Genomic DNA, 72,089 nt, shown 5'->3' on the forward strand with positions numbered 1-72,089 from the left:
GCTCCCACAAAGGAGGTGGTGCACTGGAGGGGTCAGGAGGAGACGCGGCCAGGCCAAAGGGAGAACATCCATCGGCGGGCCATAGAGTCGAGATAGTGGAGATCCCCTACCCTGGCGAGGCAGGCACCAGGGTGGAGCCACCAGCCATCCCACCGTCGTAGGAGCTAGCGGTGGTCTGGTCGTCGCAAGATGTTGCGGCGGCTGGATCTTCCAGCGGGTTGGGGGTGACCCACGAGCCGGTGTGGCCCTACCCCGGTGACCCAAGGAAGGCTCGGTTCGTCCTTCGTGACGACAAGGAGGTGGGGCTCTAGCACTTCCTGAAGGAGAGAGGACTACTAATGGAGTCCGATCTCGCCCCAACCAAGGCAAAGCTCAGGGAGGCCATAGAGCGGGTTGAACTCATCCATCAGGCAGTCTTAGTCGATCTACCATGCATCACCGAGGTAAGCCTTTTGTATTTTTAGTGTTTGTCCTCAACTCCTTGCTCTTTCGCTGGTTGTGTCAGCGTGCTTGCTTCTCGCTTTATAGGAGTTAGAGGCAAAGTCGATCCGCAAGTCCCATTTCCTTTAGGAGGAACATGGTCGGATGGAGCGGGATGCCACAATGTAGTGGCGGGTCAACGAGCTTGAGCGCTGGCTAGAATCCACCCATTGCGAGTCCTAAGACTGGGCGGCCGAGGCAACGGGAGTGCGAGTGGCAGAACTACTCACGGTGGAATGGGCGACAACCACCGAGTGGGGACTCGACACAGCGAAGGTCCACTTGGCGGAGACCAAGGTGGTGCTCCAGAAGTCCTTGGATGCTCTAGAGGTGGAGCAGAAGGCCTGGTCGAAGGTTGATTGGGAAATGCTCACGCTCCGGGGCAAGTGCTTGGGGCAGAGGAGTCGCCCGCTTGGCTACTCGAGAAGGTGACCTAGCAAGAGGAAGGACTCTCCATCCTCGAGAACACCCGCCTCATTATGTACCTGTTATGCCTTTGGTTGATGCCTTGGTTTTTCCTTTCCTTTTCTTCTGAGCTTGTCGTCCTTTTTCTAGAACTAGGTGGAAGGATTGGATCTCTGGAGACAGAGCTAGATACAACCAAGTCAGCAATTGGTCGGAGCGCGGAGGTGCTAGCCAAGTCCCTTGAAGAGCGACGTGCTCTCGAGGGGGAGCTCGACCAGATCCACAACATCGCTTAGGTCATTGTTTCGGTGGTGTTCAGGTCAGTGCCGAGCACCAGCACGCCGAACGAGGTTCAAACACTCATCTCCAATGGGATGTTCTACGGGACATCGGTGGTGCTAACCTCAGTGGCGACGCACGACCTGGACCTAGACTTCACCGCTATCTGCGAGGGGTACACCAATGGCTGGAGCATGGATGCCATCCATGCACTCGGGGAGAGCTTGGTGCCATACACATAGATGGTTGCTGAGCAAGTCTCCACATAGTGGGTGATGGAGGCTCACCGTGCAAGCATGGCTGAAGGCGTGCGTCAAGAAGACGTCATTCAGCCTGCGGATGGAGTGGAGGCCGGGTCAGAAGCGAGCATCATCCTGCCTCTGACTGAACCGAACATCACCCCATTGGAGAGCGAGCAACCCTTATCTTTGTTGATCACGCCGTCAGCCGATGCCGCTAGGCGGCCATAATAGAATTTAGGGCAAAAATAGTCAGCAAATGTAAAGGATAAGTTGGTGGGGGAGCCCTCGTGTGAACAATTGTTTGTATTCATGAATACATCAATTTTGTTTTGTGATGGAATCACTTATAAGGGGAATCATATCCCATCCATTCTTTGTTTTTATCCTAGCATAACCTTGTTTTTTATCCTTTCTTTTTTGCACCTGCCTGTTCAACCCATAGGCTGCAACCTTAAGAACCCAGGCGTGGCCCGCGAGGCTCAGCTGCTCGTAACCGTAGGTTGTGGCGGGGTGTTATCGTTCAGGAGTTTGAAACAAAGTTACGTAGGGTAATTAAAGGAATGGACTACCCTTTCGTTTGGGTAAAAAGTATTTACTATATGATAGTAAAAAAGAGGTGGTATCGCACCCTCATGGAGCCCTTGAGTGACCCTGGCTGAGAGTGCTCAGGCTAGCGTGCTTGTAGGAGCAAACGTGGAATGAAAGAAAGTGATAAGACCAAATTTTTAGGGGAAGAAATGACACAACTGTTTGATGTTCCAAGTGATGGTGAGAACGTTGTCGTTGTCATCCTTTAGTCGGTAGGCGCCCGGTCAAATCACCTCAGTCACTGTATAGGGACCTTCCCATGGTGGAGAGAGTTTGTGTTTCTCCTTGGTTGATTAGGTTCTTTGGAGTATGAGGTCTCCAACCTCGAGGATCCTCCCTCTAATTTTTCTTTCATGGTACCTACGGAGAGTTTGCTGGTAGCGAGCGAAGCAGATGACGGTCATCTCATGGGCCTCCTCAAGCAAGTCGACCGTGTCCTACTGAGCCTTTGTGGCCCAGTCACAGACAAAGGGCTTCACTCTTGGGCGCCATGGTTAAGGTCGGAGGGCAACATTGCTTCAGCTCCGTAGGCCAGGAAGAAAGGCGTGAACCCTCTAGATCGGTTTGGGGTCATTCTTAGGCTCCAAAGGATCGTTGGGACCTCTACAACCCATCGCTCGGCATACTTATTGAGTCGGTCGAAGATGCATGGCTTGAGTCCTTGGAGGACCACGCCATTGGCCTGCTCGACCTGACCATTAGTACATGGATGTCTTACCGAGACCCAGTCGATTCTGATGCCATATCCATCACAGAAGTCTTGGAACTTCTTCCTGGTGAAGTTAATTCTATGGTCAGTGATGATACAGTTAGGAACACCGAAATGGTAGATGATGTCAAGGAAGAACTTAACTGCCTCTTTCGAGTGAATGTTGGTGATGGGCTCCTGCTGGCAGCTCTTGAGGTCCTAGGAATTCCTAGGACGGACTTATGTCCCCTAGAAATTCCCGATGAAGATCCTATTGAGATCCGCCCTATCACGGATGTTGTCATGCAGGAGGAATTCAAGCCATGCTCAAACATGTTCCCCCACATAGATGGTGAGGTATTGAATGATGAAGTGGTCATCATCAACTCCTCCAGCTCGGCAGGCGAGCCGGAAGTCTTCGAGCCATATACCGGGATTCGTCTCCTCGGTATATTTGGCGACGTTAGTAGGTGGTCGGAAGCGTTGTGGGAAAGGTGCCTTCTGGATGCGATGGCCAAAGGCCCATAGTCCCAGGCCATCTGGCTAGGACTCCGGTCGTCCGGTCGACGACCATGCCTAGGGTGCGTTTCCCCACTCCCCTCGATGGTCTGGCTAGGGCCCATGTCGCCTGCTCTCACTGTCGCATGATGGACATCATCATCACGCTGGGCTTGACACTGATTGTTGATGACGCTATGAGCATCTTGGTTCGGCCCGAGCCATTCACGTATAGGTGGTTGGTGTGGAGTGGGCGCCGGGTCTGGCCATGGTGTAGCTACATCCTCCTGTTCCACGCCCGGTGACTGTAGTGGTGAGTGGATGGAGTGGTTGGACTAGTGCGTCCCCATGCCTCCGGTGGTGAGAGAGGTCGTGAGTCGGTGTCATGATGCGGAGCTCTCTACCTATTGAACGGCGGTGGTTTCCACCAGCACTTGGAGGTTCCGGTGGATCGCCTATTCCGGGGGTCGTCAGGCTCGGGAAGGCCGCACAGAAGCATCGCCGCAGCGGTGATGTTCTAGCCAGCCCAAGCAAACTGTGGGGGATCGTTTCCCCCATCCATGAGGTTGCGCTAGACCTGGCGAGCATGACCTTGGGCACTGCTTGCCGGGTTACACGTGCATGGCGCAGTGTGTTGCACCGAGCGCACCGGTGCAAGTGGAGGCTGGCTCTACTGCCTTTGTCATAGCTACTCGCCTTGCTCCTACGCATGTGCGAGGGCCTTCGCATGAGTGTCCGGATATGTGTGAGTCTATAGAGACTTAGCTACCACCGACGGCTGTCCTGGAGAATCCACCATAGCACACTCCCAGGATAGAGGGTGGCTAGGCGCCATGACATCACCAATGCTGGAGCCATCGCTTTCGACCTCGTCATCCATGAGGTTGTAGAAAGAGGCGGGAGCATAGCCTGCCATCCCCACAAATTCGAATGGGAGAGGGGCAGCATTAGCATCTTTCAGAGCCCCATGTGTACGTATCCATAGGGGAGTGAGGCCATAGGGGAACTGGTTGCATGGTGGTCGCGATGGGGATAATGGGGTGCCTCTGGAGAGTCAGCGGAAGATATTAAATAGCGAGTAAAGAACAATTTGTACGTTCCTCACAGTGGGGTTTGAGCCTAGCGTGGGCTCAGAGTGGAGCGTAGGTGCCTCATCGTTGAGGTCACCGGGTGGCCCAGAGCCGATGGAGGGCGCCCCTCCTTCAATGGGCGCTGGGACAAGTGCCTCCTTGCGAAGGCGAAGCATGCCGAGTTGGTCAGCAACAAAGTCCAGGCTTTTGAAGAGGAAGGTCTAGGATGGCTCGAAGACGAGAGGAACCCACACCCCAACATGTAGGAGCATGGGAAACTCTAGAGAGCCAAAGCGAGTCATATCACTTGAGCCTACCATGCCAAAGATGGTGGAAAGGTGGGCCATCTAATGACCAAAAGCGTGAACGTATGATGTTCTCCCCACAGACGGTGCCAACTGTCGGTGCAAAAAAGTGACAACAAGTAAATATTCATCATGTTGCCATACATTGTGATCGGATGTGGCCTAGCACTCAATGACATAGGGTTTATACTGGTTCAGGCAATGTGCCCTATGTCCAGTTTGAGTCGGTCGAAGACTTTATTCCTGAGCCTAGGTGCTCGAAGTTTGTTGTGGGGTTACAAACGAGTGGGAGTAAGATGAGGGGTGTTAGAGGTCCGGTCAAACTCTAGACTGAAGGGCCGAGAGTGATGGGAGCTCCTATGTGCGCTAAGTATTAGAACGTATGCTCTGTGTAGCTTTAGAGTTCTAGAGCCGTTAAGCTGTTCGAGTGTTGAGAATGTCTAAAGCTAGCAGAGAGAGAGAGTCAGAACGATCTGTTTGTCGTCTGTTTGTTGTTGTTCGCCCTTCTATTGGGAGAGAGCACATCCCCTTGTATAGGTTTAAGGGGATGGCCTTACAAATGTGTGTGTGAGAGAGAGAGTGACCGTGTGTGTTTCCTAGTCTTGTTGCCCACGCCGTCAGGTACAAGATAGTTTGTCGGCACCCACAATACTATTGATACCCAGATGCATGTGCCAGCCTCCATCGTGTTCTTCTGGTATGGCAAATGTCAACGCCTACCATACTGTAGGACAAATATTGGTGCCCGCAACACTGTTCGTGTTCTGACATGTCTGAATGGTTGGAAAGCACCCTTCTGGCATGGCTTGTTAGTACTATCTTGTAGGTGTGTAGGGTACGGTCCTCAGTATTGTGGTTGACTTGAGCGCCTCACCTTATCTGCTCCGTCTGATTTCTTGGGTCCTCACCTAGCGGGCATCCCCGGCCGGTCGTTCCCAGTTGGCTCCGACCTGCTGGTCGGAGAAGAGCCATAAGCAGTGGTTCGGTGTATTCATGGTCGGAGAAGCGGTTCAGAGTTAGAAGCGAGCGTCGCCCCTCTTTGATCAGGCCTTCCGGTCGGAGAAGCGGGTCAAAGTCAAAAGTGAACGTCACCCCTCCTTGGCTAGGCCTTCCAGTCAGAGAAGCGGGTCGGAGTCAGAAGCGAGCGTCGCCCCTCCTTGGCTAGGCCTTCCGGTCGGAGAAGCGGGTCAGAGTCAGAAGCGAGCGTCGCCCCTCCTTGGTTAGGCCTTCCAGTCAAAGACGGAATCGCTCTTCTGGCCTATCATTTAGGTATCTAGGCTGGCCCAGGAGCTGTGCGTCGTGCGACCATGCGCGATAGTGATGCGGCCATGCCGACCACCCTAAGCCACCGCAGGGTGAACTAGCTAGCGCTATAGCATCACTATCATACCCTGGTTGCAGCTGCGGTGATAGTTTGGCTAGAGGTTCGCCGAACATGGCTAGCCACGTGCGGGTGGTGGGATGCTGTAGCGCTCCAAGATGGCGTGGCCACGTTAGTGGCTACGGCGAGGCGGTAGAGGTGCCAATGAGGTGCGCAGGCTGAAGTAGAGGTGGAGGCTAAACTAGAGGCGTAGCTGGATTGGCCCAGAAAGGTGAGCTAGAGGCTGCCCCTGGCCGTGGCCTTACGCGGCCTAAAATGGCGCGGCGGATAGGAAACTTCAAAAATGGGGCTCGTCGTGATGCAAATCAAAGCGGTGAGGTGGCGGTTGAGATGCTGGCGACCGGGCGCACCAACGAACACAAAGAATTGATGACTGGTGCCTGCGCTCGGGCCCCCGGTGGCCACGATGTGACTGTGGCAGGCAGGGGTGCAATAGGGGAAATTACGGCGGCGGCAGTGGCGCGGCTATGCGCCCTGGCGGGACACTATGTCTTGACCGAGTGCTTCCGTCCAAGGGGCAAACGACGAGCGCGCCCTCCACAACCGGCCACGTGCGTGCACGAGACGGCAGGCGTGGCATGGCCCACGCAGCCGTAGTGCCATTAAGGCGAGGCAATGACGCGAGCGCAACGGGAGCACCCCAAGTGCACACCGGCAACGTGCAACAGCGGCGTAGTGAGCAGCGATGAGGCGGCCTGCTGCACAACATGATGAGCAACAGCAAGGCAGAGCGGCCGTAGCAGCAGCAACATAGCAGCAGGGCAGCACGACAGCACGTAGGGCGAGCGGCACCGCGGCACGGCCGCACGGCAGCAGCGGCGGCCTCACATGGCAGCGCCCATGACTAATCCCACGGCACATGACCAGTCCAGCACGGCAACACGCGAGCGCGCGCAAGGCGCACCGACGCGGCGACAACGACCACTGACGTGCGGTGACCATGTCCACGTGAGGGAAACAAACAAAAAACGTGTTGTGCACGGATTTTAATGCTTCTACCGTGACCAGCCCGTTACTCTTAAACATAAACGGTCTTCACTACACTCAAGATGGTATATGAGGCTACTTAATCAAGCTATAACACTACATCGCTCTTTAACCCAATTCCTTAGAATAGTTTGTTAAACATAGCAATGTCTAACTGCCAACAAACTTCAAAATTTTTCTAAATTTTGAGTCGAACTCTATTTCAAATTGCATTTCTAAGCTATTGAAAATCTTAGCTAGTAATATCATTTTTCGACCGTAGGTATTTCATTGTCATCTACAAAGTTTGTACTTCAAACTTTATTCAAGCATCACATACATGTTCTATAGCATGTTTGCTTAATAAAAAATGGTTTTAAACTCTAAATGATATTACATGACTATTGAATTAACTTTTATTTCGCATTTCCATTGATCGTTTCGAGTTACGGAAATTGATATACACACCTTATTATATGCATTAACACATAAATATGATGCTCATGACATGTTTTAGTCAATGATTTACGTACATCATTTTCATTTAATCAATAGTTTATCCCGGTTAAATAGGTGCTTCCGAAAATTCTGTTTTAAGATCAACGGTTTTGAAATTCATTATTTATTTATTTTTTCAAATAATCTTGGATGCAGAAATGATCTAAACCAAAGTTGTAATGCTCGAAGAGATTTAAATTTTTTCAATTCATTATTTTAATTGGAGTTCATTTAGGTTCTCAAAATATGCATTACCATATTCGCTAAAGTGAATATAAAAGTAATGTATCGGCCACTTTGTCATAAGTGATTATGAGGTAAAGTGGCAAAGAAGCAACATAAACATTTACACGATTTATACTCGCAGCAGCCTTAAGCCAACCACTGTAAACATTTACATAGGCAGTAGTTCTCAAGTGATGCCAGTGGAACATCACCATTTTCACTAGCAGTTTACAAAACCACCCGTGGAAATCTAAAAAGTGCCACCAATGAAAATGTTTTGTGTACTAGTGGTCTGATGATTAGCTTTAGTGTTTAGGAAAACACTGATATTATTAGTGTGTATGTCTTGTTTTTACTACTTAAACCGTGCTCAGTCCAAATCTTCTAATTGCAAAAGATAACTAAAGGCTTGCGAGTATATGTACCTTATTAACTTCTAAAAGACCAAAGCTATATATAGGTGTCTCACGGAATTATAAACCACATCATATCTTCACTACACTAGCTACAATTTAATGCTCCAGCTTGCTGTCTACCTTAGAGCTTCCTTTGATGATTGTCTACTCGTAACTTATTGTTCTATTTGTTAGATCTAACCCGTGTGTTGTCAATTTGGCAGCAATAGACTAACCTACGCGGCAGCTCTCATCTTTCAATCTATAACATCATACATTTAGGCCCTGTTTATTTCCTGTGGCAAAACTTTTGCCCAGCCCTTTTAGCCCATTTTAGTAGCAAATGGATCTAAACAGGTGGAGCAAAAAAGAGCAAATCCAGGAATATAAGGAGTAGTCCATTTGCCACCCAAGAGGCCCAAAACTGGGCTAAAAAGCCTGGGGGCGCAAGCTGGACGGCCACTACCCCGCACCCACCTACCCTCGCTCAGAACCCTATCCATTCCACTGACCCCCTGTCGCTCTCGCTCTCTCCCCCCACGCCAACCCTAGCTCCGTCCACCGCTCTAGCCTTCTCTCCCTCCGCACCAACCCTACCACAGCCCACCGCTGCCGCCCAGATCCAGCCCACCCTCCCCAGCGCCTAGATTCAGCTCCTCCTCCCCGCTGCCCAGCTCCAGCTTCTCCTCCCCGCCGCCAGATCCAGATCCATGTGGCGCAGATGGACAGTGAAAGGACCTAGGATGCCGCCTAGAAGAGGGGTGAATAGACGTTTCTAAAAATTAACACCTTTAAATACGGAAGCGATTAGTAATGGGAGTTTTCAAAATGGAAACTCTAAATAAGAGTAATACCACCCCTCACAAGTTAGCCACAGAGTATATAAAAGATACTAAATAAATCTAGGGAGCCAGGCACCTGCAACCAAAGAGTTAAATCAAAATACAATTAAGTTTTGCACAGGCACCAATACCGGGCGTGTCTGGTATACACGTGTTCAGTGGAACAGCCCCAAACTTGCTCCTTTCGATTTCAATCTTCAATCCAAGCTGCAGGTACCTACTAGAAATGATATGATATACAGAGATCCTACAGAAGAGCTAGAGCAACACAAATATCAAAAGAAATGTGAATTAAGACACGATATTTATTTTACCGAAGTTCAGACTCGGTTGAGTCCTACACTCCGTTGAGGGGGCTGCGGGCGACCCAGTGAAGGTCAACCCTAGAGGGTACCATGAAGGTCACTCTAGCCGGAGTCTTTTCCAACTCCTTTTCCTCCTTCCACTAGTTGATTCCTTCCCTTGCGGCGGCGGAATCAACCATTACAAACTTTCCGAGGCACACCACAATCTCTTGGGTGCTCTCCGGCGACGCCTAGCCGTCTATGACCGAAGAGTCCAAGAGTAACAAATGCAAATCACGAGATTGATAATATGCACAAGTGCTCAAGTGGTGGCTTGAGTTGATTTCTTTCGAATTGATGCCATCTCTTTCAATCTTCATCAAGTGAGGGTGCCAACATGTCGATATTGATCTTTTTACTTGAGCATAGCCATCTTGAGCATGTGATTTGATTCCATTCATCAAATGTGAATAACTCCAAATGCATCAAGTCACTTCCATCAACTTGTTTAATATAGATTTGATCCTCCACATCAATATGACCTTCATAGCTTGATTAGTACCTCAACTAAATGCAAGTACTTCATTCTTCACCCTAGCTAGGTTGTTCGGCCGCCAAGCCGTCGCTTGCCCTTCACCCTTGCTTAGTACCTCAAAGTCTTTCCCTGCTATCTTCACCATCTCAAGCCATCAAGTCACACCTTGTGTTGAATCATACAATGAATTCCATAGAACACCATCAATCATTGATATCCCACCATAATTAAGCCTTTGCATGAATTACATTTGCATTGTTGTCTTGTGCTTGAACTAGACTGCTTATACAACAACACATCATTTTGGCTTCATTAAGCATCTGTGAGATAACCAATTTCCTATTTCACACTCAGAGAAAATGTTAGATCTTTAATCGTGTTGTCATTCAATCATCCAAAATCCACTAAAGGGCTAGATGCACTATCAGATGGCTATAGCGGTGACGATGAAAGCACCAGGGACTTCCTATCGTAGCCTGATCCGTATTCCCCCACCGGCGGTTATGACATCTTCTCCGACGTGGCATATCCCTTTCTGGGCTCGAGCGGCATCAATGCTCCCTGGATGGGCATGGATCGGAGGCACTCGACCTCAACTCCTAGGGCGAAGGGTGGTCTGAAATTAGTCTTTCTTTGAACAGTGCTAAACATTTGCCATGGATCTAAACACCTCAAGCTAAAGTTGACATGGCTAAAGTTTAGCATCAAAATTTTAGGGGCCAATCTTTTGCCATGGCAAATGCATCTGTCGAGGACCGAATATCAGGGTACCCAAAGAGGAGGAGCTAATAACCATCAAACGTTGATGGTTCTGAATAGACAAGAACGCAACTGCACTTCTTGCCCAAACGGCCAAAGGTTGGCTCCGCCTCGCCCGATGACTGAGGGTTGGCTCTGCTGCGCCCGATGACTGAGGGCTGGCTCTACCTCGCCCGATGTCTAGGGGCAGGCTCCACCTCGCCTCATGTCCGAGGGCTGGCTCCACCTTGCCCGACGTCTGAGGGTTGGCTCCACCTTGCTTGATGTCCTAGGGTAGGCTCGGCCTCGCCCGACATCCAGAGGCTAGGCTCCGCCTCGCCCGACGTCCTAGGGTAGCCTGAATTGACCGAACAACACAAACATTGCCGGGAAACAGATGGGATGAGATTCCCCTTACAAAGTGATTTCATCACGAAAAGGGACTGATGTATTCATGAATACATAAAACTATTTACACGGGGGCTCCCCAACAACTTAAATGGTTACATCTGCTGACCACTTCTACTCTAAATACTACTGCGGCCGCCGCACCACACTCTCCATCGGCAACGTCCTACCGCTCCGCGAGATCCCTGGAGGGTGTCATCGTCTGCAACGTCAAGCATCACGTCGGTGACCGTGGTGTCTTCACCGGGGTGTCCAGGGACTATGCCATCATGATCAGCCACAACCCTGACAACAGCACCTTGAGACGAGGCACCTCCTAGACGAGGACGCTGCCCACCGAAGTATGGCCGCCATGGCTAGTGGATGTCTCCGACATCTCATCAAACTTGATGAACTAGCCAACCTAAGCGGCTGCAAGGGCGAAACCCCCCATCGGCGCAGTACTGGGCGGCTTCCCGACCGACAAGGCTCACCCGGAGAAGATTCACCAGAAGAAGGCTACGTATGGCTCCATCCTGACGAAGGCCTCATAGACGGTGACAAAGCCGACGACGTGCAACACCTTCCAGTGCGCCTCCTCCTTCGGTGGAGGCGGCCCCTTCTCGGTGAAGGTGGCCAGCACCATCTCTTCTACATTGGATGACCTCCACCTCGTCATCGCGCGCCAAATTCATGAACAGATCTGTGAGTCCTCCTCTCCCTTGCATTACCATCTCTCACTTAGGAACCACCGCGACGTATGAATGCACTCGGTGAGAAGGAAGAAGGAGGGGAGATAGCAGCTCAAGAATAGGCGGAGGAATGGGATGAGAACCCTCTCCTATCCCCTATTTAAGGAGGAGACGCAGCAGTTGGAGGAAGACGAAGGATTGGGGCAAAAAACCCTCTCCCTTCCCCTATTCAATGCAGATGGGAATTCGATGGGACGCGTCCTGGCCAACGGAACGTGCCTTGGTCGATGAGATGGTGCCTGGTCAAATAGGACGTGTCCTGGGCATGGCCCACCACTACCACACGCTGGGCACGAGAAACAATGCGTAGCCACATGTAGGCAACTCTCCACCTTCCTAGGCAGGACCTAGAAGGGCCCAACAACGGAGCCTCCATCAAGGGGAGACCAACGGGCCTCCTTAGTCAATCGGACGGCCCAGTCGAACGCCGAGCGATGAGGTTGGGGAACCAAATGGCCGCCGAAAGATAAACACCCTTATTTACTTACTTTACGTATCAATTTCACTATCGAGCCTCTGACCCCAGAAACGACAGGGGCGTGGACATCGCTCGGGGGCTGCCGAGAGTGTCTACTTGTTTAGACATTCTCTTCGCCCGACCCCACCTTACATTTAAAAACTAGAGGCACGGTGTGCGGGTATAAACTTTGAGTAAAACTGGTCAAATCGCTAAACCCTACGCCCCAGTGGCTATGGCGTTTTTGTTCACCAGCGTGATCGAATTCTTTATCCCCGCACCCAAAGCTTTAGCATCTGCCTTCTCGAGAAGGGTTCGAAGGGGTCTACATGTGGAATCTCCTTCAAGGAGAAGCTATCAGGTCGCCCAAGTTGATCAAACGGCTCGGATCGCTACTGAGAGACAGAAACAAAAAATTGCGATGCTCATGAAGGTTACGCCGGCCTTGTCGCAAACGTCGGACCTGAACCCTGCACGGGCCTATCCAGTAAGAGCTCCCTATCACTCATGCCACCAAGGTAACATCACCAACCCCTGCTTTTGTTTCCATTATATCGTACATTCATCCCATATATCCAAGCATTGCACATGCAATTGCTGCATCTCAATGCTTTGCGTTGCGTCACGAAGCGGTAGTCACCTCATTCGATATGAGTGGCAACTGACCAAGGTTTGAAGGGCTCGAGGCCACCTTGCGTCAAATAGAGCTAGGGAGAAAAACCAAGATGAGCCCCAGTGGCCTTGCCCGACCCCGCTTAGAAGCGGACAGGGACATCTTGACCTTTCTCATTCGATTCTAACCTTAAGCCAAACCCATAGAATCTCTATTGAGGAGAGGCCAATGGGCCACCCGAGCCTATCGAACGGCTTGGGCATCTGCCGGTAGGCGGGTTAAGAAGTAGTGGAATGCCACATGAGGGCTCTACCAACCCCGTCAGCGGATGATGGACCCGGATTCCACTCGAACATGCCCGTTAGCGAGCTCATTGAGTGCAACACTCAAGCTGTCGAGGCAAGTGTCATTAGCTTAGCCCCTCTAGTTGTGGAAACCAAGGATGGGGTGATGTGTGAAACACGGCCGACCCCTATCAGACCCTAAGGAGCTCAGGGGTTTGAGCCGCCCGATCCTAGATCGAGAGACAGAGGTTCGAAGGCTGGCCCATGAAGGGCCTGAGGCCGCCTCGCGTCGAACAAGAACCAGGGGAGAAAACGCAGATGAGCCTCGGCGGCCTTCGCCCAACCTGCATAGAGACGGATAGGCTCATCTCAACCTTCTCGTTCGATCTAGCCTCTAGCCAAGCCCATAGAATCCCCATTGAGGGAGAATCTGTTGGAAGATGGGTTAAGGAGCAACGGAATGCCACCCGAGGGCTTTGCCAACCCTGTCACGAGCGATGGGACCGGATTCCATTTGAACATCCCCATTAGCGAGCTCATCAAGCGTGTCACTCGAGCCACCAAGGCAAGTGACATCGCCTCAACCCCTCTGGTTGTGAAAACTACGGATGGGACAACGGTCACAAAAATGAGCTGATCCTTGACCGAATCCCTACCATGAGCGGGAGCTCAAGGAAAGTTGGACTTACAAAGAAACTAAGCGCACAGTCGTAGAATGATAGCTAAAATCCTAAGGAAGGGGTATTTGCGAGTACGAAAGTAGTTTCACTATCCCCTCTTCGGTCTTCAGTGACATTCGACCCCAGCAGCCGCAAGGGGTTGGATCTCACTTGGGGGCTAATAAAGATATAAATACCTCCTTTTTTTGAAATAGTCGTTGCGTTGGACCCATTTCTCACGTTAAAGTTAGTGGCAAGGTTTGTGGGAACAAATAACCGAGCATGCCTGGTCAGACTACAAAAAACCCACGCCCCAACGGCTACGGTAACTTTGCTCACCAGCATAATCAAAGTTTCCCTCTTATACACCTCGGGCCCTATGGTCTTAACGAGCAGAAGGGTCAGATTGCTTGAGCCCCTTTTTATGATTGCAAAAGGGAAGAAAGCAAGTTCAACGAAACAAAATTATGAATTTTCCTAATGAAATGAAATTACGAATCTATTTTTACGATTCAAAAGGATTGACACTTGTCCACAGATTACAGATAATGTCTATCAGACTCATTTGACTAACTATCCCCTCTGGGGGGAGCACTATGTCTTTGATTCTATTTGCCAGATTCCACGCAATAGGAGTCACAGCCATCTCGATCTCATCCAGCTCGGAGGCTTCGTAGCTAGGCATGAAGCCGAGGCTCATTGTCTCCATGTCAATGCTTTCCGCATAATGGGAGTAGGCAATAGCAAAGGTTTGGGTAATCCCGACGTGAAAAGCGTCCTCCTCAAGCTGGCGCACCTGTGTCGTGATGTCTATGGCAGCAGAGATCGCAAGCGAGCTAGTTCCCTCTGGCCGCGCCACGCCTAGGTCATCGAAGACCACCCCGATGGTAGCATGCAGAAGATCGTGCTCATCACTCTCTGCCTGAAGGATCACCCACGTCTCGGTCAGCTCTGTGACCAGCCTAGCAGAAACGCTCTCGGCCTCCAGCCTTCGAGCTACCACGGTACCAAGATCGGCCCGGAGGGAGCTAACCTCCTGATGCGCCTTGTCGTGCTCTCAGACAGTCTGGTCGCGCTCCTCACGGGCCGCACCACGCTCCAAGTGGAGTCTCTCCGCAGTCTGGCGTAGCTTGTCCTACTCCTTGCACAGCCGGGCTATTGCCTCAGCGTCCAGGCTCGCCCTCTGTTGTACGGCCATAGACCTCTCCTCTACTCCTAGCTTGAGCTCCTGCTCCTTCTCCACCTTGGCCAGGAGGTCGAGGGCCCATTGGCAGGCCTCAGCATCCCGCTGGAGCAGCTCATCCCGCTCCTTCCACAATCCGGTGGCCTCCTCCTCATCCCACCGCCCCTTTTCCAATAGTTCATCAAAGGACTTCTCAGCGTCCTCCATGTCCCAACATGCCTCGGTCTCCCGCTACCGAAGACCGGCTACCTCCTCGGCCAAGGGAATCAGCTCGGCCACCTGTTGTTGGGTGGTAGCAAGCTAGGCTCTCACATCTCCACGCAATCGGCCTCCTCGGTGAGGCGGTCACAATCCTACTTCTGCTTATGGAGGAACTAGGATTTCTCCTAGCTACGAGCGATAAGGGACTGAGAAGAAGATCAATGTCAAAAACACAAAAATACATGAAGAAAGAAGAAAGCGAGAGGGGAGATTAAGCAGATACCCGACCAATAGGAACGATGACATCACGCAGGATGCTCCTGGCCTGGTTTAGGACATCCATCATAGTCAAGATCCCTTCATTGAGACTCTCCCGCTCTATGCTCTCGGTAGCATCATCGAGCGAGAAGAGAATCGACGTTGGGTCTTGGGGATCCATCCACTAGAGCAGCGACTCACCCCACATGGGTGAGCGGCTTCCCCCCATCATCAGGGCCAAGGGTGACCCCCGGCTGGTCCCCTCCACCACCATGACACCCGAGGACCCTTTAGCCATGTCCCCCTCGGTCCAGCCCACCTCGGGCGCCGTCACCTGAGCCACCGGTGGCATGGATCGCACTGCTTCCTCAGACACCACCACGGCTATGTCCGGCTACACCTGGCTTGTCATGGTCACGCCCACCTCTGCTTCCAACACTGGGGCCTCGACTTGCAGAGCCACGCCCACCACGGATGGCGCCACAAACATGAGCGGTAGCTCCGTTCGCTCCGACGTAGGCAGCAGAATCACCTCCACCGTCATTTGCTCGGTGACCTCCGAGGGTGCTCCTTCAGTCCTAGTGCCCGCTTGACCCGCTGAGAGCATGGATGCCACCACGGGCGGCGCCTGACTAGGACAAGGCCGCAACATCGGCTCCGCTCCTGCCCAAAATAGGAGCGACGTCGAGCGATGGCCTCCATCTTGCCTGAATGGCGACGCTCTTCTTGGGCACCACTGCAAAAAACCGTGCCACCTCAAGACGCTACAAGAACACAAAAAGCATGAGTCACGACGAAAATAGAGAAACACAGAAAAAAGCTAAGGAACTGGTGACTTACATCGGTGCTGTTGGGCGGGGCCGTTTGGGGGGACAAACCCCTAGGTCTCTGCTCTGCCTCATCGAGGTGGGACCATTTTGAGCTTTCCCCTGCTCCCAGGTAGAGGGGCTTGCCTCCTGTGCTTCTGGGAGCACAGCGGAGGGCCACCTCCCTCCACCGACACCTTGGGCATGGCGACAGATCCACCCGCGCCTGATAACTCATGAGGTGTGGCAACGGGTCCACCCTTCTACGCTGGCACCATGGGCGCAGTGGCAGACCCGCCTGCTCTTGCTATCTTCAGGGGTAGGCCGATGGTTCGGTCTGTCTCCGCCGGACCCACGGACACGCTTTCCCCTACGTGGAATGGGAAAGGCCCCTATGCGGACGAGTGTATACCTATTAGCGTATCCTCGCTTGCTAGGTCATCCTACTCAGTATTGGTGACTACCTCATCATCCTCATCATCATCATTGTTGTTGTCATCATTGTCTGTCTCCTCTCCTCGCTCCTGTGCCCGCAACTTCCATTGCTTCCTCCTCCTCTCGTCCTCCTTGGCCTTCTTCTGCCACTCAGCCACGTGAGATTCGTCACCGCCACGAGCAGGTGCTTCAACAGTGGGGCCGAGCGATCCATAAAAATGAGCCTCTTTAGCTAGTCTCGCTATCCCAATATCAGCATCAAGGGGTCGGGAGTTCAATTAAATAGGAGGCACGAAGAAAGAGAACTTACGAAGTCAATGTACCCCGGTTCCTACCACATTGGTGGATGCCCCGGCACCGGATACACAAAATCAAGAGCAGCGCTAGCGTCGTCCCACGAAGGCTCCATCGCCTCCTTGATGTGATGTGCCACTTCAGAGGGGGAGAGTGCTCCCTCGGTGAGCGCCGTCCCCTCGAACGACACCCCAAGCGCCATCATGTGCAGGGCAAGCGCGCACTTCATTAGCGGCGCCACCCTCCACGTGTGATAGGCGCTGATGATCCCTGACCCCTTCATGTCCCTCTCCTTCAGGATTCGGACGGCGATGAGATGGTCCTATATTTTCTTTTTGTCTTTCTCTGGAACTCCTCACTTCCTCTATGATTCCGAGACCTCTTCGATGAGGCGCCCGATGAACTCTGGCAAGGGGGCGGCCACATCATTCTTGATGTAGAACCAATGCGAGTGCCACCCCTTATTGGAGGTCGACAGACGCATCGGCGGGTACTCGTTGACCCGGTTGTTGCAGAGCTGAATGCCGGCGCATCCCATTGGCACGCTTAGCTCTTGCCTCTTCTCCCGCTTCTTCAGGAGGGTGACGGTGAAGAAATGCCGCCACAGGTCAAAGTGGGGACTAATCCCCAAGAACCCCTCACATAGGGCGACAAACACCACAATGTGCTGGATCCCATTGGGAGTAAGGTGTTGCAGCTCCACATTGTAGTAATTCAGCAACCCCCAAAGGAACTTGTGGGCGAGGGTGGCGAATCCCCGCTCGTGGAAGTGAGCGAAGGACACAACATAGCCTTCAGACAGTGACGGTGCATCCTCATTGTTGGGCAGCCACCACTCCTCAGTGGCGGTCCGCACGCAAAGATGGCCATGGAGAAACAAGACCCTCTAGGCGCTGGAGGGTGACATCGGATCTACACCATGGCTCCATTAAATGATTGGGGTGGATGGATGCGAACTTGACGGCGGCTAAGATGCGGATGCGGGGGACTTAGTCGATTAACGGCGAAGGTTGTAGATGCAAAGGCAAGGAGGCAATGTACAAAACCCTAGGGGTGAACCCTTTAGTTTTATAGGGGCGATGAATGCGAGGAAGGCAACCGTCCTCCTAGATCTCCGTGCCTGCCATGATTCACCACCATGTCACCACGTGGGGTATGCGCCTCCCATCCCTATCCTTTCCCACCAAAGTCGCACTGGACGTTTCGCATTCCCCAGTAGACCAAGACTCTTTACCAGCAGAAGGATATGAGTCAAAAAAGCATTCCTTTGGCCCGCTTGAGCCTAGGAGTTTGAGGGCTGGCCCATCAACGGTTTCAACGACCGTCCCAAGGCAGCCTTACAACAAAGGATGGGCCCGCGAGCGGCCAAAACCTAGGCGCATGAGTGCCACAAGCATATTGACCCATGATTGAGTCTCAGCCAGGCTAACCCTTGCCAGATCCCCATGAACAGGATACCAGGACTCCAATCAAACTATCTTGTTATCAAAACACCAAATCTCATAGCCATACCCATGAATGGTCCAAATTACCCCCCGGGCGATTCTATCCAAATCACCCAGGGCCTCACGGGCTACACTCGACGGGTGCGCTCGCTCGCACCCTCTGGTGAATTGAAATAACCCTCGGGCGATTCTATCCGAGTCACCCGGGGGCTCCGGGGCTACGCCCGTCGGGTGCGCTCGCGCGCACCCTCTGGCGAATCAAAATACCCCCTGAGCGATTCTATTCGAATCACCTGAGGGCTCAAGGGCTACTATCGGGGACCAAATACCAGGGTACCCAAATAGGAGGAGCTAATAACCATCAAATGTTGATGTATCTGAACAGACAAGAACGCAACTGCACTTCTTCCCAAACGGCCAAAGGTTGGCTCCGCTTCGCCAGACCCCTGAGGGTTGGCTTCGCCTCGCCTGATGACTGAGGACTGGCTCTACCTCACCCGATGTCTGGGGGCAGGCTCCGTCTCGCCCGACGTCCAAGGGCAGGCCCCGCCTTGCCCAACGACCAAGGGCTGGCTCCGCCTCGCCCGACGTCTAGAGGCTAGCTTAGCCTCGCCCAACGTCCGTGCGCTGCTCCTTCATAACTATGCGTACAGATAAGGCAAGGAACTCAAGTCAACCACAATATCGAGGACCATACCCTGCACGTCTACAGAAAAGTACCATCAGGATATGACCAAACGGGCACTTTAGGCCCTTCCAGGCATGTTAGAGCCCAAACAGTGTTGTGAGCGCCAACATTTGTCCTACAGTGTTATGGGCGCCGGCATTTGCCCTTAGACACGAATCCTAACGAAAATATATGATAATCACTACGGTCCAAGAGAAAACTCATGTCATCTACAGTAACGGACGTGGGGTCCCTATGCCATCTGCTCCCCGTAGGGTCGCAGCATGGCACCTTGGTGTGCCGCGTGCGCCCACCGGAGTGGGATGGGGCGTGACCACTTGCTGAACGAAGCCAAAGCATGGCCCTATCAGGATCAGCGAACGTGCTATCCCAAGCACCGTCTGCCATGTCAGCAGGGCAGACTCAAAGGAAAAAGAAGACCTAGCACCTTCGAAGGACCTTCTCCGCCTCTGGTTTTTCCTCTTTCTCCCATCTGTAATCCCTGCTCCCCCTTGATCTATAAAAGGGTGGGCAGGGCACCCCACTAAGGAGAGGGATCGATTCCACACACAATGCATCACATAACACACAGCTAAGCAGCAACTGAGCTCTCAGCACCCGTTCGACCTTTCCATCAGAGACTTGGGACCCGTCCCTCTCTCGACCATTTGTACCCCCTACTACAAACCTTTCAGTGCTAATAACATGAGCAGCAGCAAACTGGACGTAGGGACATTCTACCCAAACCAGTATAAACCTTGTGTCTTTTAGCACACCATCCGGGCCTAACGCATAATAAATACAAATTTACTAGTTAGTGTTTACTCAAAACACCGACAGCATCTAAACAGGGTTTTATATTCGTCTTATTTGAATCGCTAGACTTTGCATGCCACACACTATGGGAAACAGATCCTTTGCCGAGTGCAACTTTCTTTACCGAGGGCTAAAAGTTGGGCACTCAGCAACGATATACACTCGGCAAAGAAGGCTTTGTCGAGTGTTAGGCACTCGGCAAAGCCAGACACTCGGCAAAGGCCCTTTTTGCCGATTGTCAGGCACTCGGCAAACCCTGGCACTCGGCAAAAAGCGGCGTCAGGTAATGGTCGCTGCCTGCCGTCTAGATTTGCCGAGTGCCAGCGGCTAGGCACTCGGCAAACCACTTCTTTGCCGAGTGCCAGACCCTAACACTCGGCAAAGAATAACAGCAAACTATTTTTTCCCACTTTTGAACTCCAAAATTTTTCTCGAGTCCTCCTATAGTACATGAGACTCCATGTTAAAATTTGGTACATTTTTATGGCTTTTTGCTATATTTAGTTAATTTATTTCGTTTAATTGAATTTTTTTAGAAAATGCAAATTTGAACTGCACGTGCATCGAATAATGGAATTTAATGATTAAAAATGATATTCATGGTATTGAGTGTAGTGTGAGGCCGTATCCAGGAACAGACCTGAAATTTTGAACATCTTGTTCACGAAACATGACCACGAACTTGCGGACGAATTGTTTTTAAATTCTATAAAATGCAAACGAAGTCCGAAAATCATGTAACTTGTTGAGATGTCATGATATCGTATGTGGAGGATGTGATAAAAATTTGAGAAGGTTTGGTGCACGTTATCACGTACGATGCTTACAAGCCAGGACATCTCCACATGCTACAAAGACAACCTTCAAAATGCACGTTTGGTACCACTACTCCCTGCATGACTTCCTGGCGTATGGGATATTCTACGCCTGGCGTGTTCATGGGAAGTTCTCATGCCCAATATGCAAGGAAGGTGTGAGGTTCATTTGGTTGCAGAAGGGTGGCAAGTATTCGTCGTTCGACAGACATCGTCAATTCCTACCTCTTGACCATCCATTCAGACAAGACATCAAGAACTTTACGAAAGGTGTCAAAGTGACAAACCCTGCACCACGGATGATGACTGGTGCTGAGGTTCATGCTCAGATAGATGCTCTTGTGCCCAATGAAGAAGGTGGTTTTGTGGGATATGGTGAGCAACATATGTGGACTCATATCTCGAGCATGATGAGGCTCCCCTATTTTGATGACCTTCTTCTGCCACATAACATGGATGTAATGCACACTGAAAAGAATATCGCTGAGGCACTTTGGGCAACACTCATGGACACTAAAAAGTCTAAGGACAACCCTAAGCCTAGAGTGGACCTGGCAACGTTGTGCGATAGACCAAATCAAGAGATGCAGCCTCCTAGTCGTGGCAAGACCTGAAGAAGGCCTAAGGCCGAATTTGTCTTGAAAAAGGACCAAAGGAGGGAAGTACTTGAATGGATCCAGACACTAATGTTCCCTGATGGGTATGCAGCGAATCTAAAGAGGCAAGTGAACTTAGGCACTCTACGAGTCAATGGGATGAAGAGTCATGACTACCACATATGGATTGAGCGGCCTCTTCCGGCGATGGTTTGAGGCTATGTCCTAGAGCATGTCTGGCAAGTGCTAGCAGAGTTGAGCTACTTATTCCGCCATCTTTGTGTCAAGGAGCTCTCTCGGACCATCATTGGTGACTTGGAAAAGCGGCACCCATGTTGCTCTATAAGTTGGAGAAGATCTTTCCACCCGGCTTCTTCTTGCTGATGCAGCATTTGATTGTGCACCTCCTGTATGAGGCACGGATGGGGGGCCCATGCAGGACCGTTGGTGCTATCCAATCGAGAAATGTCTGAAGACTCTTCGCAAAAAATGTAGAAATAAAGCCAAAATTGAGGCTTCCATTGTAGAGGCATACATTCTAGAGGAGGTGTCGAACTTCACAGAGAAATACTACACTGGGAACCTTCCTAGCGTTTATAATCCACCCCCTCGTTACAATGCTAGCGAAAATGAATCGAACCTCAACCTTTTCCAAGGGCAACTCGGAAGCGCAAGTGCATTGACCACTAAGCAATTGAAAAATGAAGAGTGGCGCAGAATCATGATATATGTGTTGACCAACCTTGTCGAGGTGCAGCCGTTCATTGGGTAAGTTCTGAATGAACTTGTTTCATTTCGCCGTATGTCCTTGTTTCTTCGTCCAACCCCCTTGTTTCTCGTTGGTACAAGGAATTTCTTCATCAATCCTAGCATGGATCAAAGCAACCTACCCCGCAAGAAAATGATACCCTTCTTTCACAGGGTGTGGGACCAAAGAGCCTCGATTTCATTTGTTGGTTCAAACAGAAAGCCCAAACTAATGCGCCTATAAGTGACGAGCTGAGTAAGGTTGCAAACGGCTGTGCCATTAGGGTCAAGTCATTTACCGGTTATGACATGAATGGATATCGTTTTCACACAGCAAGCTACGAGCAGAGTCGGCCCAATCAAAAAACCATAAACAGCGGAGTTGTTACGCCTGGCACTGATGGACTCAACTATTATGGAAGAATTGAAGAAATCTACGAACTATCATTCTATGGTTCCAAACCTCTTACTCCTGTCATATTCAAATGCCACTGGTTTCATCCTGGAGTAACAAGACAGACCCCTAAGCTTGGGCTAGTCGAGATTCGACAGGATGCCGTCTATCCAGGAAAAGATGTCTACATTGTGGCTCAACAGGCCGTCTAGGTTTATTATACATCATACGTGTGCAAAGACACCGAGCATCTTAAGGGTTGGTCTATTGTGCACAATGTATCGCCACACGGTAAACTACTTGTCCCAAACAATGAAGATTACAACTTCAACCCAAACACATATGATGGAGAGTTCTATCAAGAAGAGGGGCTACAAGAGAGGTTTGACATAGACTTAATTGAAGAGATAGGAATGGAAGTAGACAATGAAAGGGATGATGACGAGGACGCTGGAGACGAGGTGCAAAATCTGAAGGACATACAAATGCTTGAGCGATTATGTTTAGGCAATGACAATGAAGACAACATTCCTCCTTCGGATAGTGTTGATGAGTTGCACAATGTTGATAGTGATGACAAGACCTATGATCCAGCTAATCTCAATCATGAAGATTATTTCTAATACATGTAATACTATGTTTTTTATAATTATGTTTTGTTCATTTTTTCATATATTTCTAATACATGTATTACTATGTTTTTTTGTAATTATGTTTTGTTCATTTTTGCACCTATTTCTAATTATGTCTTGTTTTTCTTTTTTATTGCAGGTGATTGAACAAAGATGGCAGGCGACCGTCATAGGTTCGTGAACTTGATTTACCAAAGACCACACCGGCTGCAGGAGGAGGCGGAGGGGGCGGCAGAGGGATTGGACAGGAGGAGGAGGACCGCTAGCCGCAGGAGGGGGCCGTCTCCTCCCACGCCGCGTGAGGAAGAGCTAGAGGAAGAGGTGGTGCCCGTGGATGAGTCAGACAAGGAGCTGGTTCGACAGACGGACGAGGAGGAGGGGCCGCACGAGGATGAGTCTCCTCCCACACCATGGGAGGCGGCAGGCACGGGTTCGGCTTCCTCCGACTCCTCTTCAAGTGTCTACTTGCGAGGTCTCGCGAACCTCCCATAGGTTCCGCTTCCTCACCAACGCCCAGTGATTCGCCCCAAAGGGCAAAAGTAAATAACTTTATATGTTATCACCACTACTTCATATGATATGATGAAAAAAAACTAACAATTTTTCTTAATCACTTGTGTAGGAACTGGGTGGTTGTGTCGGGTGGTAACGCACGGCTAGTCAACGGCATCCTGGGTCTTCTATGCAGGCAACACTTCTCCGGCATTGTCACATGCGCATCGAAGACGGAGCCGGCCTACTCGTTTGACCACTACGCCATCGCCCCCGATGCGGAGTACCCCAATAAGGCGGCGTGGGTGAAGGCAGAGTTTTGGGTAAGTCTCCCTCGCACAACATTGCTCAATACGTCGCATTCATTGGACTTTTCTTGAAATAATGAATGGATACATCGCATTTGTATGTAGACTTATTACAGATGCGAGGAGGGATTTGAGGCCATGGCGGAGCAGGTGACTACCAAAGCATGTAAAAAACTCGTTACCGACATGCATCACGAGGTGCGCATCTAGGCCATCGTAACCTACTACGGGTCGAAGCTTGGAGAGAGGAAAACCAAGAAAGACGCAAAAGAGATGCAGCTGACCCAGGAGCAGTACCGTGAGATAAATGAAGAACATCAATATTGATTCATTTTGAGATTAAGTTGGTTTAATTTGATCTTCTTATATGTCCAATACTTGATGACGTGTAGATGATTCCCCGGTGGTGCCAAGCGTATCCCGAGTGATGGGCGATGATGGTGGAGAGGTGGTTCACGGAGGAGTACCTCAAGATGCACAGGGATGCCCGGGACCGTCATTTGCAGATGCAAGGTCCAGCACACCATCAAGGCAGCCGCAGCCTCGCCGGATATAAACAAGCATGGGTACGCAAATTCATTTATCTATTGTGATGCTCAGTTCTACCTGATTTCTAATCATCGTGTTGTCTTTCTCGCAGTTGGCGTCACATAGTGGCTAGGCTTGCTCGGACTTCCAGGCATGGTGTATGGCCCATAAGGGCAAGGCGACGTCTGATGTCTCGTTCAACTTGGAGGACCCGCCCGAGGCATACACGAACCCGAGCGTCCACTCCCGCATCAGTGAGTACACTGAGGTGGCGAGGTCGCTCTATGGGCCAGACCACGATCCGAGCACCCAAGACTTTGATGGAGAGGTCGTCATGAGGGCGGGGCAAGGCAAGAAGCATGGGCGGTTCTGGCTTGGCGACGGCATCATCGACACGGCCTCTACTCCCTCTCTCTCCCAGATCCGAGCACGGAGCACAAGCGAGAGCCTGGCCATTCGCACACGGCCGACCGTTGCACAGCACCGGGTCGACGCACTCGAAGTTATTCCTATTTTACTCGTCATACATGGATCTTTACACACCTTAATTAGCTTTGCATTACTGAAACATTGGAGTGAAATATTGTAGGCCCGGCTGGAACAAGAAATGAGGCAACATCAGGAGCTGGAGGCCGGGCAGCAGAGGATGGCGGCCCAACTGGAGGCCGAGCGGGCCGAGCGACAAGCCCAGGCGCAAAGGCTGACGGACATTACGAAGTTCCTGCAAGGGCTTGGGCAACGTGTGGGCTTCTCTCTGCCAGCTGGGCTGTTGGTTCCACCTCCGCCTCCATGTCCTGCAGCTGCAGCTACTCCTGTGAGTATGAAAGTTTTTTACTTTCGCTTGTGCTTTGCTTGTATGGCCTCTACCTTCCTAGATTAGCTATCCAAATAATCTTGTCTCACATGCAATCTTTTCTTCTTTGTGCAGTCTCCATCTGATGGTGGTTCGAATAATCCACCTCATACACCTCTAAATGATGGAGCTGGGCCTTCACCATAGTCGCAGTGGCCGAGATGAGTACACGTTGTATTTTTTTCATTTGTTGTTCACTTGGTGATGGACTTGTGATATACTTGTGATGCATTTGTGGACTTTGATGGACTTGTGATGGGCTTGTGGATTTATTTGGATGGACTTGAGCACTTATTATTATATATGTGATATATATTGTGATGGATGTGATATGTGCGGATGGATAAGATATATATGTGATGAATGAGATATATATGTGATGAATGAAATATATATATGATATATGTTTGTATGAATTTATTTGTCATGATGGAATGTAAAAAAAATTAAAAATTGCTGTTTTGGGTCACTTTGCCGAGTGTTGCACTCGGCAAAGGACACCGTTGTCGAGTGCCATGGTCACAGCACTCGGCAAAGCTGGAAAAATGGGCGCTCGAAAAACCATTTTTTCAGTTTTGCCGAGTGCCATGACCATGGTACTCGGCAAAAAAAAATTAAAAAAAATTCAAACTTTGCCGAGTGCCGGCCAGAGGGCACTCGGCAAAGAATTTTTTTTTAAAAAAATCAAACTTTGCCGAGCGCCGGCCAGGGGGCACTCAGCAAATAATTTTTAGGAAAAAAAATAAAACATCTTTGCCAAGGGCCGGATAGAGGGCACTCGATAAATAATGTTTTTTTAAAAAAAAAATATTTGCCGAGTGCCTGCACGGTTGGCACTCGGCAAAGCGACCGTCAACGGGGCCGGCGCCGTGACGGTCGCTTTTCTTTGGCGAGTGCCCGATGAAAGACACTCGGCAAAGAGGGCTTTGCCGATTATTTTTTTACCGTGTGTTCTTTGCCGAGTGCCTCAGGCACTCGACAAAGAACCTGAATCCAGCAGTGACATCTATGTTTAGTCATCAGCTTCCTTTAGAGACTAAGGTGCAGTTTGGTTATAGAACTGTAACATAAAGGGAATGGAATTAAAGCTGTGGATGTTACCATAAGGGAATGGAAATGAACTAGTTTTATTTCCATTTGTGTTACTGTTGTAAGAACCAAACAACATCTTATATTCATCATATTTGTGCTGGTGGATTGTTAACCCAGCTACAGGCTACAGACCTACAGTGTATGAATGTAATACGAGACTCGGGCAGGCTCCAAACTTCGGAAGCAAGAAACCAAGTTAAAATCCAAAATTGCAATTCACAAACACAGTGGAAACTAAAACCACACTTGATAGGTAGTCATAGGACATCGTCATTGCTACTAACAAGTACCAAGTGCTGTGTGAAAACGTGTTACGCTCTGTTGCCCACTTCGTGGTGCAACCACCCGGGGGGCATCTATCAGCAGGATAACACTCGTTTCATATCTGTGGTACAATGCCACAATGTGACGCGATGGGTCCATGCAAAGAAAAAGAAGACGAATAAAGAAGGGAAGAACCAGTGCAACACAACACTTCTATCGATCGGCCGGTGCCAAACGCCTTTCACGTACGCTTGTTTTGTTTTCTTTCTCTGTGGTCTGTGGAGAAGAAATCGAAACGCTGTGACCCATGAGCCCCTGGCCTCCTCTCATCTCCCGGTGGAAAACCTCCGTCCGGACACATGGGGTCCAGGTCCAATGGCACAAATGGAGCCATGGTCACAGATGGACAGAAATGGGGGGCTCTCCCGGCACCGCTCCGTTGCTTTCAGCTCCCTCCTGATGACACAACCCGGCCGCCCGCAAGGGGTTTCAGGCTTGGACCCGGGAGCCCCCAAAGCACGCCGCGAGGAGGCGCATGCGGGTTGCTGTCCGCTCTGCGCCTCTCCACAGTCCACGTTACCCTGAGCTGCCTTGCCGCGAAGGTGGATCGATGCGACCGCGACTTGCAGGTCGGGGTTAGGATGTGGAAATGCATGGCAACCCTATGCTATGCAATGCAAGTGGCAAAGCATATGGTTAAGGACGTTATATTCTCGGGATTGTGGCACATGGATTTGCCCTGCATGCAATGCCCCACTGGGATGGATGACCGTAGGACCCATCCTGCTTTTTAGAACCAACGCCCTGCTGTCTCTGGAAAGATCAAGGGAGGAAAACCATACGGTAGCAGCGTTGCGTTGTCTGCCCCCTTCCTTCCCCGGCTCCCTTGGCTGTTTGCGGCAAGTGAGCCGGCGAGGCGAGCCCTCCATGATTGGGATGGGTCGGTCTCCTTGGATTCCAGAAAGCATATATCTTATGCGCGCAGCTGGACTCCGGGCGTCGCAGCTGGCACGGTGTCACCACTCACCACATGCAGGCCCGGGAGATCCTGCTCCGTTGGGGGGACGAGTTATACCAGGCTGATCCGCACCCGCAGGGCCTCGTACGCTTGTCCTCGCATGTCGCATCGCATGAACGACGCCCCGGGACTGTCGCGCGCCGGTGTGGAAAACAGCAGCGTCGATCAGGCGGTGTGGATGCTGGATGGACGGCGGCATGGGCATGTGCCGGTTGACCATCCCCCTAGCTCTCGCCACGGCCCACGGCTCGGCTCTCCCTCCGCCCCGGTGCACGCGCTCCCCCCATGTGCGCCCGACATGTTCCGTGTCTGCCAAGCCCGCGCGTCCGCACCACCACCACCACTCCCCACAGGCCACAGGGGTAAACGAAACGAACCGTCCCGAACAAGCCGTGGCCGGCAGTGCACGGCGCACCGCCTCTTCGTGGTACGCTTGGCCCACGGCGGTTTCGGTCCAATCGTCTTGCGCTGCCATACGAAGCCCTGCTGCGCTCCTGGCTTGCTGGAAGCAGGCCATTGATAGGCTCCCTTGCTGTCTGTCTGTGTGCTGGCCTTCGCGCTGTGTCGCATCGACCCACGTCTGCGGCTGCTTTGCCGTCGCCCGGATTGCTTGCCGTTGCTGACTTGCGCTCCTGAATTTGCCGCGTGCTAGGCTGCTAGCTGTTACTCATCGACCGAATTGCAGTTCTTTTTACCACCAAATTTATACTGTAGGTTCCTCAGGAACTTCTGCAAAGCCCTGAATCCTAATGCATGCACCAGGTAGAAACTAACAATAGTTGCCATGGGGAAATTTATACTGTAGCGTTTTTATGTTGCGTGTTGTTCCGCCACTAACCTCTCCGGTCTCCCCTCGATCGATCGAGCACCCCCGCCATTTTGCAGTGTCACGGCACGGGTCGTCTCTCCGGAAATTACTTAAAGCTTGTACTCCTCAGCGAGTCCGAGACCTTGCGTGACATGACAACGGTAGCCGTATTTCCAGATGCCCCGGTCCCTCCCAATATTATTGATGTGTCACCGCCTCGCCGGACGAAGACGTCCCTAACAAACAAAACTCCGTGCGTACAGTAATCCGGATGAAGACGAAGAAACGGTGTCAAATCGATCACTAGCTATCCAGTAATGCGGGGAAGTCATCAGCTTCGAGCGTGGCTACTGTTGGTACACTGCTCGATCGATCGCCTCAGAGCAGCGAGTCATCAGTGGATATATATATAGATGGAGCTTGACACAGCAACTACTCCCTCTTGCATTTGGTTGGTGGCATCAGCGGCGCCGGCTTAGTGGCTCATGGAAAATCTTGGCGCCGTGTCCACACACACCACACGGTGCCAGCGCCATGGATGGCGTCGCGCGGCGGGAGATAAAACACAGATAAAAACCATATCCGGAGGCAACTATGCAGTGTCATTACAGGTAAAAAAAAGAGCATCAAACATAAAGTATGAGTCTTAACAAAAATATAGCAAAAAAAAAAAAGATTTAGCGCTGGGATTCAAATCCAGGCCTTTGAGCTAAGTCGTGTGCGTCCAACCAGCTAAACCACAATGGCGTTGTCGCATGTTTTTTAGAATAATTATACTTGTTTTATTTCAAACTCCAAGAGCTATAGGGTAACAGCTCGACGTTAAGATCTATGACAATGCTCTATTTCTCTCTGATATCTCTCCTCCAAATTGGTTCATGAACATATATGTTCATGCTGTGTCTATAACTAGCAGACATGAGCACGAGGAGACACTTCATCTTTCAATCCAAATCATCCATGTACGCCATGCAACTAGGGACGCACAAGATTTCTTCAACTGGGAGCTTTGTCCAGCCATGTTCACCTTTTCACTGAAGGATGGACGAACAGGAACCTGCAGAAAATCCCATGATCTCCTTTTAACATTCGAGGAACCGATTATCGCCACCACTTGAGGAAATGAAATGTCCATGCTGCGGAGCAATACCTAAGTGGGGTATCAACATTGCTCTATCACTGTCAGGATCGCAGCTTCATGGCTGCAACTGCAATTCTACGGAAAGAAAACATAGCAGTTCTCTACTACAAGGACATCGGTATGGCACATCGGTCGACTTATCCCATATTGACTTATTCGGGGTTTTTTTTTCAATTGGAATATTGTTTTTCTCTCACAGTAATTCAGCCAGAACAGTATTTTCAATCAAAATTCTACCGGCCAAACAGGGCCGTGCAAATCGTACGGCACCGTTTCCTTTCTCCCACTGTTTTTCGTGTGCGTTCGTTATTTCGCCATTAACTCGTCACAGAAGAACGTAGCACGGCTGGTTGTCGCGTGTTTTACTGCCGGCGGCGTACAGCACCGATCCTGCACACCTTTTATTTCACTGGCCTTTTCTTGAATATGAACGCTGGGACGTGGCACACACACGTACGTACTCTCGTCCAGCAGTGCACGACGTGGGAGGGAAAGGCTGTCCCGTTGCTTTGCAGAATTGCAGTTTTCGCAAGGAACGCACCCCACTCCCGTCAGCCGTCAGGCATCGCGCGCAGTAGCAAAGGGCACGCCAATGTATTATTTCTTCCTTTTTAAAACTTTTTTTTGTGTGTTATTAGTGTAATAGCGTTCGTACTGATGATGTTTAGCCTCATCATACTAATCCAAATTGGAAACCGTACTGGCCTTTTAATCTCGCCGTACTGATCCGAATTAGAAGTAAACCGGTTGGTTTTGAGTAGTACGTACCCGGTTGGTATATAAAAGCCAACACCGCCGGGCTCGAATAGTTTCCAGCACATACTCTGTCGCTTGGAAGCACTGTTGTTGCTTTTCCTTTTTATGTACCGGGATGGTGATTTGCCACTGAAGCACTGTTGTAAGAATAACACAACCACATGCAAATGTTGTTGGAAAATGGTAGGCTACTATTCTCGTTTCTGTAATAAGGAACATCCATATGCATTGATCGATGCAGAAGCTGAGATATTAATATATTCTTTTTTCTAAAAAAAGGGTATTATTCTCATTTTGGGATTAGCCAAATGCCAAGGGATATTTAACTTTTTACCCTTTTGCAGCTGACGCTCTAAAAATCACTATTAGAATGACACCTATACTTTTACCACCGGTAAGAAAATTCTCGCTAATTTTACCAACATGACGAGACACGATAGCCTGCTGGGCCACACGAAAAGACTGAGATGACCCGCCCTTCACCCCCATCCATTCATCCTCCTCTTCTTCGCCTTGCTCTGCCAGCAAGGGGTATGATTAGTATGCGGTATTGATGAAGAGTTTTTTTTGAACCTGGTATTGATCAACAGTTGAGGGAGTAAAATATTTGGTTTGGTGGTAGAGGCTTAGACGGAGAACTGGAGAAGAAATGGACTAAGTCTAAGGGGTTAAATGGACTGTTCTTTTGGGTAATATGGGCTGTCTTATTTGGTGCTTACGGAACTCAAAATTTGGTCTATAAATCATGGGCCTTTCTTATTCTGTGACACGTGCAGCTTCTATGGGCCTTTACAACATGTAAGCACCGTAACATAGAGCATGATTTAAAAAAAGTCTGAAACCAGTTTCATATTTTTCTGAGCTAAAACAAATTTTATATGAATTTTCTAAGATTAAACTAGGTTTAAGATTTCTTCAATTATATATTTTTTGTGTAAAAATATATTTGGTAATTTTATATATATTTATAATTTTAAGATATTTTCTAAAAAATATTTCTAGTCTAATTTACCTCCTTGAACTTTCAATATAGTTCGATTTATCCCCTCTGATGTGGTGCCACATCAGCAAACCATCATCAAAAGCGCCAAGTTGCAAAAGTGCACGGTTTTCTATGACAACATGTGGACCCCTTATTCTCTATGAATTTTCTAATATTAAACTAGGTTTTAGGATTTTTAATTGTTTTTTTCTGTGTAAAAATATATTTGGACAACTTTTTATTTTTTTAATAAATTTTTAGATATTTTTTTATAAAAAATATTTCTAGTTGAATTTACTTCCTCGAACTTTGAACTTAGTTCGATTTACCCCCTCTGACGTGGCGCCATGTGAGCATCAAAACCGTCAGGGTGCAAAAGTGCATGGTTTTCAAAAGTTGTGTGTGTGTGGGGGGGGAGGGGTGGGGGTAAAAACTGGTTTCGTAGATCAGGGTGAAAAATCGGACGAGCACGATAGTTTAGGGAGGTATATTGGACTTCTTTCCAAGTTCTTATCTCATGGGGTCCACATGCTACAAGACCTGTTAGCGGGTGAGCCCATAGAGAGCATGCAGCCCGGGGCATGGTGGCCCGGCCCAATCACAGCACGGCTCGGTCTTGTGCGGGCCTAATGCATAGGGCCATGTCTGGGCCACTTCCCAGGCATGCTGGGCGCCCTGGCCTGGCCCGGTAAATGGCCAGAGGCCCGATGAGGAAAGCTCCAGCAACAGCAGCCCAACAGTCCAGCACCCTCTCCTAAAAAAAAAGCGTCGCCTGCTCCCGCAACGTCTCCTCCCCGCACCCAGGCACCGCGTCCGCGCTCTGCTCCTCGCCTCCTCCCCGCTCTCGCTCGGTCGCTCGCCTCGTGCTTGCGGACTCGCCTCGCCTCCTTTCCCCGCTCTCGCTCGCGGATCTGAGGCCGCCACCGCCGACCGTGCCCCGTGCCCCGTCCGCTCCGCCGCGCAAGGGTAGCCAACGGTCTCAATCCCGGATGCCATCACCGCCTCCGCGTCCTCCTCCACGCGGCCGCGCTTCCCGACGGCCGACGCTATCGCCTCGAGCGCAACCGCGGTCCGCATGATAGCGCGATAGCGCCTGGCGTCCTCTGTCCCTTCCTCTGCTGAAGTGGGCCACGTCCCGGCCCGGCCTGCTAGATTGGACGTACTTTTTGGGCCGTCCCAGCACGAAAAACAGTCCGTAGGCCCAGGCCTAGCCCGGCCGGGCGGTCCGAATGCTCATTCAGGTGAGCCAATCACCTAGCCCATCGCTGCGCTTCTGCGCCCACGGGCACGCTACCCAAGTCCTCAACTCTCCCCAAGCACCCCACTGAACGTGTCAAGTTTGCTCTCCTCTCTGCGTGCGCGCTCCACCGCCGCCGCCCACCCACGCCGCATGTTCGACGAAATGGGGCAGTGGGACGCTATGGTGGATGCCGCGCTCGCGACGCTGGAGGCCAGGAGCCTGCTGCGCGCCACGCGACCCATCGCGCTCGCGCCGCCCCCCGCAACCCCACAGACCTTCGACGGGCCGGGGCCCTGGGACCGTGCCGCCGTCGAAATCCGGCTCGACCGCGACACCATGCAGCAATGGCTGGCCGAAGGTCAGCGCCAATCAAATCTCTCCCCTCTGTGGCGCATGCCAAACTCGTAGTCACTGTGTTCTCCTCTTTGTAAGATTTGGTTAGGTGGTGAGGCGAGTGGACATGAAGAGGAGTTGGATGGAAATCTGATCCTTTTCTCAGGGAATGACTATATGAGGCCTCAGCTCGCATCCTGCAGTCCGTGAGGCTTTAGTGCAGGTGTGCCAATTATGTACACTGCTTGATATATATATCAATTATTTTGAATTAATGACCTAGTTGGTGCTTGCTAGGCAGCTCGAGATTATGGCATGGGGCCAAGAGGCTCGGCGTTGATCTGTGGGTATACTAGTTATCACAAGTTGGTGGAGGAATCATTGGCAGAATTGAAGAAAAAAGAGGTACCAATTGATGTCTTCAAATTGAAATTTTTGCATAAGCATCATCATTTCTTCAGCTTTGGATCCTTACTGTGTAGTGGTTCTGCAGGATTGCCTTCTTTGCCCTACTGGGTTTTCTGCCAACATGGCTGTAATGACGGCCCTGGGAAGTATTAGCTCTCTTTTGTCCCGTGGGAGAAAACCTGCAGAGCATGAGAGAATTGCGATCTTCTCAGATGCGCTGAACCATGCTTCAATCATTGATGGGATTTGGCTTTTGGAGCAGGCAGCAAGAAGCGATAGTGTTTGTATACAAGCACTGTGACATGTTCCATCTTGACTTCCTGCTGTATGTTTCTTCTTCACTATGCAGTAATATTCATTGTATTCACACTACTTGAATTAGCTGTAACTATATTTTTATGACCTCTGCAGGTCCAGTTGCTCAGTGGAAAAGAAAGTTGTTGTCACAGATAGGCAAGTCATCACTGACCAAGTGTTGGTGTTTCTGTTAATGTTGATGACTAGAGATTATATGCATGTTGTTACTTTATTATAGGCTAATAATATGAGAACCTCTTTGCATTTATAATAAAGTGCAGCCTGTTCAGCATGGATGGTGATTTCGCTCCATTACCTGAACTTGTCAAATTACGCAGAAAGTATGGGTTTCTATTGGTCATCGATGATGTTAGTATTTTATCTCCTCTCAAATAAGTTTTTGCAGATCTTTGTATTGATTGAGTTCTGTTCGCATTTTCTTTTGTCAAGGCTCATGGGACACTTGTTTGTGGTGAGAATGGTGGTGGTGCAGCTGAGCTGTTTGAATGTGAAAAGGACATTGACATAGGTGTCGGCACCTTAAGCAAGGCCGCTGGCTGCCAGGGTGGTTTTATAACATGCAGGTAATATACTCTTTGAAACAATCATATTTCCTTTCTAGTGAAATCTGTCTATGAATCATGATGACTATTAAACAAAGTAGATTGAGCATATCTGTCTAAAAAGTATGTGAGACATGTTTTTTTTTGATGGAACAGGAAGGGCCAGTGCCTTTACTGGATTGTGAGACATGTTTGACTGCATATATTTGAATGGGATAACATGCTCATCAGAGATGAGTGTGAGAATTAGGTTTACATGTTTCTGCAAACTCTCTGAGTTAATGTAGTGCTGAGTGCTGACTTCATTGAACATTCAACATGTTTCCATTCTGAGAACTTGCTGATGTCAGCTAACCGGAAGAATTTCTAGTGCTCAACTTCTCAGTTGGTTATCACAAGTTTCAACCATGGACTCTCATGCTTATAAGTTATTTATTTATAAAGAAGCTTTTCAGTTTGTTATCAGTAATCACAAGTTGAGTATAAGAATAAGAATATCAGTAGACAACACTTCCAGATTCTGAGATTCATCACTAAAAGCTTGCAATCTGTTGTGCAGCACTAGATGGAAGAGGCTTATTCAGTCACGAGGTCGCTCGTTCATATTTTCAACTGCTTTGCCGGTGCCAGTTGTTGCTTCTGTGCATGGTAATTCATGACTTAAACCCCTGTGCTAGTTCTTCTAGAAATGAATATTTATTTCAACAATATGTTGAGCTGACAAGTGACATCCAATATCCATTAATTAACATTATCTCCCGTTACATACAAGGAAAAAATGTACATGCTGTTTTTGCTTTCAAATTAGCCTGTGTGAATGAGGACTTAAATGTACTAATATAGCAGTAGCAGGGGACGTTTTCTAAATAGTGTTATTGATTTCAGCGGCACTCTATGTCTCAAGGAAGGAGGGATGGCGGAGATCAGTGATCTGGAGGCATGTGCAGTATTTTGCTTCGTTGACCAATCTCGAGATAACTAGTCCCATAATTTCCATTGTGGTTGGAAGTGAAGAAGCAGCGCTCAGGGCTGGCAGGTGCCCTTTCTCCCTGTTTCCTTAGTTTGCTTTGTCGATAACCTCGTTGCTTCGCGTACTAATATTTCGCTTCTAACACTTCAGGTATTTGCTAAGATCTGGATTTCATGTTACACCAATCCGACCACCCACGGTGCCACCCAACTCATGCAGGTTCCGGCTCATCTTCCCACTTACTGTTGTTCCATCATTCAGTCCTTCATGAACTTGTATACAGAATTCCTGCTAGAACTTGCTGTACATAAAAAGTCTCTTTCTTCAATTCTCCAATACTGTGAGCGAAGATAAACTTATCTTGGACCTATTGGCAGGCTGAGAATCACTCTTAGCGCTTCCCATTCCTCGGAGGACATCAAAAGGCTGGTTGATGCACTCACACCCTGGCTCCCTGTCAAACATTGTGAGGGGAGCTACGCTGCAGCGTCAAAACTCTAAGCGGTAACCCATGTGAGAGTTAGGGAAGTGGCACTAGCTGAGATCCTGCTATACTATATCATATGGGAAGAGGCGGCAAGCTGGTGCTGGTTGGCGCGACTAATGTACGCATTCATTATGTATGTATCACGCAGAATTTTGGTGGTGGCGTGACGCCTACGTCCTTCACCACTTATAAGCAATACTACTGTCTTGGTAGTCAGATATCGTTGTTGAAATAGCCGTTGTTTTAGCTCCACAATGGGAACTAGAAGCTGTTCAAAATACCCAGGCCTATTGATTTGGCCGTGCCGGGCAAGCATAACTCTGAAACTTAGCAAGGCACTGTTACGACATTGCCAACATTTCTTAACACAAAGGGTTCATGGCGAGCACAGCGGGCACATGACGAGCATATAACGGGTACGAGGCGAACTCTGGAACGCACAGACAGACGTATGTACATAGCACAGACACAAACCTATAACACTCCGATAGTTTATTCGACGAGACAGTTTAGCAAAGCTCTAGTCATGGCATGTAAGTACGTAACATCAGTGTATAGGCTCCAGCTCTGCTGTTACCCCGGCCGGCTTCTGATCTGTAGCCTGTAGGTGGCTGGGATCAGGCGTAGGAGAGCTTGGAGCTGGGGACGTAGATCCTGGCCCAGAGGTGCCTGCCTTTGATCAGGAACTTGGCCGTCTGCCGCCCGTTCAGCACCACTGGGATCATCGCCGCGCTGCGCAGCACCATGCGACCGTACACCGGCAGCTGCCCTGGCGCCACCTTCTCTATCATCACCGTCTCCACGCACGGCCCGTACACCCTGCAATTCACCATCCATGCACAAAATTATCTAGCGCTGTACGTGTATTTATATGATCCTGCACGACCGTGCACTTAGTGATGATGCTTGAACAAAAAAAATCAACTTGGGCTAATTCGAATCATAGTTTCTTCTGCAGAGAGCAAATTTTGTCCAGTGATTGAAAGCTTAAACCACAGCTGAAAGTTTTGGAATCATTTAAAAGTTTTCTCAAAACTTCCAGAGTACATATAACATTAGAGCCTTCAAAGTAGGTTTTGTAACTTCCTTTAGATCAGTATATTTTTGGAAAGTTTTATAAAAATCTAAAAGCTAAATAACTATTGTTGGCCTCTCCAAGATCTTTGAAAGTTGCGATGGATGAACAGTGAAGTTATGGAAACATCTAATAAAAATGTAAAATCTGGATATTTTTCTGGTCTGATTGGAACCGATTCGACCCGGTGTTTGATCAAATCTGCCCAACCCCCCTTCCATGACTACTGGTGACCGGAGCCCCCTTACTAAGGATAGCAATAGGTTGGGTGTGGTGCGGGTGGAGCAAATACCCCCTTGCAATAACACCCGCAAAATATTGTCACATCCATCGTGGGCACAACCTGCGAGTGCAATTTTGCACATGCGCCCGCGCCCGTGGGTTTTGGGCACCCATCGGGTGCGTTAACCTCACAAGTAATATATCACCACGATCACATTAATAACTATAGAAAGTTGAAAACAAGCAAAGTAATAACTATAGAAAGTTGAAAACAAGCAAAGTTTATCATCTATACATAGCAAAATCTAGTCATCTACCACATATGTATCATATAGTTATACAAGTTTTTAAAATAGACTAAAAATTTAATACTCAGGTGCCAAACATGTTCTTAACAACGAGACATAGATAATTACTTACTTTCCTGTTCCAAATTATAAGATGTTTTGGCTTTTTTTAATTTATAACTTTTGCTATGCACTTACATATACATTATGTCTAGATACATTGTAAAAGTAATGTATCTAAAAAAGCAAAAATGTAAAGTAATATGCTGCTCTCCTATGTCTGAACGCGCGGCAGGGGCAGGCGCCGAAAGGGCTCCCTGCTGCTGCACTGTAGTCGCGGCAGGGGCAGGCGTCGAAAGGCTCCTCTGCCACACTATAGCCACAGCAGGGGCAGACGCCAAAGTCAGCCCTGCTGTCACATCCAGTCACTGTAGCAGCATGACAGCTTGTCATGTATGTGTACTAGGATTAGATGGGATAGAGTTGTATTTAGGATTAAGTCCATTTTTGGCCCCTCAACTATTGTGTTGGTCTAATATTAACTCTCAACTACAAAACCGTCTAGTACCGGTACCCCAACTGTCAAAATCGTTCACTTTTAGTATTTGGGCGCGGGTAAGGCTGTTTTGTCCAACGTGGAGCGGTTTTGACATGTAACCTCTATCTCAGTGACATGTGGGGCCCACGCGTCATCGACTCAACCCCTCCCTCTCCATCCTCATGGCCACTCCCCCGACGCGTCCTCTCTCCGCGCGCGGCGAGGCGGGCGCTGCTCCCTCGCGTGGCTCCCTCGCGGGCGTTGCTCCCTCCGACGCGGCGGCGCTGGCCTCCACTCCTCTCGCGGGCACGGGCGCTGACCCTCGTGCGGCAAGCGGTCCCGGCGCGAGCGATGTGGCGGCGCTAGCCTCCACTCCTCTCGGCGATCCTGGGGCCATCATGGTGTTGTGTGGTCACTGTGCTGGTGTTGCGCCCGTGCTGCGCCGAGCAGTGCCGCTACCACGCGATGCTGCTATCGAAGACGCCGTTTGTACCATGACCGGTTGCCGACGAGCCATGGCTGTGAGAATGCACTTGATGCTTAGCCCTGCTGAGGACGACGACGAGGAAGGCGTCCGCGGCGCTGACCGCGACAGCACACGTGCGGTCCACGAGCAAGCCGTGCCACCCGGCGCTTGCTCACCTCCACGGCACCGTCCACGCTCAGGACATGGTGCGGCACCGGCGGAGCCTCCGCCTCCTCGGGCCACGACCTCGCGCTCTTGGACGTCGTCCTGACCGCGCTCGGCGACCTACTGGCCACGCCACGGGCCACGGCGGCCCTCCACGGCGCTGATGCCGACGACGACCAAGTCCTCGACGGCCTCCTCATACGCATGCATAGGCGGACCGAGAAGGAGCTGCACCGCCTCACCACCGTGATGCGGCACGCCTCGACCTCGAGGCGCGTGGCGCCGGTGCCCAGCTCAGTGGACGCCGCAGACACTGAAGTGGTCGGCGCAGTGGTGGAGGCGGGCATGGCCACGACGGAGGCCTCGACGATCATCTTCTCCGGGTGCACGGCCTTGTCGCCGAACATGTCGGCCATGGTACAAACGGTGTCTTCAGCTTCGCATAGGCATGGCCGGTTGCCGACGAGCCATGGCCATGAGGATGGAGAGGGAGGGATTGAGTAGATGACGCGTGGGCGCCACATGTCACTAAGATAGAGGTTGCGTGTCAAAACCGCTCAACGTCGGTCAAAATAGCCTTGCCCCCGCCTAGGTGCTAAAAGAGAACGATTTTGATAGTAGGCCTACCGGTACTAGACGGTTTTGTAGTTGAGGGTTAAAATTAGACCGACACAATAGTTGAGGGGCCAAAAGTGGACTTAATCCTTGTATTTATAGCTTCCCACTACAACTTAGTAAAGAGAGCGAGTTTAGTTTTGCTATCTCCTCTGCAGAGCTCTGCCCCACACTGGTGCTTATGCTGTGTGTGTGCGCGCTCTATTCTCCCTCCCTTCTTCTACCTCTAGCCATAGTGTGTGGTCGGCAAAGCTGGTGAGTGGTCGGCTCACCCGTGCGGGAGATCCTAGGGCCAACAAGTGGTATCAGAGTCGTACAAGTGTCGTCGTTGGACTAACCGCTGGCGATGACGGACGGTTTGGAGATGAGCGACAGCAGCGGCACTGTTGTGGCTGCCTAGCCACGATAGGAGGTCGTCGTGTGCTTGGTGCAGGAGGTCAGTGGCACTAGTTGGCCGACGCTGACTCGCACCAACTATGGTAAGTGGGCGGTGATCATGAAGGTCAAGCTCAGAGCCCGATGGCTCTGGAATGCCATTGACAAGGGTACCAACAATGAAGAAGACGACATGTTAGCGTTGGAGGCTATCCTCACTGTTGTGCTGGCAGAGTATAGGGAGCCATTAGGGGCGAAGAACTCTGCTAAGGAGGCGTGGGAGGCCATTGCAGCGATGCACGTCGGCTCCGACAGCGCAAAGAAGGCGACGACCTAGCTGTTGAAGCAAGAGTACACCACCCTCAAGTTCAAGGATGGTGAGTTGGTGGAGGACTTCTCCCTCCGCCTACAGTCGTTCATCAGCAAGCTGAGGAGCCATGGTGTCACCATCAACGAAGAAGAGTTGGTCTCTAAGTACCTCCACTCTGTGCCGGTAAAGTACATCCAGATCGCTCTCTCCATAGAGATGATGTTGGACTTGACCACCCTCACCATTGAGGATGTGATAGGCCATCTACGGGCGGTGGACGATCTCATGGAGCAGGCCACAACAACGATGGATAGCGGCAAGCTGCTACTGATAGAGGAGGAGTGGGCTACCCGGATGAAGAAGTCTGAGGAAGCCTCCTCTAGCTGTGGTGACGATGGCAAGCGTCGCGGCAAGGCTTCTTCGAAGAAGAAGAAGAAGAAGAAGGTCGACCCCAACGCCTACCGACGCTACGGGAAGACGGGCCATTGGGCAAAGGAGTGCCCAAATCGTAAGCAGGAGAAGAAGGCTGAGGCTCATTTAGCGTAGGCTGATGAGGCCACTCTCCTGATGGTGACATTTTGTGTACTGTTCGATGTTGAGGCGAAGGAGAAGGGAGAGGTGATGGTGGTGGAAGGGCATGACAAGGCTCTAAAGGCTGTCAACCTCGACAAACTACGTGCCTAGGTCCACCTCAGACATGTGGGCGGCGGACAGGAGCAGTGGTGGTACCTGGACTCCGGTGCCAGCGACCACATGACGAGCTCTAAGGAAGCCTTCTCTGAGCTCGACGGCAACGTGACCGGCACGATGAAGTTCGGTGACTGCTCAAGGGTGACGATCTGAGGGCGTGACACCATCATCTTCAGGTGCCAAAATGGTGAGCATTGCATGCTGATGGATGTGTACTACATCCTGCAGCTACGTTCAAGCATCGTCAGCATCAGACAGCTGGACGAGCACGGATGCGAGGTACTGATCGAGAGTGGGATCCTGAAGAGTCAGGATCGGGAGCGGCGTCTTCTCATGAAGGTAAAACACTCACGTAATCGATTGTACCTACTCGACTTGAAGGTGGAGCAGCCGGTGTGCCTAGCAGCATGGCACACCGAGGAGCCGTGGCTATGGCATGTCCGGTTCGGCCATCTTAGCTTTGACACGCTCGGTCGGCATGAGAAGATGGTCTGAGGGCTGCCCCACATCAAGCACGTAGGCGAGCTGTGTGACAGCTGCCTGGCCGGGAAGTAGAGGAGTTTGTCGTTCCCAAAGGCGACCAAGTATCATACGGCAGAAGCTCTCGAGCTCGTCCATGGTGATCTCTGCGGGCCAATCACGCCAGCCACAAACGGTGGTCGGCAGTATTTCCTCCTGCTCGTGGATAATTGCAGTCGCTATATGTGGCTGCAACTCCTGATAGGCAAGGACGAGGCAGTGGAGGTGATCAAGAAGTACAAGGCGCGGTGGAGGCGGAGAGTGGCAAGAACCTACGCGTGCTACGGACTGATCGTGGTGGTGGATTCACTTTGGTGGAGTTTGGTGCGTACTGTGTGGATTAGGGTGTGGTGCGACACCACACCATGCTGTACTCGCCACAACAGAATGGCATGGTGGAGCGGCGGAACTAGATGGTGGTCAGCATGGCTCGATCCATAATGAAGGCCAAGAGCATGCCAGTAAGGTTCTAGGGTGAGGCGGTGACCACGGCGGTGTTCATTCTCAACCGCGCGCCCACCAAGGCCCTAAAGGATAAGACGTTGTTCGAAGCTTGGTATGGGTGCAAGCCGAGTGTTTCCTTCCTCCGGACATTCGGCTGCATCAGCCACGTCAGGAAGACGAAGCCGGTCCTCACCAAGCCGAAGGACAGGAGCACACCGATGGTGCTCCTAGGCTACGAGGAAGGTACCAAGGCGTACCTGCTCTACGACCCACGTGGAGGCAAGGTGGTTGTCTCGCACAACGTCGTGTTAGATGAGATGGTGGCCTAGGACTAGGACAGTCCGAGCATGGGGGAAGCTGGCGACTTCACTAGCACTTTCATCATTGAGCACTTGGTCATCCATGGTGGTGGAGATGCTGGACAGGGGGTGCCGACCACTCCAGCAACAGAGCCGAGCACTCATGGGGCGATGCCGAGCACTCCGAGAGGGGTGCCGAGCACTCTGGGAAGGATGCCGAGCACTTCGGAAGGGGTGCCAAGCGGTCCTACAGTGGTGCCGACCACTCCAGGATGGGTGCCGAACACTCCCGTAGCGGAGCCGAGAGGTCTTGCAGTGATGCAGAGCACTCCAAGACTGGTGCCGAGCACTCCTATAGTGGTGCCAACCACTCTAGGAGTGGTGACGAGCGGTCCAGGAGTAGTGCCAAGCATTGCAGCTGGGGTGCTGAGCACTCTAGGTGTTGTGTCGACCACTTCGGCAGGATAGGGGACTCTATCAACGTCGATCGAGTTTGCCTCACCTCCAAACAACATCATAGAGTTCGTGGATGCTTTCCATGAAGGTGAGGTGGTGCGGTTCCACAGGATGGATGACATCGTCGGTGGCACAGGGTCCTTAGGTTGGGCAGGTCAGCTTCTCATTAGTGCAGAGGAACCACCCATGTTCACACTGGCCGAGCGTGATGCAAATTGGCGACGAGCGATGCTGGAGGAGATGAAGGCGATCGAGGAAATCAAGACTTGGGAGCTCGTCGATCCACCTTTAGGATGCCGTCCAATCGCCCTGAAGTGGGTGTACAAGGTCAAGTAGGACGAGCGCAACGCCATTGTCAAGCACAAGGCGTGCCTCGTCGCCCGAGGCTTTGTCCAGCGTGAGGGCATCGACTTCAAGGAAGTCTTTGCGCCGGTAGAGCGCATGGAGTCTATCCAACTGTTGCTGGCTTTGGTAGCAGTGAAGGACTGGCGCGTCCATCACCTAGACATAAAATCGGCCTTCCTCAACGGCGAGCTGGTGGAGACGTTCTTTGTTAGGCAACCTCCGGGTTTTGCCATCAAGAGAGCAGAGCACAGGGTGCTCTGACTGCGCAATCCACTCTATGGGCTACGGCAGGCCCCGCGAGCATGGAACACCAAGCTTGACACCACGCTGGGCGAGCTTGGGTTTACGCGGTGTGCGACCGAGCATGCGCTCTATGCGGTGACGGGGAAGGAGGAGCTCGTCATCAGCGTGTATGTGGACGACTTGATCATCACCGGCGTGAATGCGGAGGACATCGACAGCTTCAAGCGTGAGATGGTGGCTCATTTTTGAATGAGCGATTTCAGCGCGCTCTCCTACTACATTGGCATCGAGGTAAGATAGGGGAAGGAGGCGCTTATGCTCGGTCAGAGCACGTACGCCTCAAAGCTGTTGGAGCAGAGCGGCATAGCTGAGTGCAAGCCATGCTTGACTCCGATGGAGGAGCGGCTGAAGTTGACGAAGCCCAGTACCACGGTAAGGTAGATGCAAAACTCTACCGGAGCATCATCGGCGGTCTGCGCTACCTAGACCACACGAGGCCAGACATTGCGTTCGCCGTGGGCTACGTCAGTAGCTTTATGGAGGATCCCCGAGAAGATCATTGGGCCACGGTGAAGCGGCTGCTGCACTACATCAAGATGCCGGTGGATTAGGGGATCGTCTTCCCCAAGACCGATGGAAGTGGGCTGTAGCTCACTGTGTTCAACGATGCAGACATGGCGGGGGACATCGACGGATGGCGGAGCACCTTTGGCGTACTCGTCTTCCTCGGGTCGGCTCCAATCTCATGGCTGTCACTGAATCAGAAGGTGGTGGCGCTGTCCACGTGCGAGGCAGAGTACGTGGCGGCGGTCACAGTGGCGTGCCAAGCTATGTGGCTGCGCTGGCTGTTGGGCGAGCTGACCGGTGTGAAAGCTCACCCACCAGCACTGATGGTGGACAACCAGCCCACCATCGCCCTTGCGAAGAATCCAGTTTTCTATGACCGGAGCAAGCACATTGACATCAAGTATCACTTCCTCAGGGACTGTGTTGGAGGGACTGTGTCAATGGAGGGCTGATCGTCATCGAGTTTATCAAAACTGGTCGGCAACTCGTAAACGTCCTCACCAAGCCGCTCGGCTGTCTTCGGTTCACGGAGCTGAAGAAGATGATCGGCATGGTGGAGGTTCTAGGGTTAGCAGTAGGATTAGGAAAAATTGTAAAATAATTGCTACTCCCATGTCTGAACGCGCGGCAGGGGCAGGCGCCGAAAGGGCTCCCTACTGCTGCACTATAGCCGTGGATGAGGCAGGCGTTGAAAGGCTCCCCTACCGCACTGTAGCCACAGCAGGGGTAGACACCAAAGTCAGCCCTGCTGTCACATCTAGTCACAGTAGCAATATCGTAGCCTGAAATGTCTGTATACTAAGATTAGATGGATAGAGTTGTATTTATAGCTTCTCACTGTAACTCAGTAAAGCGAGCGAGTTTAATTTTGCCATCTCCTCTGTAGAGTTCTGGCTCACGCTGGTGCTTATGTTGTGTGTGCGTGCTCTGTTCTCCCTCCCTTCTTTTACCTCTAGCCATAGTGTGTGGTCGGCAACGCCGGTGAACGGTCGGCTCATCCGCGCGGGAGATCCCGGATCCAACATAAAAATCTTATAATTTAAAACAGAGTGGGAGTACATGGAATGCTCCTTGTATTTTGAACCTCGATAGTCACCCTATAGGTACGATTTGACACTCATATCCGACCTTAGCTTCATTCATTTCTGTACCGATCCGACGAGACCCGTGGGTACGATTTGGCATCCAAGCCCGCAGTACCCTAGCGGGTGCGGCATCCGCAGGCACTCGTACCCGCGGATTCAACTACCATCCCTACCCCTGACTACACACAAGGGAGTACTAGGGGAGCGAAGGTAAACACACACACGATCTACAAATAGAGAGAAGAGAAGCGGACTTACGAGTTGAAGAACTCCATGATGTCCTCCCTGTTAATGGGGTAGCCTCTGGAGAAGGTGATAAATAGGGAGCGGTAATCGTCTGGCGGGGGGCTCTGCAAAGGGATCCACGGCGATGCCATCGGGTTTAGAGGAAAGGATGCCACCGTCGGGGCGGTCAGCACGGGGGAGCCAACCATCGGCGGTGCAGCAAGCACACCGCTTGTGTTAGTGGGGACACTTTTGCTGCTGACATCACAAACGGCGAGGCATACGCTCCTGTACTGGTAGGTGACGCCATCCAAGACCTCGCGGTGCCCTTCGAAGTAGCCCACGTCGTCTATGCGCTTGGTCAAGAGCACGTTCGTGCAGGGTAGGCACCTCTCGCGGCCGTCGCTGCCGTCGCCGGTGCCGGCCGCAGGCCCGTGGCCCTCGCGGGCGAGGCAGCGGAGGCACGCGATAGCCTCGTCGACGAACCGCAGCACAACAGGTCCTGGCAGCGCGGAGACGCGGCGGATGAAGTCGTGGTGGCCGTTGGACTCGAGCCAGAGCCAGAACGCGATCACCCATCGCATGGGCATCGGGTCCTGGGCGAGGTCGTGCACTAGACGATGGAACAGGTCTCTCTCCAGCTTGTGGAAGAGGATCAACTTCTCCATGGTGGTCAGGCTGGCCATGGCGACTGTCGACAGAGCTCCCCGGCCGCTCTGGAAACAACAACGCCACGGCACGGGACCACGCCTCGATAGACAAGTCACTAGACAAAGGGGAAGGGCATGCAACCCAGGTGATGAAGAAACAGAGGAGCCACTTCGGCCACTGAGAGAAAAGCAAGCATTAATCCAAGGGGGTTGTTGCTTGATGGTGGCTACAAGACAACACAGTGCACACGAGGGAGCATGCATGGCGCTGTGGACACACGTCACTGTATCTAGCCGCACCATGCCTCACATGGAAAGCCTTAACACTACTAACCATCTCGCATTTTATGGAGGCATTTGTGCATCAGTTTCTCTTTTCTTTTGGCAATACTTGGGTTAGGTGCATAAATATATTATAAGTTTTTATTTACCTTCAAGTTTGTTTTATCTTTTTATATTTGGAATATTTGAGTTAGGTACATATAAATCACTTTGGCTCCTTGCAAAAGAACTTTTATCGGATGTTCACGTTGTTGGCGAAGAGATTAATATCCTTGTGAGGATCACCCATCCAATAACCATAATGAGTCACGTGAAATGATCGATAATCTAATGAGTTATAGAAGAGGAATAATGATGGTAGACTTAACTGAACTAGCATAATATTATTAATTCCACCGCACCTCTAATCCTCTATCACGCTTGTTTTCAGTTCTTGCATGGTGTTAAACGTTCCTCCATGTGGCTCCATCACGTACGTATAGTGGTGCCTTTTAGTGATGATCTTGTCTTGTTTGTCGACGCATTTATGTTTGACATAGGCAATTTTCGCAAAAATGCGGTCCCTCTCTCACGCTGTTCAGTCTAGATGATCTCCAACGGGTCATAGTGTCTAACAAGCAGGTTGTTCAAGCATGGGAAGTCCTTTACGCCAGCGGGACTGCCCTCAAGCGGCAAAAGGCACATCCTCGATCGCAAGCGCAATGGAGAGCTGGATCGGAGGTTGCCAAGAACGTGATCTATCTCATCCTCTGGCTGCAGACGATGATCATGGGTGTAAAGGCCCTCGACGACATGGTGATCATATAGCTCCTGGTACTTTACAGCGCACCTATCAACCCACTTATATATTAAGTGACTCATTTGTGACTTATTTATTTCTCATAATGTTTCTAGGTTCTTATGCATAAGTTGGCTATAAACTTACTACCTGCCTTCTTTTTCTCTCCTATTATAAGCTAGACTTAGTATCACCAGACATGACTGGTTTTAACTTATATGAGTACGGGTCGTAAATCTAGATCACATATAGGATACAGTGGGCACGAGGGCAGTTTAGGAAGTAAAAAAAGCAGGACGAAAAAAGTGGGTTGGAACAAACGCTTCACTCTTTAATATTAGATGAAGATGGAGATAGAGATAGAGATAGAGATAGAGATAGAAATAGAGATATAAGAGATAGAAATATAGATAGAGATAGAGATGAGATTAGTAGATATAGATAGAGATATCTGGGACACATCGCAACATGTATTCAACGACAACCTGAATGTGATGCTGTGCTAGTTTGAAGACAATGTCGACTTGTTCTTGATCCCCCAATCCTAAGCGGTTAGCCTGCGAACCCACATACAGACTTGATTTTGTGGGTTTCTTGCAATAACCCATAATTTATTTTAAGCCTATATATATATATATATATATATAGGTTTACGGACAGACCGCTTGCATCCCTAGATGGCGCTATCGGTCACCGTCATGAGGATGATGTGCCCGCAGACTCTGACGGCATCCGTCTCGTTCCTCACAAAACATTGCGAACTAGTACTTGAACAAAATGTGTGAGAACTTACCTAGGCAGGAATGCATCTGTGATCTGTCTTATGACCTATCTACAACATTTACATCTCTGGTCGATGGGACCAATTTCATGTGCACGATTTGTGCATGGTTCTATGGTTCGGGCGTTGCATCGAGCGCATCGAAACGGAGCGCCCGCTCGCGGGCCAAGTGTCGAGGCACTGCAGCGTCATTGTGTTGTATTCGTGAGTGCGGGTCGGAGTTGAGGGATGAGAAAATGTTCAAGGAGACCACCACCGCACCGCGGCAATCTTTGGGGTCAACGTACGACCACGACATGTGGGTGCAGCTCTAGATGGCTCCGTTCTAAGCTCATTGTGCCATTGCTAATAAGTCCGGATGATCTATGCATCCCTGTACATCCATATGATTGATAGTGGCTAATCTGTTTCCTAATAAACCGATCATCATAGCTGTTGTTGTATCTGACAGATACTAATTAGTTGGGTAGCATCGTCGTTGTGTCTGGAATGATAGTTTATAGTTCATCTGGAGCTGTGCAAGCTAGACATTCAAAGGTTTGCTTCTATTCGTTTCTTGATTGAAAGCATCTGTTGGCCATCCTGTGTTGCTGTGAAGATCTAAGTAGGGGTCGTGTGTAATAAGATCCAGAAACAATCATTTAATGGTGGTCTGCACACTGTCCATGGCAATACCCCTCATACAATAACTGCAGAGTAATTGTGCACGACGTGACTAACTCGATGGGCAACAAATTAAATCACTAGACAAGGATCAAAGAAGAGCAAGCAACCTAGATGAAAAATAATACAAAAAACACTCCCCCCATTGAGAGCAAAGCAAGCATGAATCCAAGGAGGTTGTTGTTTGCTGGTGGCCACATGACAACAGAGTGCACACGAGGGAGCATGTATGACACTATAGGCATACGTCAGTGTACCAAGCCACATCGTGCCTCAGATGAAAAGTCTCAATGCTACTAACCACCTCAGTGGCTTTTGGTGCTTTGTGCTACAGTTTCTTTATTTTCTAACTACTTGGGTTAGGTGCACATATATTCACATGTTTTTACCTTCAACGTTCCTTATCTTTTTGTTTGGACATATATGAGTTAGGTACATATAATTCTAACTCTGGCTCCTCCAGAAAGAACTTTTATAAGAGGTTCAAGTTGTTGAATGAAGAGACCATCCTTGTAACTCATAACGATCATCCAATGCAATTACCATGGTGAGGGATGTGGATTGATCTATAGGCTGATGAGATGTAAGAGAGGAACAACATAGACCTAATAAAACTAGCACCATGTAGGTCATAGCAAATTATACTACTTCCATCTTCACATTTTAATTTGAATATCCTTTATGCATGCCTAGATCTTGTGAACCACTAGTATGTTGTTATAGTTTTAGAATAACTACATGCATGAATATAATACTATTTTTTCTTATATAATTAAAAGAAGGTGATTGTGGGGTATGTCCTCCGGTACCCACAAAACAAGACATGGGCCGCGCCCCAAAGGTGGCCCAGCCCAGAAGATCAAGGCGTGCACCGTAAGACTACATGAAGATGTGATTTATTGTATAATACCAAATATGATATTTTTTCTTGTAACCCTACCCCTCCAGAGTATAGAAGGAGAGGCAGGGGTCCCCTAGACGATATATCGAATCTAATACACAATCAATACAAAATAACAGAGCCCAGGACGTAGGGTTTTACGTCACATTGACGGCCTGAACCTGTATAAATCTTGTGTCTTGTGTCTCTGTTACCATCCGGTTCCTGATCACGCGCATCCCCACCAATCATTTACTACCGTGGGTATACCCCTGAGTAGACTGCCGACCATATTTCGTCAATAGTGGCGCGCCAGGTAGTGGCTGTGCGTGCTGATTCTGTGGCGAATCAGATGGGAATCTTTTCTTCAACCAACGTCGCCGACAATTCAACATTCGATGGCAACTCGACATTGGCACGCAGCGGATCACTTTCCTCGACGAATGGCCACACGTGCTGGAGTCCGACGCCTTGCCATGCGCCTCCAACAGACGCAACACACGACAACAAGATCAGAGTCAAGCAATCCAAGAGAGCTAAGTCAAGTCACTTCCTAATTAAATATTGTTATTATACTTCCAGATATATCCGTATGTCTGCATGATTTCGGTAGGGAGAAACCTAATCACATCTTGTTGTTGTTCGTGATTTCTGATCGGATACGCAAGATTGTTTCCGTGGATCACGACAACCAGCAATCAGGAAAGGCGGTTGACGATAATGTGATGTGGAGCAGTGTTTCCACCAAAAATGTTGGTCAGCCATACAAGCTAATTGGAGTAGTTGAAGAGATATACAAGCACATATGCATCTGTATCTACACCACCATGCATGCAACCTCATGTATCTCAGGCATGCAAGGAAGATCTTGGACTGCACCCTCGCCTTAGTCGGACATGCTCAAGGTCTTCGTCTCCCCACGCGGATTGACTCCGTCAAGCTCCGATTACGTCCGTTCGCCTACAACTCCGCGTACCCGTCCAAACTGTCAAACGAACCATCCGAGCCGTCAAGCGAGCCGCTAAGCGATACTACTCGTTCCGATCGCCTGCCGCGTCGCAATGATCGCCACGAAGAACGGCGTTATAACAACCGTGACCGCCACCATGACGACAGGTCAGAAAGCTTGAGGGCCGGGCAATTTCATCGACGCCGACCAAATAACGTCATACACCACCGATCATACATTATGTCTAAAGATAAGTACCTTTTTATATATGAATATTTATTAAAGTTTTCGCCACGATGTTTCTTCATACTATTCTCTACATGATTATTCTCCAAACGACTTTTCTCCACGTATACCATCTTAAAGATGACATACGCTTTCGCCTCAATGGCTCCCCGAACAGCCACGTTTACGCTTGTGCTCTCTAGAGACGGCCCTATCTCTGGCTTCTCCCAACACATGCATGAGCGCCTGCCCTCTGTGTTATGGGTGGTTGGCAGCGGTTCCTCGGCGATGCCTATATTCCTAAGCTTGCATAGGAGCTAAGCTCTTTACGCCATGAGGTGTGGGATAGCCGGAGCTGGGGGGCTCAACCAATAAACTAACGGCTCGGGACAGTTTATATTAAATATAAACACATCTCTAAAAGAAAACTTAATGTTTACAATATATTTAAGATATTCTTCATCAACTCGCCAACCAACCACGCTCTCACTTGTGTTACAAGAAATAGGCATGTTCTCGATCTCACTCCTACACGTGCATGAGTGCCAGCCCTCTGCATTATGGGTGGTCGGCAGTGGCTCCTCGACGACGCCTGTGCTCTTACGCATAAACGGGTGCTAAGCACTCTACGCTATGGAGTATGGGCTAGTCGGGGCTGGTGATGCGATACAGAACCAACTGGCAAGAAGTTACTCATATTTAAAATATGAACACTTCATACAAACATAATGTCTATCTATTCCGCTCTGCTGCCTTCATCGCCTAGTCCATATATTTATTTTTATATCATATACTACTCATTCTACATATTTATTATAGGATCATCGTCCGGGTGGTCGCACCACCTGGCCTTCGGACTTCTCCGCCGATCGACTGGTCGGACCGCTAGGTTCATGAACTTCGTCGCCGACCAGTTGGTCGGATTGTTCGGCATTCACTTCTACTCGGCGCTTACTTCACTGCCGACCAGTTGGTTGGGTTGCTCGGTGCTCGATTCTTCGGCAACCAACTGGTCGGATTGTCCGTCGCTTCATCGTCAGCTACGCTGGGGGCTCACCAGCTAAGCTGGGGACTCTACGACGTTTGGATTGTTCATCGCTTCATCGTCAGCCACGCTGGGGCTCGCTAGCTAAGCTGGAGACTCCTCGGCATTCGTATTCTTCATGCAAGAGTCACCAACTAAGCTGGGGACTCCCTTGGTGGTCGGATCTTGCTATGTCTCATCGATGTGCTATCAGCTTGATCCATGTTGTTCGGATCAGGGTGCTGATCTGGGGCAGCACGTCTGAGTCTTGATACGCACATATTAGATGATGTCGACAAGCTTTCAGATTTATTTTCTTTGAGCATGGTACATGATTTATTCTTCATCTTCGAGCAGGCTCGAGGACTAGCGGTGAATGTAGTGCTCTTTTCTTGATTTACCCTCCTTTATTGACTAAATCATGGATGATTTCTCACAAACGGAGTCTAAGTGGCTACACTTCGCCTAAGGTGGAGAATTTTTAAATTTTTATCTTGAGCCCCTTACATCCTTGTGGCAAGCCTTACTTGGCTAAGTCCAAGATCTGCGTACCCGTTAAACCGGTCGGCTTTGACTTTCACCGCTCAGTTCACCAGTTAAACTGGTCGGCTTTGACTTCCACCGCTCGGATCACTGGTTAAACTGATTGGCTTCAAGTCAAACTGCTCGGACTTATTCAAGACAGCGTTGCTCAAAGGATACAAGGCGCTCGGGGACTAGCTATGGAGGTATGGCCCCCGGTACCCACAAAACAAGACATGGGCCGCACCCCAAAGGTGGCCCAGTCCACAAGATCAAGGCGTACACTATAAGACTACATGAAGTTATGATTTATTGTATAATACCAAATAGAATATTTTTCTTGTAACCCTACATCTCCAGAGTATATAAGGAGAGGCAAGGGTCCCCAAGATGATATATCGAATCTGATACACAATCAATACAAAATAACAGAGCACAAGACGTAGGGTTTTACATCACGTTGATGGCCTGAACCTGTATAAATCTTATGTCTTGTGTCTCTGTTACCATTTGTGTAACACCCTAAAATTTGCAACATTTTGAAAATAGGTGAATTGGATTTATTTATGTAATAGTGTGTGCATGCAACATAGAAAAACAATAAATTTTATAAAATTAAAATCAAATTTAAGGTTTACCTACATGTTTATGCATTCATGCTGTTACATATTATTTTTTTATTGTGTGGTTTGAGATCAGATTTCAAATTGAATTGAATTTGCATTCAAAATTGGTTTGGAAAATGGTTTAGAAAATGGAAAAGGAATTTCTTTCTCCTCCTTTGCTTTCGGCCTGCTGGCCCACTTCTCCGTGCCAGCCTAGTCTCGCCCCCGCGCCACTCTTCTCTCTACGCGGCCTGCCTCTTCTCTCGCCGTTGGCCCAGCACACAGCCTAGTTCCCCGCCGCGGGCGCCGTTCCCCTTCTCCCTCCGTTTCACTGACAGCCGGGCCTGTTTCTTTCTCTCTGGCTGATGAGCCTACCCCACTTGTCATCGCCTTCCTCGCGAGCTTGTCCGCACTAGACACTGCTGTTGTTGGGAGTCCGTGCCGCCCCCACCGCTTCCCTGCCTTGCGCCCCACAATGCTTCTCGGCCTTAAATAGTAGCCCCACCATCCCGCCTCCCCTCAAATTTCTGAAGCCATTTTGCCTCGAGCTCGCAGCGCCGTCGTCGAGCCAAACCCTAGCACTGCCATTGCCGCCGCCCATGGAGCCGCATGCCACCACGGACCCGCTGTCGTCCGCGTGAAGCAGCTAGGTGAGCTCGCCGTTTTCTTCTCTACCACCCCAAGGCTTTCGTTGGAGCAATCGATTTCGGAGTCACCATTCCGGCGAGGAGTCGAGACCCTAGCCATGGCGCTATCGCCTGGGCAGCATGCCGGTGACCCCATCCCTCCCAATGGCTATGCACCATTCATGTTTGATCCAACGGCCCAGATTAGAAGATACCCCTTCGCTGTGACATTTGCAAAAAGGCCCTTATAACTATTTAGATCTCAACCCGTCATCCTTGGTTTCTTTCAAACTGACCCCTGCCTTTTGTTTTTATAGTGCCCACAGTCCTTGGTCAGGTTTAAAAATCAGGTTTTATTTATTTTAATTTGAAAATCAAGTTCCATCTATTTACAAAACTGCCACTATCTTCTATAGGCCATAAAATCTCCATTTTAACTCCAATTTGGTCCGTTCAACTTGCGTTAGGTTCGTAATTTCATAATCTATATGTTTATACTACTGTTAAGTATGTTTTTAACTTTTAAAATTCAAGGTTTGATTTAATCTATTATTTTACTAAAGGAAATCTTGTTTAATTCATAACTTCTTCATTTTAGCTCTGATTTTTGTGATCTTCGCGTCTGTGTGTTCGTAATGAGACGTAGATTTATTTTACAAACTTTTCATCTTGATTTATGCTGATTGATGTACTATTCTAATCTATAGCTTTTGTTTGCTATGCATGATTGCTTCTAGATGCTTGTATGTTGCTGTGATTCTCGAGTATAGATGGTGAGCAATTCGTGGGAGACCAAGAGTATTACTTTGACGAGCAGGATAAGCAGGAGCATTTTGTTCAAGGCAAGTATAGCATGGGATTATCCTTGTTTCCTATCAACTTTAATACATTTAATTCATGTTGCATGTGTCACCTTGATAGGGATTCCCTAGAATTGAACTTATACCTTGTCTCCTATGGGATATGCATTGGGTAGCTTTGCTAGTGTTCAGTTATACCATGATCTTGTAACTTGACTAATGGTATATGCAATAAACATCAAAACATGACTTTTTAGCAACTTGGAAACAGGGGGCTAGAGTGTTTAGCTACTCTCTAAATGCTTCAGATTCCTCTCCCTAAGGACTTATCTATAAGTGATCATCTGGGACTTACAGTACAGCTGTGAGGGCTACATGGCTTTGGCTTTAGCTCAGTATGAGGACCTTTTCTAGCTTGTTAGAGGTTATCTTTATGGCACAAGAGGGGTGTGTTTCGGGTTGGATATAGTGTGGCCTCTATCCGTCAGTGTATAGGCTACGCATCATTGTGCCTGTCGGAAGGGGAGCCCTACATTCGTAGGGCACAGAAACCTAGCGGCCCTAACTTGTTAGTTGAACCTTTGAAAGGCTTCATAGTGACCCCTGCCTGCTCACCTTATAAGTGTTTTGGGAGTTATAAACCCAGGCATATGGGTATCATGACTCACAGTGAAAGTGTACAACCTCTGTAGAGTGTAAAACTGGTATATCAGCCGTGCTCACGGTCACGAGCGACCTTGGAACATTTATGGAATAGATGATCACTAAGAATGATCAGTTTATTCTATTCATTATTCATGTTTACATTGATCATGTGTTTTACTATGGGATTGAAATAACTTGTTGCTACTCTTATGCTAAAATTGTGACAACTAAAAGTTGAATGTTGTTAAACCTGTGTCAAGCCTTTTGAGTCTCATGAACCCTATGTTACACTTGTTGAGTATGGCATGTACTTACGCTTGTTTATTTTCATTATTTGGATAAAAATCCTGGATGGGTAACAGATGGCTATGGTAATGATGACTTTCCTGAGAATTACTAGACTTGTGGTCAACCAGTTGACGTCCCTATGATATGGAGCTTCCGCGAGAGATCTTTTCTTTATACTTCTGCTATATTTATGTGAAGACTCTGTCTTATTATTCGTGATGTAATAAACACTTGTGATGATACTATTTATAATTTGTCGGCTTATGTGTGTGACTGATCTCTAGGTGCATATAAGATTTTGCATCCCATTTTATCCTTAAAATCGGGTGTGACAGATTGATATCAAAGCCATGTTGACTGTAGGATGCAAGCCTAGTTAGCAATGGTCGTTTTAACTTCTTTTGCTTCACCTATTTCATGCTTTCCATCTCACCGTTGTTATTTGCTAAAGTTTTATGCTTTTTTGCCTCATTCTGTTATGAAAATTATTGCTTCTAATCTGACTAAATCTAATTCTGTAGATGCCTCGTGCCAATAAGACTGCTCGCATTAGCACCAGAGGCTACTACCCGCCTCGTGGCTTATCCATGGAGCCACATGAGGAGGAGGAACCCCAGGAACAAGAAGTTGATTCGCCAACACCTGCACCTACGCCGGAGCCATTCTAGGAAGAGCCTGAAGAAGCAGAACCCGAAGAAGTGGAGGTCGTCTTATTATCTGATGATGATGAGGAGGAGGAAGTTTCCGTTCAAGAGGATGAGCCAATCCCTCCCCTAGGATGGACTATGAAGGTCTGGTACAAGCCAGGATGTGAAACCTCCATTTTGCACCACCGACTTATGGGGATTCTTCAGATCTACTATGGTGATTGGGACGTAGCTGTGGAGTATGTCTACACCGAGCGTACACACCCTTTGAAGGACACTTATTAGAAGACCAGAGTGTGCATCTCCATCAGGAATGAACAGAAGGACACATATCAGCTAGACTCGAACTATGCGCATCACGCTCACTGTGCCACCATAGAAGATAGCATAGAAGATGCAGCCGCTGCAGCTTGCATGGGTCTCCGTGGTCGTCGCTTTGAGGATATGAAGGAGGACCAATATCGATTCCTCCCTCATCAACACCCTGAATTGGAGTGGGTAGTGATGGACCCTCAGGGCATGGATCCAACTACCCAAGTGATAGTACACTTTGGCTGTGAGTCAGTAGCAAACATTCGGTGACTAGAAGATCAGTTGAAGGGTGTGCCTCAACCTACCAAGGATGTATGGGGAGCTTCCTCATAAATTTTTCCCATAGGTATTGGAGTCCTTTTTTATGTAATAAGACGTTAGTAGAACGGGTCAAGTTGAATCAAGTCAAGTCTAGAAGTGCGGAGTGAACTTTGGTGTGCCTAGTTGATTTGTTATTATGTCTATGTCTGAGTTTGATTTTTGTAATGAGTGCTGAAACTTTGTGGGCATTTCCGCAAGTTCCATAGTTAAGAATATTAAAGTTTGAGTCAATAAATAAATAGTTGGGTTTGGTATATCTTGTTCTCTCGGATCTATTTTTTAAAGCAGTCTGTCCTTATCTCAATGTCAATCAAAATCTACTTGACCAAAAATTATGAAATTTTTATGGGAGTAACTAGACTTAAGTATATTTCCAATGCTTCTGGAATCACGCTTATTTATGATCTGGTTTGAGAGATATAATAGTTTTAAGTTGAAGTTTCTGCGCAGTCTAGGATCTGGAACAGTTTTGGTTGTATACTGTTTTTGAGTAACCTAGCGACAGAATCTGGTAATGTGGTCTGAATAAAAGTTGTAGATAATTTCTTAAGCTTTCCAACAATGTAAAGAACAGATCTTTTGGATATTTGGAACTCGAGATATGACTGATTTACCGGGCTCCTGATGTTGGAACTCGTCCAAAAAATTTTCAGAATGTATTATATATCTCTATAAGTGTCTATAACATGGAAATCTCTAAATTTTGAATATTTGTGTTGGATGTCAGATGTCTGGAAGAGGAAGAGGCCGAGGCCATGGAGGTGTTCCCCCACATCCACCACCACCACCGCCACCGACTATTGAGCAACTTCTGGCAGTGTAGACACAACTTAAGCAAGCGCTGGTGCAGAATCTGTAGAATCATCCAATTGGTGTAGCACCGCGTGACAAGCGTGGTGAATTCTTGAAGGGTCGTCCCTTGTTGTTTTCTCATGCCACTGATCCACTGGAAGCAGATGATTGGCTTTGTGCGGTGGAGAAGCAACTCAACATAGCGCAGTGCGATGACCAGCAGAAGGTGTTGTACGCGTCAGAATAACTCCAAGGAGAAGCTCAAGACTGGTGAGAGGCATTTGAGTATGGACGTCCTGCCAATGCTCCTCCTGTCACCTAGTAGGAGTTTAGAGAGAACTTCAGATCCTATCACATACCTAAAGGTTAGATAGAGCTCAAGCAGGAGGAATTCAGAGCTCTAGAACAGGGATCTATGTCCGTAGCTGAGTATCATGATAAGTTTGCTCAGTTGTCACGTTACGCTCCGAATGAGGTGGCTGATGATGCTGATAAGCAACGCCGCTTTCTCAAGGTTCTAAATGATAGTCTACAACTCCAGCTTATGTCCAATACATACTCCAATTTTTAGACACTGGTGAATCATGTCATTGTTATTGACAATAAGCGCAAAGAGATGGAGACCAAGAAGAGGAGGCTTCAGGGACATGCCTCTTGAAGTAATACCCGTCCGTGTACCAATCCTTAGCAAGGTTTCTAGCAGAGGTACTAGGGACCACCCAATCAGCGGAATCGTGGTCAGTACCCTCCGCGCAAGCTGAACCAGCAGCAGAATGGCAATCAACGTCCTCAGCAGCAGAATGGTCAGCAGACACCATGATAGGGAGCGCCTAACAACACTCCTATGAAGACTAGTGCCCCTAGCGCTCCCAACAAATGTTTCCGTTGTGGAAAAGAGGGTCACCTGTCTTATAACTGCCCAGAGAAGCCCAACCACCAAACCCCCCCAGAGGTAGAATAGCAACCAGAAGCCACCACATTATGGGAAGGTGAATCATGTGTCTACAGAGATGGCACTTGCGGAACCAGAAGTCATGCTCGGTATGTTTGATATCAACTCAACTCCCACCACCGTTTTTTTATTCTAGAGCTTCGCATTCATTCATATCACAAGCATTTGTTAGAAACCATAGCATACCCTTAGTGCCATGAAAGATCCTATATTAGTAAGCTCACCAGGGGGTGGTATGCAAGCTTCTTATCATTGTCTTCCGACTAGTCTATTGTAACAACCCAAAAATCCATACACCAAAAATCACAACTACAAAATTTTTCTCAAAACTCCCATGTAGTGATGAGTGTCATGTATAGAAAGCCAACCTGAGGGTTGCATTAGGCATAACCCCAACCCAAGTCATCACATAAGCGTAGCATGACATTTGCTGATTATGTTATTTAATTTCTAACAAATAAAGGGTTGCATACATTGTTAACTCAAATTGTGAGTTGGATCTTCATTTGCTTTATGTTATGCTTAACAAATCCATTAAAGTAATAAACCATAAAGTTATTATTAAACAAAATCCCCTAAACTACAATGAACAAGTTACCTCAGTTTTAAATTCAAATTCTAAACCAAATTTGAATTCAAACAATGGAAAAGAAATGAAAAACAGAAAAAAGAAAAGGAGAAGAAGGCCTCCCAGCCAGCGGCTCGGCCCAACCCGTGCAACCAACTACCGGCCTAGCCCTCCACTTCTCCCCTCTGCTGGCCCGCGCACGCGTAGTAGCAGGCCGGCCCCAACTCACGCGCAACAACCCAGCTTGCGGCCCAGCGACGCCCGAGCGCCCTCAGCTCGCTTGCGGTCGCTGCCACTTGGCCCCACGCGTCAGCCGCGCGCTGCTCACCCGCACGCCCCTTTCCCTTCGCCACAGTCGCTGCCAACGGACCCCACCCGTTAGCCCTCCTGTTCTTCTTCTCCACACCGCGCTCAACCGCCGTGCGACCAAGAGCTGACAGCGGTGGCCGGGGAAGGGCCAGGGGTCATGCCCGGGGCATGGTCCTATCTCCCCTTGGCGCATCACCCACATGACCTCCGCGCCAACCACCCCATGCCGCAATGCCGTTCGATGCCCACGGTGCATCACCAACCGTCCGCCCGTCCGCCGAAGATGGAGCTCAGAGCTCCGGCTATAAAGCCATGCCCAGAGCCCTAGGGTTCTCCCAACGCCCCGCCACCACCGTGGTGGCCGACCACAGCACACCTGAGCCAAGAGAGAAGAGTGGGGGAGAAAGGGGGGAAACGCTGACGCCGCTGCGAAGGGGAAAAGCTCGCCGAGACCGCCGGAGCCGAGAGCGACGCTGTCGTCTACATCACCGACGTGGTTCGGCATGGCACTACACGGCTACCGGAGCTACACAGCCTCGAATCAACACGGCACCACCATCCATTCTTCCACGCCACCCATGGTGAGCCCCCCCCCCCTTCCGGTCTCTCTCTGCCGCCGAACCTCACCGTCGGCCATGGCGCTCCACCTCGAGAGCGCATAGGCCAGCGCCTTGTCTCCAGCCACTAGGAACACACGCACCCACGCACACCCCGCGACCATGCCGTGACCACCCCGCGGGAGCCCCCTTGATCACCCGTGCACCTCGCCGTCATCTTCATGACCGCCGTGGCCGCCGGGAAGCCCTACTAGCCACAGGAGAACCTGTAGCCTTGCCTCGAGCCTGGACGTCCCCGCTGCGTCCCCACGCATCCGTAGAAGTATACATGCCCCGCTGAGATGTTTCACCATGACTGTAGCCACCTCACCGACGCCGCCGTCGTGCTCGGAAGGGCGCCGCCATGGCCAAAGCCACCGGAGGCCCAGAGGACCCCTCGACCTGCCCAACATGCCCGCTGGTGCGTTGTGTCGCCCACGCGCACCACAGATCGGCCTATGCCGCAGCACCCACACCATTCCCGCACACCGGTGGAGCTCGAGCCGCCGATCGCCATGGTCAGCGCCTTGGAAAGCTTCGACCACCACCTTGACCCCACCGACGCAGTCGCCACAGTGAGAGGAAGCTTTTCCCCACCCCAATCGGACACCAGCGCTACCACAGGAGGTTCACAGCAAAGCTCGCCGTCGGTAGGAGCGCCGCCGCAGGAAAAACAGGGGAACATCCCCCCCTCGCCGGTCACCCGCAAGAGCACCCGGTGTACATGGACCGCTCCTAAGAGATGAAGGGTGGACTCGGTCCACCGTAGACCAGTATGCGGTCCATGGACCGTGAACATAGGTCCACCGTGAGCCGCGCTCACGCCCACAGCCTGAACACGAGGCCCAGTAAGAGCCCATGGACGTGACGTGGTAGCGTCACAGTATGCCACGTGTTTGGCCCGGCCCGGCCCAGACCGGCCCAACCCGAAACCCAACCGGCCCGGTTCGGACCTGGCCCGTATTGCCCGTTGACTGGTCAACGTTAACCGTTGACCTGGCCCCACATGTCAGTGACACGGACACCCTGGACCCACACGACAGATGCTGACGTAATGATGACATCATGTGGGACCCACATGTTAGAAGCCAGCACAGCCAAGGTGACGTCATGCTGACGTCACGCTGACATCAGCTGATGACGTCAGCAGCCCTGGCCCCACACGTCAGTGACCCTGACCGTTGACCGAAGACGTTGACTATTGACTCGCCGTTGACTTTGATCGGACCCACCTGTTAGTGACTCAATAGCCTCTGGCCCCACCTGTCGGTGAGCATGACATTGATGACGTCATGCTAACGTCATGCTGACGTCATCCGGACCCCATCTGTCAGCTCGGAACCGTGTTGCTGATGTCATGCTGACGTCATGCTGACGTCAGCAAGCCACGTGGACCAACCCCAGCATGACACGTGTTAGCCCAGGATTTATTCAGCCTTTTTCCATTTTCAGAAATAGATTTAATCTTCGGAAATTCATAAATAATTCATATGACCTCGGAAAAATACGAAACTAGGACCAAAATTCATCTAAAATCAAACTCAACGCAATGGACTCATGTTTGAGTGCATTTGGCTCTTTTGAATTTTCCTTGCTTCTTTGTGCTATTCTATAGACGTCACTAACGCGACTATAATGCGGTCGTTTGCAGACTCGGAGGAGAACCGGACGGACGAGGATCGTGAGTACCGTGAGGAGTATGGAGACGACTACACTGAAGGTGCCACATCCCACCCAATCTTGTAGCACCTATTACGCATGGCTAAAGTAGAAATGCTAGTGCTTACTTTATTGTCATATCACACTATGGTAGGACTTGCATGGTAGTATGCTTTCTTGATGGCCTTTACCTTGATGCAACCTTACCCCTGCTCACCCTACTGTTAGGCTAGTCACACGCTTGCTAGTATATTTCATTGCTTGTTACTTCTACTACGCTTGCGCAATATTGATGCGTGGTGGAAACTTGTGTTAACTGGACTATGGGGAGATTGTTGCGTGTGTGACTTGGGTGCGTGGAGGGTGAGGGTTGTGTCGACCAAGTTGGAGTATACGACGAGCCTGGGGCAAGTCTTGCCATAGGGTGCTACCTGGGCACCCCTAGACTAGATACCTGTGGTGGGTAAATGGAATATGAGGTGGCCTTGGGTGTGATCCTGTGATGGGAGGAGCCCAGGGTGGAGGTGCTGTGGTGGCATGGTAAATGGAAATCCTGATAAAGACATTCTGGCTTGGTCACCCCTAAGGACTTACTAGTACTCAGACTCACCGGGAAGCCTTACGTACCACTCGCCCTATATGGTGTGGGACGGCCGGACTACTTGGTAGGATATTGCCACTACTGCTAGGTTGATAGCGGATAGTGTGAGGGAGGTATGGGGTGTGGAGGATTTCCCCCCACACCCTTTCGAGACTTCATGGAGACCTTGTGGACCTGGCTCATGACTCATAGTTTCAGCCACCCTAGACCGGACTTGGGGTGTACTAGGGCTGAATGGTAGAGTGGCATTATCCTAGGCTAGCAAGCGGCCGGAATCAGCCCAGTTGACGACGGTCAGCGAGGAAGGCAGATCTTGTGGTTATGTGAAACCTCTACAGAGTGTATGGTTGATCGATCGATACATATGCTGGCTTGTCGGCTATGGACCTTTCCTGGGTTTCGCTTAAACTAGATAGAGAGATGAGTCCTTCTTTTCTCCCCCTGGGATGAGTGTTCGGACGTAGCCAGGGGCTACGGGCCTTGAGATAGTGCCGAGAGGGAGTTGGCCTGTCGATTGAGCGATGGTATGGCTGTGGTATGGTGACGGTGTGGAGATGGTGGTTTATCGATTCTAGGATCGAAACCTGGCTCGGAAAAGGAAAAGGGATGGAATGTGTGTGGGTATGGTATTAAAACTTGACAAAATATTACTATTTACTTGATATGCTATTGCATAGGAAACCCCAGCCTTATAGGTTCATTTTGCTTATATCCAACTTGCATCCAATTTCCACAAAGCAATGCTTATAGGGTTGGGAGTGGCCAATACAAATCGTACTGATAAATTTTGGCACACAGATTCTGCTGAGGAGTTTAGCTCCAAGGAGTTTGACGGATGAGGGGTTCGTGCCTACGCTCGAGTTTGGCGATCCTATCTTCAAGTTGTTCTGAATGAATGTTACTTTTGATTCCGCCAATGCGGCGATGTAATAATTTATGTAATTCCGCACTATTTGTACTCTGATATTATTGTTGTATGGATGTGATATTCGACTGGAATTTGGGTAATATGATCTACCATGGTCTTATTACACTTCAACTCTATGGATTTCCCTTCGTGGAAATTGGGGTTGTTTCAGTTGGTATTAGAGCCATACTTGACCATAGGATGAAACCCTTAGAAATGGATGATAGAGTAGGACGTGGACAACCCTTCTTTTGGTTATATACCGACCCTGCATTCACTTTTATGCAAGGCTTATCTATTTATTGACCTGCTAACACCTGTTCCTTAAAACATGCAGATGACAACGAACGTCGAATGGCCGCCTCTAGGACCGCTACCTCTGGACCACGCCAAGCTTACCTTCGACATACGTGAGCTCGGGGTTTTGCACAGACCCTCTGCCGAGTTCTCGCCATGCTAGGAGTTCCCGACGAGCTTGTCAAGGTCACCTATACCGGGAAGTCAACTTAGGGAGGAGGAACTGAAGGACCAGTTGTCACCTCAGTCGAGTTCCCAGCTAGCACCACCTTACCGACTGTCCTAGCTTTCACCGAGTTGACTATAGAGGACATAGTTGAGGAGGGACTGCGAGCAGTCTCACACAAGGCACTTCGCAAAGTGATGAGGGATCACTACGAGCACCTAAAGATGATAGAGTTTCGTCTACTTCCCCAGGCCCTTGGCCTTAGCCTTACCCCTAGTGAGTAGAGTTTTGCAGCCGGCAGAGTTGTCTTTGCAGAGGAGGACAGATGCCTTCGTGTCTCAGCTATCCACCTACTAGAGCAGGACAGGTACGTGACCCAGCTTGAGCAGAAGAGATGTCAGGACTGGGCTCTTCTGTGGGAGTGCCAGGAGCGAGACTCGCAGGGAGCACAGGAGCGAGCTAGCCTGCTCGAGGCAGTTGCCAAGCTACAAGATGAGCTCAACCGTCGTGAGGAAGTCCATAGAGCCGAGGTCGCTGACTTACAGGACAAAGCAGCCGACCTAGGCAACAAGAACTGCTACCTCGACAGCAAGGTCTTGGAGTTGCAGAGGGAGTTGGACGACAAGAAGGCCGAATTCAACCGCAGAGGAGACAGAGAGAGGTCCAAGGGGATTGATATGCTAAAAATCCAATCTCGGAACAAGACCATGACCCAGGAGCTAGAGGAGTTTAGGAAGAAGGCCATCCACAACCAGGGTCACCTGATCGAGGCACTCAGGCAGACCGAGTACCTACAGGACAGGTGCGAGAGGACTTGGTAGGCTTGGCAGCAGTCTGACAAGAAGCGCCTCAGGGAGATGAAGGGTATGTGGGATCAGCTACCCAAGGAGATTCGCAGCAAGATGAAGCCTAGGATAGAGGAGTTTGAGTTAGCCTCGACTCGCCTCAACCTAGACGCCTGCCCTACCCTACCTGGAGCTAAGCCTACTGAGGAGCTCGCCGAGGCCTTGAAGTACGTGTCCCGACTTCACAAGTCTGATGAGGAGATCGAGATCGAAAATAGTCGTATCCCAGCTGCGGTGTATGAGTTAGAGTAGATGACCCTGCGTGGTCATGAGATATGTCAGTAGCTTCCATGAGTTGTACCCCATGATGTACTCCTTATGAGATGTATTATGAGACCCTATGCATAGTACGATTCTCGCACGTCTTCAAGTGTAGCTACTGGAGATGATGCTATGTAATAAAACCCATGTAATGAATGTTTTGGATCTTATTGCATCTTATGGATCTTATTGCTTCTTTGTAATGAGTGTTGGATAGTATAAATGTTTTTCTCTAAATCGTCAAAATCATGTAATCATATTGAATTATAAGCACTTATGGCATAAGCACTAAAATTCCTATGATCCGTGTTGCAGATCTCGAACCACCGATCTGCTCGCCTAATGAACCATGGACGAGCACCCATCCCCAAACTAGCTGAACCCAATGGGGGCCATGGTGCCAACAACCGTGGCCGTGGCCGTGGCTATGGACGTGGTGGGATACCCTTCAACCTGGAGAATACCCCGCCGCCTGCTGAGGAGAACATTCTGCCACCACCACCACCAAACCTGGCAGAAGTGATGGCGCAGCAGACCCAGCTTCTTGCAGCCCTTGTTGAAGGAGCCAATCGTCGCCAGGGAGGTCAGCAGAATGACTTCCAAAGGAAGCTAGAAGGATTCCTGAAGCTAAGGCCACCTACCTATGATGGCACCGATCCTGACCCGCTTGTAGCCGATGACTGGCTCAAGGAGATGGAGAAGAAGCTTGATCTCACCACTTTCATCGACGATGAATGTGTTGGAGCTGCCACACACCAGCTCACAGGTGCAGCACGCGCATGGTGGGACAGTTTCAGTGATTCCCATGAGGACCCTGCCAATATCTCATGGGATGAGTTCGCCGAAGCATTCACTGAGTATCACATTCCCAAGGGTATCATAGAGGCCAAAGCCGAGGAGTTCCGCAACATCAAGATGGGAAAGGACAAGGTGACTGAGTACACTACTCGTTTCACCAACCTTCTGCACTATGCACCATCCTATGTTGTGAACTCTGAGAAGGAAAAGCTGTACTATTACCACAAGGGACTTAACCCACACATCAAGCTGAAGTTTGGCAGTATTGAGAGTAACACACTGCGTGCTCTGGTGGATCGCTGCATCCAGATTGAGAAAGATCGTGCTGAAGCTGGAGAGGAGTACAAAGAGAGGAAGCGCAAGCCTGAGGAGTCCTTCCGTGGCCGTGATCGCAAGAGGTTCTGCAGAGATGCACCATCCAGGGAACGCTCACGCCATAACAGGGACGACAACCCTGGATCGAGTAGGGGAAGTGGAGGCTACACCACCAAATACTCCCACCCTACTCAGGATCGTTACACCAGGGACCGTTACGCTCAAGACCACAACACTCAGGATTGTTTCAACTGTTCCCACTCTGAATGAACACCCAGCACAGAACCGCTCCGCACCAAGCACTGGAAACTGGAAGGCACCCACGCCAACCCCTACAGGCAGTGCGCCTTTCACCTGCTTCGCTTGTGGCCAATCGGGTCACAAAGCCACTAAATATCCTCAGAACTCAGCTGCTCAGAAGTCTCAGTTCAAGGGATCTGCTACCCGTGGACGTCTCAACCATCTGGACGCCGAGGAAACACAAACTGCCCCTGACGTGGTGTACGGTATGTTTTTAGTTAATGGCAATACTGCATCAGTTCTATTTGATTCTGGAGCAACTTGTTCGTACATATCATCCAAGTTTGCACGAGAGCATGACCTGACTGTAACCCCATGTGAAAAGCCTATCATCACCAGCTCACCTTTAGGAGACCTAAAATGCACCCACATCTGTAAGGGAGTGAGTCTTACCATTGAGGGTCTTACCTTTAAAGCCGACCTAACCCTGTTACCTTCCACAAACCTAGATGTCATCTTAGGCATGGACTGGCTAACCATTCACCGAGGTATCATATCATGTTCACCTAGATACGTCCAAGTGACCCATCCATCAGGCCAAATTATTAGATGTGAACCCCAGTCTGGAAAGTCCACCTCTATCCTATGTGCCCTTAAAGCAAGTTCAGAATCACGAGAAGAGGAAAAGATAGTTCATGATGTGCCTGTGGTCAGAGACTATCCCGATGTATTCCCTGAAGAATTACCGGGTATGCCACCAGACCGTGATGTAGAGTTCATCATTGATCTTTTGCCGGGGATAGGACCCATTGCTAAGAGACCCTATCGCATGTCAGTTGATGAACTGGCTGAGCTCAAGAAACAGCTTGATGAGCTCATCTCGAAGGGGTATATCAGACCCAGTGCTTCACCCTGGGGATCCCCTATTCTGTTTGTCAAGAAGAAGGATGGCTCAATGAGAATGTGCATTGATTACCAGAACTTGAACGCTGTCACCATCAAGAACAAGTACTCCCTGCCAAGGATTGATGATTTGCTTGATCAGCTTAGAGGTGCCATGTATTTCTCCAAGATTGATCTCAGATCTGGTTATCATCAGATGAAGATTCAAGAGAGTGACATCCCGAAGACAGCCTTCGTGACTAGGTATGGGCAGTTTGAGTTCACTGTGGTATCCTTTGGACTCACGAATGCTCCCGCATACTTCATGAACATGATGAATAAGGTTTTCATGGATGATCTGGATAAGTTCATGGTAGTATTCATTGATGACATCCTTGTCTATTCACCTACCGCTGAAGAACACAAACATCATCTGAGAACTGTACTTGAGAAACTAGCCCAACACCAGCTCTACGCAAAGTTCAGCAAATGCGAGTTTTGTCTACAGGAAGTTGCCTTCCTAGGCCATGTACTATCAGCTGAAGGTGTTGCAGTTGACCCAGCTAAGATTGAGGCTGTGAAAGAATGGGAACAACCCTGTAATGTGACAGAAGTCAGAAGTTTCTTGGGATTGGCTGGATACTATCGCCGATTCATCGAAAACTTCTCCAAGATAGCCCATCCAATGACCAACCTTCTGAAAAAGACTAAGGAGTTTGAATGGACGCCCGAGAGCGAACAAAGCTTCCAGGAATTGAAACAGAAGCTTACCACAACCCCTGTGCTAGCATTGCCTGATATCAGCAAAGATTTCATGGTCTATTGTGATGCATCCCATCAAGGACTTGGTTGTGTACTGATGCAAGATGGGAGAGTGATAGCTTATGCTTCTCAACAGTTGAAAGAACATGAGAACCATTACCCTACTCATGATCTTGAGTTAGCAGTAGTTGTACATGCTTTGAAGATTTGGAGGCACTACTTGATAGGCAACAAGTGCGATATCTACACCGATCACAAGAGCCTGAAGTACTTTTTCACTCAAGAAGATCTGAATATGAGGCAACGCCGATGGCTAGAGTTGATCAAGGACTATGATCTAGAAATTCACTATCATCCAGGGAAAGCTAATGTAGTCGCAGATGCTCTCAGCCGTAAGAGTTACTGTCACACTTTGATCACTAAATCTGTACCACCTGAGCTCAAGGAAGAGATCGATGATTTCCAACTTGAGATACTACCGCATGGCTTGCTGATTGAGCTCCGCATACAGTATGATCTCACAGATCGCATCTATCAAGCTCAGAAAAATTGTGAGGAGATTGAATATCTCCGTGGTCTGATGAAACTAGGCTACAAGACCAACCACCATGAAGATGAACAAGGGACCATCTGGTTCAAGGACAGAATCTGTGTACCTTCTGATCCAGCCCTATGAGAGGAAATTCTGTCAGAAGCCCATGACTCTAAGTACTGTATTCACCCTTGAAATTCAAAGATGTATCAAGACTTGAAGAAACACTTTTGGTGGAAAGGCATGAAGACAGACATTGCAGGACATGTGGCACGATGTGACACCTATAATAGAGTCAAGGCTGAACATCAAAGGCCTACAGGATTGCTAAAGCCTATTGACGTTCTTGAGTGGAAATGGGAGAGTATATCCATGGATTTCATAATTGGATTGCCCCGTTCACAGAAAGGCAATGATTCCATCTAGGTGATTGTTGATCGTTTGACCAAGATTGCTCACTTCGTACCAGTAAAGACCAAGACCAATACAGAAAAATTAGCAGATCTATATATTGAGCATATTCTCAGACTGCATGGAGCACCCTCTAGTATTGTATCTGATCATGGTCCTCAATTTGTGTCCCGATTCTGGGAAGCTCTGCACAAGTCCATTGGAACCAAACTTGATTTCAGTACCGCTTACCACCCATAGACAGATGGACAGACAGAACGAGTAAATCAGATCTTAGAAGACATGCTTCGCGCTAGTGTGCTGAATTATGGATCTGATTGAGAGAAATGCTTACCCTATGCAGAGTTCACTTACAACAACAGCTACCAAGCCAGTATCAAGATGTCGCCGTTTGAAGCTCTATATGGCAGACCTTGTAAGACACCTTTGATGTGGTCCCAACCGGGAGAAAGATTGTTCTTTGATTCCGCTAAGATTCAAGATGCGGAAGAAGGAGTTGCTCAAGTAAAGGAGAATTTGAGAATTGCTCAAAGTCGATATAAGAGCTATGCTGACAAAAGAAGAAGAGAACTTGAGTTTAATGTGGGAGACTTCGTCTATCTCAAGGTATCCCCACTATGTGGGACTGTCAGATTCCATGTGAAAGGGAAGCTTGCCCCTAGATTTGTTGGCCCATACAAGATTTGCAAGAGGATTGGAAAGCTCGCCTACGAACTTAAGCTACCCGAGGAATTGATGGGCGTACATCCCGTATTCCATGTCTCACAGTTACGCAAGTGTTTAAGAGTACCCGATGAAGTAGTCCCAACTGGTACACTTGACATTCAGGATACACTTGAGTATAAAGAACATCCTATCAGAATTCTGGGCAGAGATACCAAAGAGACCCGTAGCAAAACTATTCCGATGTGCAAGATTCAATGGAGCAACCACACCGAGAGAGAAGCAACGTGGGAGAAAGAGTCTGACCTCCGGCTACAATATCCTTACCTCTTTAAAGAGTACGTTACACTTTAATCTCGAGGACGAGATTCTATTAAGGGGGTAGGACTGTAACAACCCAAAAATCCATACACCAAAAATCACAACTACAAAATTTTTCTCAAAACTCCCATGTAGTGATGAGTGTCATGTATAGAAAGCCAACCTGAGGGCTGCATTAGGCATAACCCCAACCCAAGTCATCACATAAGCGTAGCATGACATTTGCTGATTATGTTATTTAATTTCTAACAAATAAAGGGTTGCATACATTGTTAACTCAAATTGTGAGTTGGATCTTCATTTGCTTTATGTTATGCTTAGAAAATCCAGTAAAGTAATAAACCATAAAGTTATTATTGAACAAAATCCCCTAAACTACAATGAACAAGTTACCTTAGTTTTAAATTCAAATTCTAAACCAAATTTGAATTCAAACAATGGAAAAGAAATGAAAAACAGAAAAAAGAAAAGGAGAAGAAGGCCTCCCAGCCAGCGGCTCGGCCCAACCCGCATGACCAACTACCGGCCCAACCCTCCACTTCTCCCCCTCCGCTGGCCCGCGCGCGTGCAGTAGCAGGCCGGACCCAACTCGCGCGCAACAGCCCAGCTTGCGGCCCAGCGACGCCCGCGCGCCCTCAGCTCATTTGCGGTCGCTGCCACTTGGCCCCACGCGTCAGCCACGCGCTGCTCACCCACACGCCCCTTTCCCTTCGCCACAGTCGCTACCAACGGACCCCACCCGTCAGCCCTCCTGTTCTTCTTCTCCACGCCACGCTCAACCGCCGTGCGACTAAGAGCCGACAGCGGTGGCAGGGGCGGGCCAGGCGTCATGCCCGGGGCATGGTCCTGTCTCCCCTTGGCGCATCGCCCACGCGACCTCCGCGCCAACCACCCCATGCCGCAATGCCGTTCGATGCCCACGGTACATCACCAATCGTCCGCCCGTCCGCCAAAGATGGAGCTCAGAGCTCCGGCTATAAAGCCACGCCTAGAGCCCTAGGGTTCTCCCAACGCCCCGCCGCCACCGTGGTGGCTGACCACAGCACACCTGAGCCAAGAGAGAAGAGTGGGGGAGAAAGGGGGGAAACGCTGACGCCGCTGCGAAGGGGAAAAGCTCGCCGAGACCGCCGGAGCCGAGATCGACGCCGTCGTCTACATCACCGACGTGGTTCGGCACGGCACTGCACGGCTACCGGAGCTACACGGCCTCGAATCAACACGGCACCACCATCCATTCTTCCACGCCACCCACGGTGAGCCCCCCCCCCCTTCCGGTCTCTCTCTGCCGCCGAACCTCACCGTCGGCCATGGCGCTCCACCCCGAGAGCACGTAGGCCAGCGCCTTGTCTCCAGCCACTAGGAACACACGCACCCACGCACACCCCGCGACCATGCCGTGACCACCCCGTGGGAGCCCCCTTGATCACCCATGCACCTCGCCGTCATCTTCATGACCGCCGTGGCCACCGGGAAGCCCTATCGGCCACAGGAGAACCCGTAGCCTCGCCTCGAGCCTAGACGTCCCCGCTGCGTCCCCACGCATCCGTAGAAGCATACACGCCCCGCCGAGACATTTCACCATGACCGTAGCCACCTCACCGACGCCACCATCGTGCTCGAAAGGGCGCCACCGTGGCCAAAGCCACCAGAGGCCCCGGAGGACCCCTCGACCTGCCCAACATGCCCGCTGGTGCGTTGTGTCGCCCATGCGCACCACAGATCGGCCTATGCCACAGCACCCGCACCATTCCCGCACGCTGGTGGAGCTCGAGCCGCCGATCGCTGTGGCCAGCGCCTTGGAAAGCTTCGACCGCCACCTTGACCCCACCGACGCAGTCGCCACAGTGAGAGGAAGCTTTTCCCCACCCCAATCGGACACCAGCGCTGCCACAGGAGGTTCACAGCAAAGCTCGCCATCGGCAGGAGTGCCGCCGCAGGAAAAACAGGGGAACACCCCCCCCTCGCCGGTCACCCGCAAGAGCACCCGGTGTACATGGACCGCTCCTAAGAGATGAAGGGTGGATTCGGTCCACCGTAGACCAGTCTGCGGTCCATGGACCGTGAACATGGGTCCACCGTGAGCCGCGCTCACGCCCACAGCCTGAACACGAGGCCCAGTAAGAGCTCGTGGACGTGACGTGGCAGCGTCACAGTATGCCACGTATTCGGCTCGGCCCAGCCCAGACCGGCCCAACATGAAACCCAACCGGCCCGGTTCGGACCTGGCCCGTATTGCCCGTTGACTGGTCAACGCTGACCGTTGACCTAGCCCCACATGTCAGTGACACGGACACCCTGGACCCACACGACAGATGCTGACATCATGATGATGTCACGTGGGACCCACATGTCAGAAGCCAGCACAGCCAAGGTGACGTCATGCTGACGTCACGCTGACATCAGCTGATGACGTCAGCAGCCCTAGCCCCACACGTCAGTGACCCTGACCGTTGACCAAAGACGTTGACTGTTGACTCACCATTGACTTTGACCGGACCCACCTGTCAGTGACTCAATAGCCTCTGGCCCCACCTGTCGGTGAGCATGACATTGATGACGTCATGCTGACGTCATCCGGACCCCATCTGTCAGCTCGGAACCGTCATGCTGATGTCATGCTGACGTCAGCAAGCCACGTGGACCAACCCCAGCATGACACGTGTCTGCCCAGGATTTATTCAGCCTTTTTCTATTTTCAGAAATAGATTTAATCTTCGGAAATTCATAACTAATTCATACGACCTCGAAAAAATACAAAACTAGGACCAAAATTCATCTAAAATCAAACTCTACGCAATGGACTCATGTTTGAGTGCATTTGGCTCTATTGAATTTTCCTTGCTTCTTTGTGCTATTCTATAGACGTCGCTAACGCGACTATAATGCGGTCGTTTGCAGACTCGGAGGAGAACCGGACGGACGAGGATCGTGAGTACCGTGAGGAGTACGGAGACGACTACACTGAAGGTGCCACATCCCACCCAATCTCGTAGCACCTATTACGCATGGCTAAGTAGAAATGCTAGTGCTTACTTTATTGTCATATCACACTATGGTAGGACTTGCATGGTAGTATGCTTTCTTGATTGCCTTTACCTTGATGCAACCTTACCCCTACTGCACCCTGCTGTTAGGCTAGTCACATGCTTGCTAGTATATTTCATTGCTTGTTACTTCTACTACGCTTGTGCAATATTGATGCGTGGTGGAAACTTGTGTTAACTGGACTATGGGGAGATTGCTGCGTGTGTGACTTGGGTGCGTGGAGGGTGAGGGTTGTGTCGACCAAGTTGGAGTATACGACGAGCCTAGGGCAAGTCTTGTCGTAGGGTGCTACCTGGGCACCCCTAGACTGGATACCTGTGGTGGGTAAATGGAATATGAGGTGGCCTTGGGTGTGATCCTGTGATGGGAGGAGCCTAGGGTGGAGGTGCTGTGGTGGCACGGTAAATGGAAATCCTGATGAAGACATTCTGGCTTGGTCACCTCTAAGGACTTACTAGTACTCAGACTCACCGGGAAGCCTTACGTACCACTCGCCCTATATGGTGCGGGACGGCCGGACTACTTGGTAGGATATTGCCACTACTACTAGGTTGATAGCGGACAGTGTGAGGGAGGTACGGGGTGCGGAGGATTTCCCCCCACACCCTTCCGAGACTTCATGGAGACCTTGTGGACCCAGCTCATGACTCACAGTTTCAGCCACCCCAGATCGGACTTGGGGTGTACCAGGGCTGAATGGTAGAGTGGCATTATCCTAGGCTAGCAAGTGGCCGGAATCAGCCCAGTTGACGACGGTCAGCGAGGAAGGTGGATCTTGTGGTTATGTGAAACCTCTGCAGAGTGTATGGTTGATCGATCGATACATATGCCGACTTGTTGGCT

At 49.9% G+C, this 72,089-nt stretch overlaps 2 protein-coding genes and 1 pseudogene across 2 annotated transcripts; 2 read left to right on the forward strand and 1 right to left on the reverse strand.

Moving 5' to 3' along the window:
• Positions 1-32,366: 32,366 nt before the first annotated feature.
• On the forward strand, positions 32,367-35,732 carry LOC136539354 (8-amino-7-oxononanoate synthase-like). The gene is given in 13 exon segments (XM_066531307.1): positions 32,367-32,700; positions 32,785-32,855; positions 32,857-32,898; positions 32,973-33,080; positions 33,169-33,342; positions 33,344-33,408; positions 33,495-33,536; positions 33,662-33,749; positions 33,831-33,964; positions 34,503-34,591; positions 34,829-34,979; positions 35,064-35,132; positions 35,291-35,732. Coding segments are annotated over 13 exon segments (1,365 nt in total). The 5' UTR covers positions 32,367-32,492; the 3' UTR covers positions 35,415-35,732.
• A 244-nt stretch (positions 35,733-35,976) lies between these two features.
• Positions 35,977-45,012, reverse strand: LOC136539355 (uncharacterized). The gene is made up of 2 exons (XM_066531308.1): positions 44,360-45,012; positions 35,977-36,219 (listed from the first exon to the last, which is right to left on the reverse strand). The coding sequence occupies exons 1-2, from the start codon at positions 45,010-45,012 to the stop codon at positions 36,018-36,020; spliced, it is 855 nt and encodes a 284-aa protein (XP_066387405.1). The 3' UTR covers positions 35,977-36,017.
• Positions 37,705-38,657, forward strand: LOC136513475 (uncharacterized; annotated as a pseudogene).
• Positions 45,013-72,089: the final 27,077 nt, after the last annotated feature.

This window comes from Miscanthus floridulus, chromosome 2, assembly GCF_019320115.1.
Source record: "Miscanthus floridulus cultivar M001 chromosome 2, ASM1932011v1, whole genome shotgun sequence".
Lineage (NCBI taxonomy): Eukaryota > Viridiplantae > Streptophyta > Magnoliopsida > Poales > Poaceae > Miscanthus > Miscanthus floridulus.

Excerpts from the sequence above, each read along its gene's own strand:
- LOC136539355 (XM_066531308.1), bottom strand. The coding sequence starts at position 45,012 with ATGGCCAGCCTGACCACCATGGAGAAGTTGATCCTCTTCCACAAGCTG. Across the intron at positions 36,220-44,359 it reads ATCATGGAGTTCTTCAACTC|GGTGTACGGGCCGTGCGTGG; the intron begins GTAAGTCCGCTT and ends GGTGAATTGCAG.